The 70941-nt window shown below is 41.6% G+C and overlaps 4 protein-coding genes across 13 annotated transcripts in view; 2 read left to right on the forward strand and 2 right to left on the reverse strand.

Annotated features, from left to right (window-relative positions):
• Window positions 1–16358: 16358 nt before the first annotated feature.
• Window positions 16359–32180, reverse strand: UPF3B (UPF3B regulator of nonsense mediated mRNA decay). 2 transcript variants are annotated; one of them, XM_055337858.1, is made up of 11 exons: window positions 31966–32180; window positions 30977–31083; window positions 30699–30805; window positions 27083–27181; window positions 25678–25788; window positions 24257–24300; window positions 23602–23784; window positions 23161–23199; window positions 21183–21343; window positions 20519–20807; window positions 16359–17393 (listed from the first exon to the last, which is right to left on the reverse strand). In XM_055337858.1, exons 1-11 carry the CDS (start codon window positions 32119–32121, stop codon window positions 17244–17246), a joined length of 1446 nt encoding a protein of 481 aa, XP_055193833.1. In that variant the 5' UTR covers window positions 32122–32180; the 3' UTR covers window positions 16359–17243. The 2 variants fall into 2 exon arrangements, with proteins under 2 accessions (XP_055193833.1, XP_055193834.1); XM_055337859.1 differs by lacking the exon at window positions 23161–23199.
• A 174-nt stretch (window positions 32181–32354) lies between these two features.
• On the forward strand, window positions 32355–49760 carry LOC129518262 (protein SET-like). Of its 9 annotated transcripts, none has more exons than XM_055338337.1 (6): window positions 32355–32533; window positions 33000–33096; window positions 41101–41138; window positions 42332–42394; window positions 43107–43195; window positions 47940–49760. In XM_055338337.1, exon 6 carries the CDS (start codon window positions 47998–48000, stop codon window positions 48868–48870), a length of 873 nt encoding a protein of 290 aa, XP_055194312.1. In that variant the 5' UTR covers window positions 32355–32533; window positions 33000–33096; window positions 41101–41138; window positions 42332–42394; window positions 43107–43195; window positions 47940–47997; the 3' UTR covers window positions 48871–49760. The 9 variants fall into 9 exon arrangements, with proteins under 9 accessions (XP_055194312.1, XP_055194317.1, XP_055194314.1 ...); XM_055338341.1 differs by lacking the exon at window positions 32355–32533 and adding an exon at window positions 32548–32582; XM_055338342.1 differs by lacking the exon at window positions 41101–41138.
• A 16153-nt stretch (window positions 49761–65913) lies between these two features.
• Window positions 65914–67134, reverse strand: RNF113A (ring finger protein 113A). The gene has a single exon (XM_055338345.1). It carries the CDS (start codon window positions 67007–67009, stop codon window positions 65966–65968), a length of 1044 nt encoding a protein of 347 aa, XP_055194320.1. The 5' UTR covers window positions 67010–67134; the 3' UTR covers window positions 65914–65965.
• Window positions 67135–67236: 102 nt separating this feature from the next.
• The window catches only part of NDUFA1 (NADH:ubiquinone oxidoreductase subunit A1), a 3734-nt gene continuing 29 nt past the window's right edge, over window positions 67237–70941 (forward strand). The window contains exons 1-3 of the mRNA XM_055338346.1: window positions 67237–67426; window positions 68355–68444; window positions 70836–70941. The exon at window positions 70836–70941 is cut by the window's right edge and continues 29 nt beyond it. Coding sequence (XP_055194321.1) covers window positions 67325–67426; window positions 68355–68444; window positions 70836–70856 — 213 coding nt within the window. The 5' untranslated portion in view covers window positions 67237–67324 and the 3' untranslated portion in view covers window positions 70857–70941. The remainder of the gene's footprint in view (window positions 67427–68354; window positions 68445–70835) is intronic.

The raw sequence follows: 70941 nt of genomic DNA on the forward strand, positions 1-70941 counted from the left end.
ACAGCAAAAGTTTAGTTACTTTAATCCCATCTAGTTCTTTTTAAGATTTTATTTATTTATTTGAGATTGGGAGAGAGAGAGAGAAATAGAGAAAGAGTAAGAGCATGCTCAAGATTAGGGGGAGGGAGAAGCAGACTGCCCGCAGAGCAGGGAGGCGGTGAGGGGCTGGATCCCAGGGCCCTAGGATCATGACCTGAGCCAAAGACAGACATTTAACTGACTGAGCCACCCAGGTGCCCCAATCCCATCCAGTTTTTAAATTCAGACTATCATCCAGATAAATTTACATTTAATTAAAGTGAGACCTTGGACTTCTTTTTAAAAATTTTTCTTTAGATTTTTTATTTATTTGAGAGAGAGAGAGAGCTGGAGTAAGAGCAGGGTAAGGGGCAGAGAGAGAAGCAGACTCCCTGCTGAGACTCCCTGCTGAGCAGGGAGCCTGATGTGGTTGACTCTGGATTCCGGGATCATGACTTGAGCCAAAGGCAGATACATAACTGACTGAGCCACCCAGGCATCCCGAGACCTCAGACTTCTAAATCTCGATTTTTACTGTTTATTTGAGAGCCAGTATTTTCTTTTTGGTGGCCCAAAAGAGCAGCAAATAAGCCTTTAGTTGGTAAATGATCATCATCTTCATCATTATAGCTACCATTTACCTCGGATTTAGGGTGGAAATAACACTGTGCTAAGAGGTTTTTTTTTAAGATTTTATTTATTTATTCATGAGAGACAGAGAGAGGCAGAGACAGAGGCAGAGGGAGAAGCAAGCTCCCTGCAGGGAGCCTGATGTGGGACTTGATCCCAGGACCCTGGGATCACAACCTGAACCGAAGGCAGATGCTTAACCACTGAACCACCCAGGCGTCCCTATGCTAAGAGCTTATGTAAATCATCCTTTTTATTTTTTTAAAGATTTTATTTATTCATGAGAGACACAGAGAGAGAGAGAGAGAGAGAGAGAGAGAGAGAGAGGCAGAGACACAGACACAGGCAGAGAGAGAAGAATCCTCCATGCAGGGAGACCAACGTGGGACTCAGACCCAGGTCTCCAGGATCAGGCCCTGGTCTGAAGGCGGTGCTAAACTGCTGAGCCACCTGGGCTACCCATCATCCTTTTTTAAAAAAAGATTTTATTTATTTATTTGAGAGAGAGAATGAGAGGGAGCACAAGTCGGAGGGGGGGTGGGCAGGGAGCTTGACAAGAGGGGACCCTAGGACTCTGAGATCATGACCTGAGCTGAAGGCAAACACTTAACTGACTGAGCCACCCAGGTGCCCCTTAATCATCTTTTTTCTTTTTCTTTTTTAAAAGATTTTATTTATTCATCTGAGAGAGAGAGAGAGAGAGTGCAAGTGGAGGGGGGCAAAGGAGGAGGGAGAAGCAGAGTCCCCACTGAGCAGGGAGCCTGATGTGGGACTCAATTCCCAGAACCCTGAGCCAAAGGCAGATGCTTAATTGACTGAGCCACCCAGGTGCACTCCCCCAAATTCTTTTTTGCTGTTTTAAGCTGCTTTATTAACTTCACAATATATAATGAGCATCTTGCCATGCAATAAGGTAAAACTTCCCTGCTAACAGAATCTTACAGATTGGGTCAGAATACAACATTCAATTAGAAGCTGGTAATGTGGGTGCCTGGGTGGCTCAATCAGTTAAGTGTCTGCCTTCAGCTTAGCTCATGATCCCAGGGCCCTGGGATCCAGCCCACATCAGGCTTCTGCTCAGCAGAGAGTCTGCTTCTCCCTCTCCCTTTGTTCCTTCTGTGCTCACATGATCTTTGTCTCTCCCTCCTCTCTCTCAAATAAATAAATAAAATCCTAAAAAAAAAAAAGCTGGTAATAGGAGACCCACAGGAGACGTGTAACAAAAGGATTACAACAAAAGTGCATTGAGAACATGTAAGTTTAGGAAGCAGGTGTGCCTTCCTATTAATTTCAGGGAAAATGTCAGGATTCAAGACATAAAGCAAACTTCATCATAATGGTCCTGGTGAGGAGGGTCAGCAATAACCACCCACAGACTGACTGAATTGCTTCCCCCTCTCCCTGTCCCCATCAGCTTTTTCCTCAGCTGTCTCCCCTTCTTCCCAATCCTTCCCATATTCTCTTCTCTCATCATTGCTTGCGGCTCTCCAGGCCTCTGAATCGGGGCCCACCTATACTGCAGGTTGGGCTGCTTAACAGGGAACCGCCTGAGATTTACTCTGGGCCCACAGTATTCACTAGCTTGCAAAGGGGGAGGGCAGGGGCTCTTCTTTATTGGCAGCTTGCTCCTTTTCATCCTTTTGTTTTGTTTTCCTGGTTTGCATTTTCCACGTTGAGATTTTTCACTGTTTGTTCCTCTTTGGATGCCATTGGTCCTGGGCCTATCCTCGTGGGATCCTCCTCTTGCTCCCAGCTCTTGCCAGGAGTGCATCTCTGTGCCACTTAGACCAGCATACCAGCTCCCCCTCCACCTCCTACTCTTTGGCCTGTGACCCCTCAGGGCCACCAGGAGCAGGTACGGAGAAGGGTAAATCATCTTTTTTAACTCTCACAGCTTGATAAGGCGCTCTTCATCCTACCAGGTTTTCCTTCTACGTTGCACACTATCCACTGTGAGTTCCTTTTGCTGATTCTTCCTTATCTCAATTCCTTTTTAACTTTGGAGAGCCCCAAGGTTCAGTTGTGAACCTCTTCTCTTTTCTATATACACTCCCTCCTTTGGCGATTTCACCCAATATCGTGGATCTAAATACTCTCTTGGTTGATGACACCCAAACATATATCTCCAGCTTGGACCCCTCCTGGAACTCCTACTACCTTCCCAACACCCACTTGGATGTCTAATAGATTCCTTAAACTCAGTATGTCCCAAACAGAACTGATCCCTGCCCCCAAATGGGCCACTCAAAGTCCTCCCCATTACAACAAATGACACCTCCATTCTTTCTGTGACTTGGGCCAAAATTTATCTTCCACTCTTCTCTTTTATATCCTGCACCTGGTTTATCAGCAGATCTGGTCAGCTTGACTTATCCAGAATCTTGAAATTTATCCAGAATCTGAGGACCTACCAACTCTACCCTGGTCCCAGCCACCCTCTCTCACCTAGATTATTTTAAGGTTCCTCACTGGTCTTCCTGCTTCTGTTATAGCTTCTCCATAGCAGCTGGAGTGACCTTTCAAAACCTAAGGCAGATCATGTCACTCCTCTGCTCAGCACTCTCCAGTGGCTCCCCATTCCTCTCCTAATGAAAGAGAATACAGGAATTTGCAGTGGCCTAAAAGGCTCTACCCACTTGAATGGATTACCTTACTTCTCTGACCCAATCTGCTCTCTACCTCTCACTTACTTGGCTAAAGCCTCACTGATCCCCTTGCTCTTCCTTATACCAGACACAGTTCTCTCCACAGCCTTAACACTAGGTACTCTCTCTGCCGGGGACTCCATTTCCCTAGGTAGCCCGTGGCTGGTCTCCTCACCTCCTGCAAGTCAAGGGTCAGATGTCTCCATTTAAGAGAGACCATCCCCCCAAACAGTCTGTAGCCCCTTTCCCTGCTTTTCTCGATAATACTTATCACCCTCCATCATGTCATATCACTTATTGATCATCTAATTCCACATTTGGATGAAGCACAATGAAGGCAGAGACTTTTTTTTACCTTTTTTATGTTGAAGTAATCGGGGATTCATAAGAACTCACAAAAATCTACAGAGGTCCTGTGCACCCTTCACTCAGCCTTCTCTAGCATTAGCATCCTGCATCACAAACATACAATATCAAAACCAGGAAATTAATGTTGGAACGATCCAAAGAGCTCACTGAGATTTCACCAGTTATATATGCACTTGTCTATGTGTGTGTGTGTGGCGGGGTAATTCTATACAGTTTTATCATATATATAACTTTGTGTGTGTGTATGTGTAGAGTTCTATATAGTTTTATCCCATGGTATAACTTCATGGAACTGCCACCACAGTAAAATAGAGAACTGTATGTACGATTACCACAAGCCTCCATGAGGGCAGGGTTGGTTTTTTTTTTTCCCCCTTGGATTTGTTTGCTCTCGTACCCCTAGCACCAAGAACCAAGCCTGAAACATTGTAGGCCTGGGTATCTGTTGAACTGAAAAGGGCAATAAACATAGTGCTGACTGACTCTGAAGCCAGGACTATGGGAGTTTGAGTACCACCAGGTGCAACATACTAGTCATATGGCCTTGGATACATAACTTAGCCTGTCTGTGCTTCAGTTTTCTCTAATGTAAAGTGGGGATTGATAATATTACTTAACTCAGAGTGCTGTGGCAAGGATTCAGAGAGACTGGTCAGGCATGGTCAGCGCATAGTAAGCCTGTGTTGATGTATACCTGGCACATAATAGCCATCCAGCTCAGCAAACAACAGCTTTCATTTCCTTGATTTGTCACAGGGCAGATGGTGCCAGGAACCCAATAAGCTATTATAAGAATGTTGAAGGGGTGCTGATTGCCAGCGACGGAGTGGAGGCGGCATTTGAATGTGGCCTTAGAAGGTGAGTGGTGGTGGTATGGGCTGAATTGTGTTCCCCCAAAATTGATATGTTGAAGCCCTAGCCTCCAGTTACTCAGAATGTGACTATTTGGAGGTAGGGCCTTAACAGAGGTGATCGAGTTAAAATGAGGCTTGCTACTAGTGTAGGCCCTAATTCAGTCTGACTGGTGTCCTTATCAGAAGAGATTAGGATACACAGGGAGACACCAGGGATGCTCAAAGACCAAGTGAGAACACGACGGAAGCTGGCCGGGCACTTGCAAGCCAATTAGAGAAGCTTCAGGAGAAACCAAACCCGCTGATGGCTTGGTGTGGACTCCTAGCCTCCAGAACTGTGAGAAATTTGTAATTTGAGCCACCCAGTCTGGCATTTTGTTATGGCAGCTCTGGTAGACTAATACAGGTGGGAGCAGGACAGGGGGAGATTGGGAGGAGGGCATTCCAGCCAGAAGGAGCCGCATGCCACAGGAGCCGACGTGCAGTACCTTTTGGTTGGCTGGAGCCAGGGGAGGCAAGTTACAAGGACCAGAATCCAACAGAGCTGGGTCCCACAGGTGTCACAAGGGACAAGGGTTGTGAAAAGGCTCCAGGATTTGCCATCGGGTGCTCCTTGGTGCCTGTGGAAGTTGGGTGGTATAGATGGAGATGAGGAACGTGGAGAAAAGGGGAGAGTGGTTGGTGAGCTGGGGCAGGGCTTGAGGAGAGGAGATGCTTTTAGTATGTTTGAGTGCGGGGAAGGAGGTAAAGAAGGGCCATGAGAGGGTGGTGAGCTCAAGAGTTGGTTGGGCTTTTTTTTTTTAAGATTTTATTTATTTGAGAGTGGGAAAAACAGAAAGCATGAGCAGGGGGAGGGGCAGAGGCAGAAGGAGTAGCAGACTCCCCAATGCAGGGCTTGATCCCAGGACCCTGGGATCATGACCTGAGCCCAAGGCAGACATTTAGCCAGCTGAGCCACCCAGGCACCCCTAGGTTGTTTTGGTTCGATCATGGAGAAGAAGGGAAGGAGAGAGGTTAACGATGCATGGAAATGCAGGTATAGTGAATCACAGTGAGGGCTTGGAGGACACATGGGGGCAGGCTGAAGGGCATTGGGAGAGGAGCTTCCCTTGAAAAGGACAACAGTCATTTCCTGCAATTGGGAGGGAAGAAGAAAGACGTGAAGGGAGGATGTTTTCTGTAAATTTAGTTTTAAAATTATGTCAGTATTTTCCATGGTTGCATCCTATATCACCCTACATTTCCTCTTCTAGGTGTTTCTCCTACAGGAAGGTGAACAAATGTGCATCCAAAGGTATGTACCAAATTGCTTGTAGCAGAGTTATTTGCAATAGCCTCACACAGGAAGCTGTCCTGATCTATCACCAGGTAAGCAGATACATTGTCTGTTTACCAAGGGCTGCTATACAGGAGCAGTTCTCAAAGTGTGATCCTCGGAAGTCTAGGAGGTGGTCATTAAGACCCTTTCAGAGGGTCCATGAGGTCCAAACTGTTTTTATAATAATACAAAGCAGTCCCTTGCTTCGTTTGCTCTCATGGTCTCATGAGTGTGCTGTGGAGTTTTCAAGAGGCTGCAGCTGCATGACTTAGAATGACTTCTTTGCTTAGACAATAGAATGTGTGCTTGTGTGTTTTAAATATTCTTATTTTAATTCCTAAAACAGTATATATCAGTACACATAATCCACACAAACAGGTCCTTCAGGGTCCTCAATGATTTTTAAGCATAGAGGAATCTGAAGACTAAAACATTTGCAAACTGTTCCTATCCAGCAATGAAAATGAATAAACTACAACTATGCACAGAGGCATGCTTGATCTCATAAACATCCACAGGAATGTGGTGCAAAGGAAGCCAGACAAAAGCACGCATACTATATGATTCCATTTTCATAAAGACCCAAACCAGGAGAATGGATTCTGTGCCATGAGAAGTCAGGATAGTGGTTATCCTTGGGGTGCTGGTCATACTCAGTTTCTCCGTCTGGGTGCTGTTTTGGTGGGTGTGTTCACTTTGTGAAAATTCATCTAGCTGTACACTTTGGGTTTGTGCACTTTTCTGTGTGTGTGTTCTATTTCAGTGTCAAGTTAAAAACACATCGACATGAGTCTACAGACAAAAGTGTAAATGAAACAATTTACAGAGGGCTTTGTGCTATCCCAGTCTGCTCCCACACCCCATTGGCTATTTTACCCCATAGGTAATTTTTCTTAGTTGCTGATTCCTCCTTTCATTGTTTCTTTTGGAAAATATCTGTATATTTTCTTTTTTAAAAAATATATTTATTTGAGAGAGCACACACATGTACATGCGTCAGTGGAGGAAGGGCAGGAGAGAAAGGGAGACAGTCTCAAGCAGACTCCACACTGAGTACAGAGCCCAACCTGGAGCTCGATCCCATGACCTTGAATCATGACCTGAGCTGGAACCAAGAGTCGGACGCTCAACCAGCTGAGCCACCCAGGTTCCCCTTGAATATTTTCATTTTCATGTCATTTCAGATATTCATATATTTGTTTGAATAGCCCCCCACCGCTGCCCTCCTTTGACAGAAGCAGCCTGGTACATACAAGAGAGAGCCTGTGAAGTGGATGGAAGGAGACCGAAGTGGCGCATGGCAGGTGGGTTGGAGTACAGGAAATTAGGCTCACCAGCCTTCTGCAGGGAGTAAAGGGATCTGGAGGAAGGGGAAAGGATGTGGAATCGGTACATGCATTCACTCAAGAAGTCAAAAGCCCTTACTATGTGCAATAGCTGGATCGACCATACTGTCATTTGCAGCATGGTGTGGCCCATGTGCTAAGAGGGACACATGGGATGCTGGGAGAGCAGCCCCCTCCCCAGCCTGGGCAGGAGAAGGTCAGGGTGGGAAAGGTCTTCAGAGATGTGGCTGCTTGAGGGAAATCCTGATGAAGGAATAGGAAGGGGCAGAGAAGGGGAGTGAGGGATGTCTTTCCTTGAAGAGGAAACTCTATTTGGAAAGGTGCAGAGCCCCAGGGCAGGTATCCTAGGCCTCCCAGTATAGGCCCAGGGATCTGAGCTTTATCCTGGAGGCCGACAATCTGCAACTTCTTTAGCAGAATAATTCTGTGTTTTTTTAAATTTTATTTATTTATTCATGAGAGACAGAGAGAGAGAGAGAGAGAGAGAGAGAGAGAGAGAGAGAGAGAGAGGCAGAGACACAGGCAGAGGGAGAACCAGGCTCCATGCAGGGAGCCCGATGTGGGACTCGATCCTGGGGCCTCAGGATCACGCCCTGGGCTGAAGGCAGGTGCTAAACCGCTAGGCCACTGGGGCTGCCCTAATTCTGTGTTTTTTAAAAGCCATTTTACATAGAAATCCACCCTTGACTGTTCTCTTTCTCCTACACCGAGGGAGAGGGAGTCCAATGCGGGGCTTGATCCCAGGACCCTGGGATCATGACCTGAGTGGAAGGCAGATGCTTAACCGAATGAGCCACCCAGGTGCCCCTCTTTTCCCTTCTTTTGACGCTTACTCCTTCCAGTCTCTTCTCAGAACAGCAGCCAGAGTGATCCTGTTAACCTGTCACATTGTGTCCCTCATCTGCTAAAGTAGCTCTGATGGCTCATCATCTCACTCTGGGGAAAAATCCCAGTCCTTACAGTGACCTACAAGGGGCATACACCATCAGACCCTTCCATCCCTACCTCTGACTTCAACTGCTCTTGCCTTCAATTCACTCTGCTTCAGCCATGCTGGTCAGTTATGATACCATGTCAGGGCCTCTGCATTCTCTGTGCCCTCTGCCTGGAAATTTCTTCCATCAGTCTCTTTTAAGTCTTTATTTACCTTAAATGTTATTTTATTACCTTTTTTTATTATCATCAGTCTGTTTATTACCATCAGTCTCTTTTAAGTCTTTATTACCTTAAATGTTGCCTTCCCGGTGAGGCTTTCCCTAACAACCTTATCCATCTACAATGGTAACCCCTGCCCCCGTACTCAGCACTCCCTACTCCTACTCCTGCTTTGTTTCTCTCCATAGAACATATCTGACTAGCATATGTTTTCTTTCTTTCCTGTCCGACTCCCTCCCTAGAGTGTAAATCCTGTGAGGTCTTGTGTTTTGTTCACTGCTATCTTCTCTGAGACTAGACTAGTGCCTCACAGGAGGTGCTCAGTAAGCATTTGAAGAATGAATGAATGAAGTCGACTACATCAGATAGCCAAATTACAAGAACAGGCTCCTCAGGGCAGTGTACATCTTCATTGCTTGGCCTGGACACTGCTTGAGGAACCCCTGGAGCCCTTCTGCCCTGCCAAGAAGGTTCCTCTGTGTGGTTTCAAAATGACTGCTGAGGCAAACTCGAGCTACTGCAAGCTTTGGAAGGGTGTCAATTATAGAAGTATTCTAGAGAGATCCTCTGGGCAGCTCTGTGGAGACCAGATGGGGGTGGAGGGCGGAGTGGACATGAAGAGACCCATGGGGGGGCCGGTGCCACAGCCCCGAAGCCATCACATTCTCCTTTGTTGCAGTCACATAGTGGTCCCTGAGTCTCCCTCCCACTCCTTGCCGACTTAGCTCCTGGCACTCTCTTGACCACTGCTGTCGTAGTTCTTGATGAATGTAATATCCATGTAGATGCTTCCAGCCCCTCGGCCTCCCCTCCTCCAGCAATCTTGTCCTCCCGACACTGCATCGATCCCAAAGCCATAGCTCTGACCTTGGCATTAACCCGTTCTCGCTCTCCTTGCAGCTCACCTCCCCCAGGTCCCCCAGCACCGGCCCCACATCTCTTTCATCTAGCCCCACCCCCATTCTCCTAGAGCAGTGCTTCTTGAGGCTTAATGCACACATAAGTCACCTGGGGACCTTGGCAAACTACAGATGCTGATTCTGCATTTGTGACAACTTTCCGGATGACGTGTGTGCTCTGGGCTATGGACCCACACTCTGAGTAACAAGGGCTTAGGCCAGAGGCTGGCAAATTCCGAATGGTAAATATTTTAGGCTTTGCAGGCAACCTACATCAACGGTGACTGTTCCACTGTGCTGTTGCAGCCAGACAATACATAAATGAAGGGGTGTGGCCACATTCCATTAACAGTTTAGTTACAGAGGCTGAATTTGGAATTTCATAGAATTTGTGGGTGTCACAAACAAGTATTTTTTTAAAAAAGATTTTATGTATTTATTCGTTAGAAACATAGAGAGGCAGAGACACAGGCAGAGGGAGAAACAGGCTCCCCACAGGGATCCTGATGCGGGACTCGATCCCAGGACCCTGGGATCACGCCCTGGGCTGAAGGCAGGCACTTAACCACTCAGCCACCCAGGCATCCCATACACAAGTCTTTTGATTTTGTTTTCAACCATGTAAAAATACAGAGGCATTCATTCTTAGCCAGCGGGCTGTCCACAAGTAGGCAGTGGCCAGGTGTGGTCCACAGTTTGCCAGCCAGTGGCTTGGATGACAGTTCCAAGCCTTTCTTCTGTCCTCAGACCTGCAGTCCTTCCTCTGTCGGTGAGGCACCAGTAAGCAATCATGGGAGAACTTGCGTAACTCCCCTACCACGTCCCGGCTCCCAGCACCTGCACCCAACGCCTCTGCCTTTGTCCCCTTCCCACAGATGAAGTGTCCATGCTACAGCCAGCCTTCCTGCTTGCTGTGCCCTCTGTCTTAACCCCTGTCACCTATTCGAGAATCTTGCCCTGTCAGTTCCTCCCATTCTGTCCCCACCTCTCATGGGATTGTTCCCATCCACATTATGAATACACAAGTGGTCCTTTCTCCCATCTTAAAAATCTGCCCTTTACCTCAGTCCCCTTTCCCACTACTGCTCTTTCCATTCCTCCCTTTAAAACAAAGCTGGGGAAGATTTGTCTATAGCTAGCCTTCTAAATCACTCTCGTCCCATTTTTTTTTGAGATCTCATTCACATATGATAAAAGTCCCCACTTTAGAGTGTACAATGCGTGCGGTGCTTTTTATTTTTTAGTATGTTCACAACCATCCCCACTAATTCCAGAATACCTTGTTACCCTTAAAAGAAACCTGTACCTGTTAACAGTCACCCTCCATTCCCCTTCGCCGCCCTCAGCCTTAGGCAACCACTAATACACTTTCTCTCTGTGAATTTAGACTTGGGACATTTCATATACATGAAGCTGTACATTGTGTGGCCATTTGTGTCTGGCTTTTTTTCACTTAGCATAATGTTTTCAGGGTTCTTTCATGTTGTAGCAAATGTCAGTATTTCATCCCTTTTTACAGCTGAACAATATTCTACAATATGTAGAATTGTTTATTAGTTGATGGACATGACTTCCATTTTTTGGCTGTAGTGAACAGTGCTGGAAACACTGGCATGCAGTTACCTGTTTAAGTACCTGTTTTTGGTGATTTGAGGTATATACTTAGGAGTGGAATTGTTGGGTCATATGATAACTTATAATGTTTAGCCTTTTTTAAAAAAAGATTTTAGTCTCATTTAAGTCATGAGAAACACAGAGAGAGGCAGAGACAGGAGAAGCAGGCTCCATGCAAGGAGCCTGATGTGGGACTCAGTCCCGGGACCCCGGGATCATGCCCTGAGCCGAAGGCAAACACTCAACCATCGAGCCACCCAGGCATCCCAATGTTTAACCTTTTAAATAACTACCAGACTGTCTTCCACCATTTTACATTCCCTCCAGTGATGTATGAGGGTTACAATTTCCCACTTCTGCTAATGTTTGTTATTTTCTTTTGAAAAAAAAATTATATGCATCTTAGTGGGTGCCCATCCTCTCAGGAACCCACTCCAATCAGGTTTTTACCTAGTACTCAAACCAAAAGTGTTCTGAAGATCACCAGTGACCTCTCTATTGCTAAATCCTAAATTAGTTTCTCTGATAGGATCTTATTTGAACTATCAGCAACATTTGTCTTAGTTGACTTCTTGAAATACTTTCTTCACTTGGCTTCCAGGACAGTACCCTTGCTTGTTTTTCTTCCTCCCTCTCTCTTCTCCTTCAGAAACTTTTTCTGGTTCTTAATCTCGTGTCTAAATGCTTAAGTGCCCTGGACCTCAGACCGTGAATCTCTTCCCTTCAATCTATACTTACTCCCGTGATCTCAATCTCATGACCTCACATGTCCAAAACTGAGCTCCTGATAGCCTCCTGCACCACCGAACACACACACACACACACACACACACACACACCCATTTTTCTTGCAGTTTTCCCCATCTGAATCCTTTCTCCATCTTTCCAGTTGCTTAAATAATCTTTCACTCTTTCACACCCCGGGGACATCTGGTCAGTCAGCAAATTGTGTGGGCTCTACCTACAAAATGTGTTCATTTTGTGTGGGCTCTACCTACAAAATGTGATCACTTCTGACTACTTTCACTGCTACCATCCTGGTCCAGGTGACCATCATTTCCCAACTAAATTACTGCAATAGCTTAACCTCTCTTTCTCTTTCTTTCCCCTGCTTTGGTCTGTTTTCAACACAGCAGCCAATGTGATCCTTTTATTTTAAAATATTAAGTCAGGGGGATCCCTAGGTGGCTCAGCGGTTTAGCGCCTGCCTTTGGCCCAGGGCGTTATCCTGGAGTCCCAGGATCGAGGCCCACATTGGGCTCCCTGCATGGAGCCTGCTTCTCCCTCTGCCTGTGTCTCTGCCTCTCTCTCTCTGTCTCTCACGAATAAATAAATAAAATCTTTAAAAAAATAAAATATTAAGTCAGATTAGGGGTGCCTGGCTGGCTCAGTTGGTTAAGTATCTGCCTTCAGCTCAGGTCATGATCTCAGGGTCCTGGGATCAATCGAGCCGAATCAGGCTCCCTCCTCAGTGGGAAGTCTGCTTCTCCCTCTCCCTCTGCTGCTCCCCCTGCTTGTGCTTGTTCTGTGTCAAATAAATTAATAAATCTTAAAAAATAAAATATTAGGTCAGAATATATCACACCTCTGCTCAAAACTTTGCGGTGGTTCTTGGGAAGAAAAGCCCAAGTCCTAACTATGAACCAAAGGGTCTTACCTGTTAGCTCTCTGACTTTACTCCATCCCTTTAGGCTGCCCTCCCCCTTGCTCACTCTACTCCAGCCATTATGGTCTCTTTGCCATTCCTAAACAGGCCAGGCACCCTGCTACCCCATGGCCTTTTCACATACTTCTTCCTTTGGAGACTTACACCCCCAGATACCCATGTAGCTAGTTCCCTCATTTCCTTCTCAAGTCTTTACTCCAAAGTCACCTTCTTATTTAGGCCTTTCAACCCCCAACCATGAGCATCATTATTTCCTTTCCCTGATTTATTATTTCTCTCAAGCACCTGTCCCCTTTTTTTAAGGCATCTCTACACCCAACATGGGGCTCAAACTCACAACCCCAAGATCAAGAGTCGCATGCTGTACCAACTGAGCCAGCCAGGCACTTCATACCTGTCACTTTGTAACAATGCTTATTTTGCTTGTTTTACTTATTTTCTCCGCTTGAATGTAAGCTCCACAAAAGCAGGAATTTTGTGTTTTGTTCACCGATGTAACTCCAAAATCTAGAACACAAATGGCACATGGTGTGGTTTCAAAAAACAGTGAATGAATGATGATACACCGATTGGCTGTAGGAGTGAGGATGGGGTCAAGTATGACCCTCAGTGCTGAGTGGATAGGAAGTTGACATCCTCAACAAAACAAGATGGGGAGGAACCTGAGTTCAGTTGGGACCAGAGATACTTGCAGGTCATTTGGATACAGATGTCTAGTAGGCAGCTGCATCTGAGATTAGGGGGGTGGTCAGGGCTGGAGATATGGAAGAGAACCTTAAAGTCTGGAAATATAGCTAATATACCATATATTACAGTAGTAATGAACAATTATGTATTTACCCATGTCTCCACAGTAGGAGCTTGCCTTCCTTAATAATGACATAAGTGGTCATAATAGATTTCTGTGGTATAGAATACAGCCCTAGAGATTATAAACAAAATTCAGGGCAGGCCCCATAAAAACATAAAACATAGTTTCTATATACCGACGAGAGACTACAAAACCCTTATTAACCTTTCTCCTATGTAATTAAAGGTAGCATCTGTGAATACTACAGTTAGATCTTCATTTAAAATCAGAGTTAAGGGGTGCCTGGGGGCCTCTCTTGGTTAAGCGTCTGCCTTCGGCTCAGGTCGTCATCCTGGGGTCCTGGGACCGAGCCCCACATTGGACTTCCTGCTCAGCAGGGAGTCTGCTTCTCCCTCTCCCACTGCCTGTGCTTGCTCTCTCTGTGTCAAATAAATAAATAAATAAATAAAATCTTTCTTAAAAAATAAAATCAGAGTTAAACTACTGCCTCAGGACTACCTTATATATGCCTGCTATGGAATGGTGGTGCAGTTCCTGATTTTGAAGGCATGAATGCTGAAAGCCATCCGTCTGTCACCGCCCTGAAGTTACCTATTCCCACTGCCCTCACCCCTTGAATTTTTCCTGTCTACTTCCCTTAGCACCACTCTGTGGACCAGAGCAGCAAACTCTACATGGCTGAGTATCACAAGGGCAGGGGCCCTGTTCACTACCATAATCTCAGTGGCAGCACGAGGAGGCGCTTAGTGATTGTTCAGATAACCAACATCCCAGCCGTCTCCATCCCGTCGTTATTTCCAAACAAATCAAACTTTTGTCTCAAGTAGGCAAAAACAGAATGAATGCTTACTTTTCGGTTGTTTACAGCAGTTTGTTTTCAGTAAAACATGAAATTATGAGTTATGACAAAGTGGTGCTCACCCCCTTACTCCTGACATGAGAGCAAGGGGAGCCAACTAGGAAAAGCAAGGCAGCACTATGGAGAAGGAAGTCAAGATGGATTTTTAAAATTGCTCAGTGGGTGGGAGGGCCCTCCTATGGTCTCACCAGTTGATCTGGTGTAGGGTTTTCTCCAGCAACACTTCAGCATTTTAGGGGCAGGAGTTTTCCACACCAGGCCATGCCATCATAGCCCTCCTCACATGGTGTACTGTGCTCTGGTTATTCCTAACTGTTTCTTCCCACTACTGGACCATGGTTTCTCAAAGACAAGGATTTGGGTCCTTGACCCCCAGGGCCTGGCACACAGCGATTAGTAAATGTTTGCTAAAATGAATATGTAAATGAAAAAAAAACATAAGGGGCATAGGGAAGTGTGGTTTACCGAGTGGGACTGGCAAGGCAAGTAGAATGAATGAGGGAGTGCTGATGTGAGAACAGCCTCAAGAGGCCTGGCAGCAGGTTCCAGGCTGGGGAGGGAGGCAGTGATGCCAGTTCAAGACTGATGGCTGTGGAGCGTCACTTCTCTACAGGCTACCTCTACCCTTGTACTGCCCCGTTTGCACCTGCCTTCTCAGGAAACCTACTCTACTGATGATCGCTTCCCCTGGGTCTTTCTCCTCTTTCTCAGAACTTTCCTTTTGGCTTCCAAACATGCTTTAGTATTTCTCATATTTAATCTTTCATCAGGATCCTGGGTGGCTCAGCGGTTAAGTGTCTGCCTTTGGCTCAGGGGATGATCCTGGAGTCCCGGGATTGAGTCCCACATCAGGCTCCCTGCATGGAGCCTGCTTCTCCCTCTGCCTGTGTCTCTGCCTCTCTCTCTCATGAATAAATACAAATCTTGGGGCAGCCCGGGTGCCTCAGCAATTTAGCGCCGCTTTCAGCCCAGGGCCTGATCCTGGAGACCCGGGGTCAAGTCCCACGTCAGGCTCCTTGCATGGAGCCTGCTTCTCCCTCTGCCTGTGTGTCTCTCTCTCTGCGTCTGTGTCTCTCATGAATAAATAAATTAAAAATCTTAAAAAAATAAAAATTAAAAAAAAAACTTTCATCAACACTATTTACCTATCTCCATTTTTTCACTGCTAAATTTCTGTGTTGTTTTTATTTTCAACCTGGTCTGGCATCTGTTCCCTATGATTCCAGATCATCAGTGATTTCTAAGACACTGAAACCCATACCCTTTTTTCAGGCATCACACTTGACCTGCCAGCAGCATCCGACCCTAATGGCCACTTTCCTCACCTTCTTCAGTCTTTTCTCTTGGGTCAGGGAATACCGGGGTCTTCTGGTTTTCCACCTACTCTCTGGCTACTCTTTTTCTGTCTGTGGGTACTTTTCCTTACCTGTAACCTTAGAGTTGTTCAAGGCTGGGCCCTAGGTCTCCTTGTTCTTTCTTCACTCTCTCTCTCTAGGTGACCAAATCTAGACCCATGGCGTCAATGATCACCTAAAAATAGATGAATTCCAAATCTGTTATCTCCAGCCCAGATCTCTTCTCTGAGCTTCAAGGTCTGTTTATCTGGCTGCCCCATCCCCATTTCCTACCAGCCACTCTCCCCTTACCGTAACTGGTTTTTGCCTGAGCAATTCAGTACTGCTAAGCCTAGTGGACATATCTCTTCACTTCTCTAACCTCTCTGCAGCAAAGACCACTGCTAGCCATTCTCTTTGAAAGTTTCCCTTTCTGTACTTTAGTAGTCTCTCCCAGTTGAGGACTATTCTCTTTTAGTCATCTCCAATGGCTCTTCCTCTTTACCTGCCTCTTGGGATACTGGTTCCTAAAGGCCAAGTAAAACTAAAGCAGTGACTTACTCAGTAAAGGCAGACTGACACCACGTTAGAAGCAGCTGGCAGAATGAACATTTAAGCAGCCCAAGGATATTGTCCAAACGTTTTTTTTGTTCTCATGGAACAAGAGTAGTGAACCATGATTTGATCTTCTTGGTGGGCAAAATAAAAGCATAAGGCTAATGAAGGCAGAAATGAGTATCCTTCATCCCCTTTCAAAATACCCAAGAGATTAATTCAGTATCAAAAGTTTAATTTCTCAAAATGAATAGCTATTTAGTAAAGCTAATAAATACACTTAGCTTCATACTTGAGTGATGTTGATATTTATTGACATCAATGCAAAACAAGCCAGGACTAAAAGTCACTATTTGACAGGAACAAATATTGGTACAGTTTCCTTCCTGGAGAGGGTATGCACTCAGATCACGAGACCTAAGATTAAAACAAAGACTGGATTGTCAAGAACCAAACGGGTTAAATTTTACTTATTAATATAAAAACTGCTAAAGGCCAAAGGAGATGTTTAAAAATATTCTTTATGCTAAGCTCATGTAAGCAAACAAAAAACTAAGACTAATCCTAAAACTTTAGGACATAGGATATAGACACGACATGACTATTTAAATTTTTGCACAGGCGAATGAATATGTTATATCCTTCACTGTCCTTGTACTACAATTACATGCTTTTGCATCTACACTACACAAAGTCAACAGTTATCACCAACAATGAATGTAACTAGATCTGAACAAGACTTCACAGTGACTCTGTTCCACTCAAATTAAAATTCAATCCAGGATTTAACAAAACCTTGCTTTTAGAACCAGCTGTCTTTTTTCCTCTCCTCATGTCATACCTAATTAAGTCCTCACCTGACCTTTCCCGCCTGCAAATTGCAATGCATGTCCTCTCCCTCATCTTTGCCTGACACTTTAAAATTAATTTGTAGGAACTGCATAAAAAAATGAAATTGAACTTCCAACCCGAACCTGCGATCAGGTTCCTGCTTTGATGCAAAAAAACAAAAAACAGAAAACAAGAAACATACTCCTCTGCAGTGTACCCCACCAGCACAGCGATCCTTTCTCTCTCTCTACTCCTTTGCCCTGAAGGCACTTCTGGATTGCTTAATACATGCTCTTTGGCTGCCTAGACAGTCAGGACATCTAAGGCCTTTTGGACTTATCACTCCTCTCCTCCTTCTTTTCTATGGCTAATACCACTTTCCTGCTTTTTTTCTATTGCTGAATCTCCAGACTTGGTGCTGTCATCAGGTGGACAGAGTCGATTTCGGCTTCGAGCTCCTGGTTGGTAAAGCTGCATTGCTGGGCGATCCTGAAATAAAATTAAATGTTAATGTTATAACATGGCTTCTAAACATTTACAGGGGATTTTCAGAGTCATAAGTTATATATTGATATATACCAAGAACAACTACAAGATAAAAAATGTGAGGGCACAGTACTTGACAGTGTTGATGGTTAATTTGCCTCTGCTTACTTCCTTTCCCCCCATCTCCACATAAAAGCAACCATTTTGTAAGTATTATTTTATATGCCTAGGGTACGTCTGCAGTCTGCAATAAATCTAATTTTCTTAATCATCTCAAGATGAACTAAATTAGATTGAGTTTCCTTTACTTAGAAACCTCAGCCATTGCCTGTTTCTCTTCCCCATGAGTAAATGGACTTTAATATCCACTACCACATAAGAAAAATTTTAGGAGTAAAACAGTAATAAAGAATGCAAAGTCTTACGTGGAGACCTCCCTAAAATTATGAGCTCAGACTCCATGCAACTTGCCACAAACATGATTATTTCTTAATTCACATATAACAACACCCTACCTTGAGACTCTTTAGGTGGCATTTTAGATCTCAAATTCCTAAATAAGCCTCCATAAAGTCATCACATACCTCTGAGTTCAAATAACATATGTGGTTTATGACATTATGATCCTGGAAAACTTAGATGTACAGCCCTTTTTAGAACAACAAAAAATTATGTTGAGCCTTCCTTACCCTTCTTCCTGGTGTATGGAAGTTAGCCTTTTTAAAAAATATTTTATTTATTTATTCATAGAGACGCAGAGATAGAGAGAGAGAGAGGCAGAGACACAGGCAGAGGGAGAAGCAGGCACCATGCAGAGAGAGCCTGACGTGGGACTCGATCCAGGGTCTCCAGGATCATGCCCCGGGCTGCAGGCAGCACTAAACCGCTGCACCACCGGGGCTGCCCGCAAGTTAGCCTTAAAGCATTATTCACAACTGAATAATTCCGGCAAAATATTTCACTATTTTTATAAGATGAAATGTTGAAACAGGTAGGATTTCTGCATAGCATTTAAAGAAATGGATGATAGGGCTCCCACTGTGCAAAGATGGGACAATGTAAACACCAACAAGGACAATAACTGATGATAAGTTGGAACACCAAATATTTCTAAATCCACAAATTATTACAGACAAAACCAAACTCACTGATTACCTAGATGTTGCTGGGACACCAACTCATTACTCTGAATGCTGGTACATAAAGGGAGAGGATCAAGTATTTCTCTTGCCCTTCCTGTATAAACTGAATTTTGGGCTAAGAATTTTTTATAATAGATGGATCAGGCTTATAATACCCGAACCTACTGACCAGGTGTTTTTTCAGCTTTATCACCTTGAGAAATTTTAAATCTGTAGAAAGGTTGCAAAACTTATACAATGAATACCTAATACCCTTCTCTTAAGATTCACAATTATGAACATTTTGTCACATGCTTCTTCTGTCTAACATGTACACATATATACATGTTATTTTTGCAGAACCATCTGTGAATAAGTTGCAGACATCATGACCCTTATCCCTAAATATTTCAGCTTGGATATCTGAAGAACAAGGACATCCTGTTCCATAACCACAATACAATTGCTATTGATCAGAACATTACACTAGAAAGACAGCCATATGTCACATCTTCCTGATATGATGCAATAGGAAGTACACAACACAATCTATAAAGTATTCTTTTTTTAAGATTTTATTTTTAAGTAATTTCTATACCAAACATGGGGCTCGAACTCACAATCCTGAGATCACAACCCTGGCTGAGCCAATCAAGCATACACACCTCCATCTATGAAATATTCTTTTTTTTAAAAGACTTCTTTATTTGAGAGAGACAGTGCATGAGGAGGGGAGAGGGAGAGGGAAAGAGAGAAGCAGACTCCGCTAAGCTCGGAGCCTGATGTGGGGCTCAATGCCATGACCTCGAGATCATGACCTGAATTGAAATCGAGAGTCTGACACTACCAATGAGCCACCCAGGTGTCCCAATCTATGAAGTATTTTTGCCAAAAATTGAGCATAAATATATTCAGGCCTGTAGGTGAGGAGCCACCTATTTTTATGAATAAAGTCTGACTGGCACACAGCCATACTCATTCTTTTACATATTATCTATGTCTGCCTTCCTACAGAGCTTAGTGGTTCTAGTAGAGACCATATGGCCCACAAGGCCTAAAATATTTACCATCTGGCCCTTTACAGAAAAAAAAAATCTGCTGACCCCTTTCCTAGATATACCTCCTACTTTTCAAGGAAACACCTAAGATAGAGAAACATGTTAAATGATACCACAGGGATATAATTAGTCCATCCAATTTAGAGCCAATACCACCTCATGACAAACTGGTTTCTGTAGCAAATAAATGGCAGGAAAACAAAAGGAGGGGAGATTGTTTAGATTAAAAGAGACTTAAGGATACAATGCAATTTGTGGATCTTGTTTAGAGCCTTATAAAGAAGTTAGTGAGACAATTGGGAAAAACACAGTAAGTAGGACATTAAGGAATTATTAGAGGATTTTTTTGGTAGGAAAATGCAATTTTTTTTGGTATGAAATGTTATTAAGAAAAATAATCTGTTTCTGGTATTGACATATTTAAAGATATGTTTAGGATCGGCCTGAAAATAATCCAGGGGTGCCTGAGTGGCACAGTTGGCCGAGTGTTCAGACTCTTGATTTTAGGTCAGGTCATGATCTCTGGGTCATGAGATCAAGCCCCATGTCAGACTCTGCACTCAGTGTGGAGTCTGCTTGAAATTCTCTCTGCCTTGTTCTTCGCCCCTCCCATTTGTGCTCTCTCTCAAATAAATACATAAATCTTTTTTAAAAAGAAAAGAATCCAGTAGAGGCAGGGATGGGGTAGAGAGGTTGGCTGTGAGCTGGTAATTGTTAAAGCTGGGTGATGAGTGTGTCATATTCTTTTCTGTTTACTTTTGTGTATGTTTGAAATTTCTACAATAAGTCAATAAAAGGCCCCAACCAAGACTGAAAAAAAGAGTTGCAGATAGTTCAACTTCCCTTTTAAAAAGTCTGTCATAAACAGTGAACTAACCCTTTCCTTTACACTTGCAAGAAAAGAAAAAAAATCCTCGTGAAAATAAACAGATATAACGAAAAGCAGCACCTTGTTTCTTATGCGATCTCTTTTAACCACTTCCTCTTTCTTTTCAGTTTTCTCTGAGCTGCCTACTGATTCTGTACTTTCAGTCTTCTTTCCTTTATCCCGAATGACTTCTTTCTCTTTTTTCATTTCTTCTTCCTTTCTTTTAAAAGCCTTCTCCTTCTCATAGCGCTCCTTCTGCCTTCGGCGCTCTTCTTCCTGCCGCTTCAGCCTCTCCCTCTCCCGAAGGATGCGCTCTTGGTCTCGCTCATAGTCCCGTTCCCTGTAGTCTCTGCCACTCTCCTCTTCGGGCCTGCATGGGAAACAGATCTGAGCTAGCACCCTCAAAGAATGGCTAGTCACACATGCAGGAGTGCTCTGATTAGGGCCTGACCACTACAGGGAGGTAGCACTTTGGGAACAGAGTAAAAAAAAAAAAATCTAGCGTTTTGAGAAACAGTATTTAAAAAAAAAAAAATCCTAGTGTTTGAGAACAGTGTTTAAAAAAAAAAAAGTGCACACCAGAAGTCCAGAAGTCATTCACCCAGACTGAGATGCTAGAATATTTTAAACTTTTACTCATCCTCCAACCCCTCATAATTCAGGTACAAGTCCAGGACGTGGCAGTAAAGCTAGCTTGTAGAAACACGTTGAAAACAAGTGTACCAAAGAGCCCCCGACTACTGACCTCTTGGGTTTTTCATCTTTAGGTTCGCCATCAGAGCGCTTGGGCAGTGTACAACTCTGCCCACTGGCTCTTTCATCATTCAGATTCTCTTTGTCCAGTTTCTTGGCTTTTTCTCTTTTGTCTAATTCTTTTTCATCTCCTTTTTCCGGTTTCTTGAGTAGCTTTAAAGAGAACAAATTTATTCTTATTTTGAAAGTTGGGATATTCTCGTCTGATTCTACCACGAAAACCATATACTAAGTGTTTTCAGTTTAGGCTATAGAAGGCCTCTTTCTGCAGGTACTCTTAAACTTACAGGTGAATAACTAGTGCACAAGAGCAGTGATTGACTAAAAGGATGCTATTAATGTGAAAGTGTTATCCACTCAAAGTGGTTTAATCACTTGTGGCAATAGGATCAAGACTCCTTTGGCTTTAGATGGGTCAACCTTTCAGTGAACCAGGGCACACTTCCAAGTATGCCTTCAGTAGCAAACTAGCATATCGATATGACTTGATGAGAAACTATACCACAAATTTAAAATGCTAGGCAGATTACCGTTGGGCTTGTAGTACTTGGAATGACAAATAACCTTTGTCACCAAAGGAGAGATCCATTGCAAGAATGATTTTGCCTTGAGCCTGAGAATAATATACATATGATGGTATAATCTTAATTTTCATGATTTAAAAATCCAAATACCTCATGGAACAGTGAAGTTCCATCTATACTGAGCTGAACACTGCTCAATGTCACATATATATACATACATATGTACATACATGTGAGACATATATATATGACAGAATGCAATTCTAAAATGTGCTTTATCACGTCCAAATTGCTAACAAAATAGTTTCTTACACCACTGCCACAAACCTCTCTAGAATACCCTCATGTATTGGATATTCAGAGAGATTCTTAGGCAAAGTAGAAGAATTTCAAGTCTCAGAGTGAAGGCATCATACAAATGGTTCATCTCAGGGTGAAGGCATCACACAAGTCACCAAGCAAAAGGCAAAGCACCACAAGACTTAAGCATGAAATATTTCAGCACATAGCCACTGCAAATGGCAAGTCCAAACTACTAAGGAGGCACCAATGTAAAGTGAGGATTCCATGTGCAGGTTTCATTGGAAGTGTTCTTATTTTTCTAATGAACATCTTTGTTAGAAGCCAGGATGTTCATTACTCTATTAAGAACATTAATGAATGTTTCTAGTATGGCTGGCTCTACCTTCTGCCTGGCTGATAGGAAAAGCAAGTCAGGTCACTTGTGGCATGGCAGAGAGAGATCACTAGAAGGACTTAAGATGGGAACCTTTCCACACCACTGCCAAGCACCTTATTGCCAATAATGAGCCCGGGAGAGCCTTGAGGGAACAAACCCTTAACCACACAAACAGCTTAATTTTGATGTGGTAAAAGGAGGAGACCCTGCCACCATCTCTGAGAGATTTTTTCTGACTTTCTCTGAAGTATTAGGTACTAGTACTTCCCTAGGAAGTTTGTTGGAGCAAGAGCTGCTTAAGCCATGCCCTCAAAAGGGAATCAGTAAGGCTGGGATTTTTCTACAAGTTTTCTTCTTCCTACGTGTAATGTGTTAATCAGAATCTGCCACCCACAGATTCCCAGGTAGATGAGAGAAAGTAACATGGAGAATCATGTGAGGGGAAGCATGTAATACAGAATATTTATCCCTAAAACTCCCACAAGGCAGCCAGTTAGGAGAGGCACATGAAGAGAAAGAGCTGTTTAGGCATGGTTGTCCTCTAGCTGTATATTGAAGCTTCTGGGTACCCCGCAGAGCATCAGAAAGTCATCTGGGCCTCCTTCTCAAGTAGGAATTTAAAATGGCTCAGATTTTAAGAAGACTCAAGTCAGTCTGAAAGAGTTTTCTATAGGTATCACTACCACCACCACCGAAAGGACTTATTAACTAAGACCTGTGTGTGTGACATGATACTAGGTGCTCTGTATCATGTACTTGGTCCTTACATTTTTCTGATTCACAGCTTGTAACAGAAACCTGTGTACCTGAAGACAGTGGAAAACAAACAGATGAGGCAACTTCATGTATCAAATATGAAGGAAAAGCTGAATAAAACCCATAATTCATGCCAGCCAGCCCTAAGCCCTTACTTATGAAGAACTGAGAAAATAATAATCCAAACATGGAACATTCTCAATGATAACGCAGATCTTCACTGAATTAACATCATGTAAATTACTTAATCTGTTTAAATTATCTCGAATTTTTAAAAATACTATTATTAGCATTATAGGAAAGATTCCTATTGGTTTACCTCCCCCCCCCAAAAAAAAACCACAACAAAATCAAAAGACTATATTGACACCAACACAAGATGCATGCGTACTTAAGGAAGTAGATACGTGCAATTTTTAGCAACATGTGGTCAGTTTAAGTTATTTTCATACCTTAATCTTTGGTTCATCCTTTAATTTGTCCCTTTCTGGAACTCTGTCTATCTTCTTTAGCTTTTCTATATCTTTCCTTTTTCGTTTTTCTTCTTCTTTCCATTTCCTCCTCTCTTCTTCTCTTTGTCTTTTCCTTTCTATTTCTCGCCTCCTTCTTTCTTCTCTTTTTTCTTCTCTCATTCTCTGGAAAGAAAAATCAACATAAGCCTTCAAACAAGATAATCATCACCAAAAACTTAATCCCGAAGGTATGGTGGGCACCCACTAAATTGGATGGTCTTTCCTTCCTACTTTTTACAAAATGGCATTCTACCTCTTTAACCCCCTTCCCACCCCAATGAGAATATGAGCTTAAAGGGCCTGCTAGTCTCAGAGTCTCCCACTGTTGCCTTGCTATATTTCCAGAGGCTTTCAGAAAATCAAAGGAGTTTCTCTGGAACGAGCTAAAGACTCTCTGGGTTCACTGAGTGAATCCTTGGTCCAACAACCAGACTGAAGGAGAAGGCCAGAGGGTGAGGCCAATGAGCCAAATCTTTAAAGAATAATGGTAGAAAAAGCAGCTATTCCTCCTCTAGGATCCCAATGCTCATATGTTTACAGACTATGAACCAATGAAATAAAAGTATTGAGAGAACTATAAAAACAAAAGGTTTACCTGCTTGTTTTTCAGGAAGCTCAAAAGTGGGGTTGTCTTTTTAGCTACATAAATGTAAACAGATTATTAATAATACTTATCAACCCCTAGAAAGGATTCCATTTTCTGACATTCCCTGCCAACCACCCAAGGTGGAGAAACTATACCCCTTAAAACAGTTCACAAGTACGTTATCAGAAAGAAGTTTCACAGTATTCTACTTCAATTCTGAAGGTTTAAAATACTTTTTAAAAAGTGAAGTAATTCTAATTAAAACAATTTCTTAAAAGAATAATAGAATAATCCCCAGTGTCAGTGAGAATTGAGTGCAAAGGACATTCTCTTGTTTTACAGATGGAAATATAAATTTGTTCAACTGGGAAGAAATTGGAGGAAGGAGCTAAAAATATCTAATCTTTTGACCCCACCATTTCACTTCTGGGAATTTATTCTAAGGAAATTATCAGAGATGGGCTTATACTCTGCATTCATTAATAAAAACTGTTTTAGGGGTGCCTGAGTGGCTCAGTTGGTTAAACATCTGTCTTCAGCTCAGGTCAAGATCTCGGGGTCCCTCAAATAAATGAATAGATAAAATCTTTAAACAAAACCATTTTAGAAGAGTAATTCAATTTTCAATATTCTGAACAATGCAGGGTTTTTTAAAATGTTTTGAGGTTTTTTTTTTTTTTTTTTTTTTTTTGAGAGAGTGAGAGCAGGAAGAGGAAGGAGAGAGAATCTTAAGCAGGTTCCACGCTCAGTGTGAAGCCCAACACGGGACGGGGTTCAATCTCATGACCCCTGATCCTGAGGATCATGACCTGAGCAGAAATCAGGAGTCGGATGATGAACCATGAACCGACTGAGCCACCCAGGCGCCCCGCCTTGTAGTTAGCTTTTTGAAAGCATACTTCCTTTAGATAAATTCCTAGGAGTGGAAATCCTGGGTCAGGGGCTATGCTTGTTTAGAGTTGATAGAGGAGTGACCATTTATTACTAGAAGAGTGACAATGTACTACTAGAACCAATATCCAAATTAGACTTTCTCAAGAAATTTTCAATTTTGTAGTAACTAAATTTATCTTTTGATATTTTCAGCTCAATTTTTTTTTTCAGGAACGTGAGCTGCTTGTTACTAGAAAATACCAGTTGATCTTCAAAAGCTTACCAATATCTAAAGGTCCCACGAGTCTTCAGATTTTTTCTACTTATATATATGTGGCATTAAAATGGGTCACAGAGAATTTTTCCCATCTTATCAATGGATTTAATATAACCCTGTGAAGCAGGTATTATCACCTGCATTTTAGAGTAGAAGAAACAGAGTCTCAGGGAAGTTAGTGCCTTCCCCATGGTCACACAGCTAACAAGTGACAGAAGTGAGATTCAGATAGGTCTTCTGAGGAAAAAGCCATTGTCCTTAATTCCTGTTGCCCACTTACCTATTAATTCTCTATTTTTTGCTTCTATTTCCTCTAGCAGTGTCTCTGGAGTAGATGTCATTTTCTCATTATCTGCAGCATAACTTTCCAAAAATTTTCTATATTCTGGATCTAAATCATTGTTTAAGTAAACAGAAAATATAGCAGACTTAAAAAAAACTTTCTACATTATGGAAGATTAAAAATAAACCTAAACATACCCACTAGACTATTTAGGGCTTTATTGGTCCCTTACTCTCAGGACTCCTATTCCCTATACCCACTAAGGGAGTCTGATATAACATGGAGTCAGGGATAATCAGACACCACAGGAATGTTAAGTAACTTGCTTTTAAAAGTCACTGTTCCAACTAACCCAGAGTCACACTTAAGTGAAAACTGAAAGTTGTAGTTATAGGACCTTCACAGTATTACTGATAGCATGTAAGCAATTCCTGTATGGGTAAACCTCACTTTAAGTAAACCCAACATAGGAAAATCAGGTTTTCCAGAAAGGTAAATTGAGGTCCTAGATGTTGCACTGGAGCTGATGGTAATTCCTGGAGTTCTTTTTTAGATGCATTTGACATCAGAAAGGGCATCTGAGTCATTCCACTGCTTGTATTTGGAGTTTCTGTGTACCGTGGAGCAAATCATTGATCTAGTCTTCCAGATCTGAATCTATGATATCATCAGTAAGTACCCGTGTGTTCAATATTTTCCATGTTTTCCTTTATAAAATACCCACTGTGATAAATAATGGAAATCAAACTAGAGGATTCTAAAATATCAATCAGATATAAAACATTACAGCTAAGCTTTGATCCAGCATAACATCACACAGAGCTCAAAATCTGGATCCAGTTTCCTCTATATGGCAATTACTCCAGTTTTTTAGTTCTGGTATTCCAGTTCAATGTAATTACTATGTGTGCAGTTAACTGCATATTCAAAACCTAAAAAAATTTTACTGGCCGCTTCAGCTATTTTATATTAAGTTACTCGAGTATAGAAATTTTTCCATCCCAGCTCTCAATGATAAACCTCCCCTCTTTATAAAAATGGAAATCAAAAAATAATCAGAAAATAGTATGAGACCTCAGAGAGTTGTACTTTGATACATCTCATTTTTCCCCATTGTCTTCTAATCAAAAAACCCAAGGTAATTTACTGCTCAATGGTCAACAATATATTGTTTGATGGTGGTGGAATGAAATGGTACTACCTGGAGAGAACGGGAATTCTACAGGAAACCCACTTCCATTCTAACAATCAAACAAGGCTTTCATTGTGAATTACATTTCTCATGAACGTTTTCTGTATGTTTTCCTATTTAAAAGAGTGGCATCTAATTAATTCCCACAAAGATAGTATTTTTTTAAAAAACCCAAGGCAATAGCATTATATAACTAGAGCTATACTGTACCATCATCGATAGTCCCAACTTTGGTATCTCTTTTCTTAGTCTTCTTTTTTGCAGCTTTTTGAAAAGGTGCAAATTCTACTATAGCAGGATATTCCTGACCTGTTTAGAAAAAATACCACACTTGCTATAACAAAAAAAAAGTCAAAAATTGGATACAAGAGAGTCAACCCACCACTCTCTAGGCCTCCTTTGATGGAAGTCATCTGAATAGTCTCTCAATAGGCAGAAATCCCACAGGCACAACTAAAATCAAGGTGTTACCAAAGGAGCCCCAAATTTATACTGATAACGTAATGAAAAGATATGACAGGGAAGTAAAATATTCGTTTAAATTCAACTTCTAAAGTGGGATATTTTGATTTGTGGGGGTAAAAAAATCTACAGATCAATTTTCATTTAAAAAATACATCAGAAATCTCTAGACTAGGCAAATCTATGAAGATACAAAGATTAGTGATTGCTTAGAGCTGGGGCATAGTGGAGGAGAGTGGGGAGTGACAGCTAATGAATATGGGGTTTCTCTTTGGAGTGCTAAATGTATTCTAAGATTAGATTGTGGTGATAACTGCACAACTCTGTGAATTTACTAAAAACCAACGAACTGTACACTTTAAAAGGGTAAATTTGGGGGAACCCTGGATGGCTCAGCGGTTTAGTGCCTGCCTTTGGCCCAGGGCGTGTCCTGGAGTCCCGGGATCGAGTCCCACATCGGGCTCCCTGCCTGGAACCTGCCACTCTCTGCCTGTGTCTCTGCCTCTCTCTCTCTGTGTGTGTCTCTCATGAATAAATAAATAAAATCTTTAAAAATAAATAAATAAATAAATCTTAAAAAGGGTGAATTTTATGACATGTGAATTATATCTCAATAAATCTGTTATTAAAAAATACACCAGGAGACACCAAAAGCACAGGCAATAAAAGTGAAAAATAGATAAATTGAACTACATCAAAATTAAGATATTCTGTGCAAAGGACAAAATCAACAGAGTAAAAATGCAACCTACAGAATGGGAGAAAATATTTCTAAATCACTTATCTTTAAAGGGGTCAATATACAGAATATATAAAGAACTCCTACAGCTCAATAACAACAAAAAAATTAAAAATGTTCAAAGGACTTGAATAGACATTTCTACAATGATATACAAATGGCCAACAAGCATACAAAAAGATTAAAAATTACCTTACTTAATCATTAGGGAAATGCAAATCAAAACCACAATGAGATATCACCTCACACCCATTAGAACGGTAGCCATTAAAGGAAAAAACCAGAGTATCAAGTGTTGGCAAGGCGTGGAGAAATTAGAACCCTCGTACATTACTGGTAGGAATGTAAAATGGTGTAGCTGCTATGGAAAACAATATAGTGTTCCTCAAAAAATTAAAAATAGAATTACCATATGACCCAGCAATTCCACCTCGGGTATATATTCAAAAAGAAGTGAAAGCAGAGACTTGAACAGTTATTTGTACACCCACATTCATAGGAGCATCATTCCCAATAGCCAAAAGGTGGAAGCAACTCAGATGTCCCTCAACAGATAAGTGGTTGAAATGTAGTGTATGTATCTCAGTGTGTGTGTGTGTGTGTATAATGGAATATTACTCAGGTTTAAAATGGAATTTCTGACACACCCTACAACATGGATCAACCTTGAGGACATTATGCTAAAAAAACAAGCCAATCTTAGAAATGGGGATTTATTGTTTAATGGGTATAGTTTCAGTCTTGCAAGATAAACAAGTTCTAGATATTGGTTGCACAACAGTGTGAATGTACTCAACACTACTGAACTATACACTTAAAATGATTAAGAGGGTAAATTTTATTTATATGTATTTTACCACCTTTAAAAAACAAACTAAAAAAGGAATCAGGTAGTAACATATGCAGTAACACAAATGAATCTTAAATATGCTAAGTAAAAGAGGCAGTCACAAAGGCTACATATTGTATGATTCTGTTTATATGAAATGTCCAGAAGAGGGAGAAGGGAAGATGACTACTAAAGGTTAGGCTTCTTTTCGGAGTAGTGAAAACATTCTGGAATCACACAGTGGTGATGGTTGTACAACTTTGTGAATATACTAAAAACCACTGAATTTTAAGTCATGTGAGTTATATCTCAATACAAAAAACCAAGTGACTGCTGGAAAAAGGAAATACACCAGATCCCTGCTCTAGAATAATGTCATGAAAAGTATAAAATACTATTATTGGCATATAGACATAAGCCAGAATAGAATAAGTAGAAATGACCAGAAGACATCACAAAGTCGTACGGAGGACACACAATTTTGGAAATCCTAGTGAATGCAGAATCAGATTAGCTTATTTACTGGTCTATTTGAGAAGGAATAGATAAACAAGACTGAAGCAGAAGGAATTGTGGAAGAGAGGCTGAAAAAGAAGAACCCAGAAGTGAGGCCTGGCTCTGAAGGACTCTACCAGGCTAAGGAATTTGGACTTTTTCCCCCTGCAACTGCTATCTGAAATCACTATTTTCAAAAACATTAATTTCGCGGCAATATAACATTACTGAATTATACAAAATATAATGACTGAATTATACAAAAATGGAAAAATCTATAAGCTTAGAGACAGTGGTTGTCTTAGGAATAGGAGGGAAGGACAGTGTGAAAGTATAAGTAGATGAACGAGATATTAAATAAACAATTAATTGACAAGATTTATCACTTCTTTAAATATAAGGGGTAAAATAAAGCAGAAAAAGTTTAAACACAACTCAGATTTCCAGGAACACATTGCTATCTGCTGGAATAAAGCTGGAGTGGAGAAGTAAATGCTTTGGGGAATGAGAGGGGTGGGGATTGATAAAAGCTGGTCAAACACAGTGGCAATCCTTCAACTTTACTGGTATATTCCCTGACAAAGATTTCACTTTTACCAACTTTGAATACTGAGAAACAGCCCAACAAAGAGACATATCATTTACCTGTGATCACAAGCCTAAAGAAAAGTGGCAAATGGCAGCTTGGACATTCTCTGGCTACGTGTTGCAAGTGGCAGATAATAAATAAAAAGAGCTAAGACAGAAGTTTTTCTTCCCTATAGACTCCTGGATACAAAGTGGGAGATCATCAAGTTCGATGTTTTAAGTACAAATACAAATTAGAATGTTGAACAGTATTCCAACTGAGAATTACTGGCTTAAAGGATTTAAATTAAAATAAATCAATCAATGTTGGTCCTTGAAGCAAAATGACAAGTAAATATTTAAAATGTGCCATACAAGTTTATAGAGTCATTTATCAGTATTACTGCTGAAACTAGTAAATAGTCGAAACAACACATTATCTAATCCAGGGCAAAAAAATTTGCCGGGAAGAGTAAAACAGTGGCAATTTCATTCAGTTGATCAAAGTACAGAAATAACAGGTTAATAAAAATACCCAAGGGCTGTGAAAAGTCACTCATCTGTTTATAAGACTGCAATAAGCTCAGCAAATGTGTAAAACTCTTCAAATGTTGCACATTTTATCACCCAGAATTTTAGAAAAGCTAAGAAGGCACTGAGAAAACACCGTGATACACACATTGTCTTAAACATACAAATGACAAAGAAACTCCCCTTCAGTTACAAGGACTCACCTTTATTGTCAAGGAATACATAACCATCAAAGCGATCCCTGAACAAAATAATGTCCTCTTGGTTTTTAAAGTTGATGTATGCTCTGGCATACATATGAGGATACAGACTGCAGAGAGGAAAGCAATTATGTAAATGTGCTTGCAGGTGTCTGGCTGAATTACAAGTATGCATATATTAAAGAGACAGGTTCAAAAATCAAATGGAAAACAGTAGGATAAAAAAAGAAAGGAAGATAATTTTTCATTTACCCCCGCCCTCTTTTATTTATTCATTTTACCTAGTATCATTAGAAAAAAACTCAAAATAATCATGCTCCGGCATAGGCTGAAGATGTTCCTGAAGCTGCTCCTTGGTCAAAGTGGGAGGTAATCTCCGAATTACCACCTTAAGAAATGAATAAGGAAGATAAAATTAGTACAATCAATTTTGTCATACCTGAAAGAATCACCGTCCCTGAAAATAGACGGTCTTTACAAGACGGCTCACTTGTAAAAACCCAGTAAAAAATTATTCTAATGCTCAGAATTAATTAAACATAATAATAATGCTGTTTTTTATAAACTCTTAGGAGAACTGCACGGAGCAAGGAAAATCTTAGGTTCTGTTAAGCGGAAGCCCCGCAGTTTACTAGGTTTTCACATCATTTTCTAGCACCCATTTTTTCAATAGATGTATTAGCACGAAATTAGTAGACTAACCCTGGTCTTTCTGGGTGCCATGAACATTTGACTTATTCTCTCCCTAACACATCCGACACATCCTAAAACAAAATCCTTCTTCATTCAGCGTAAAGAATTCAAAACTCTAAAGAATACTAAAAGTTCCCTTATTGCTCCCCAAACAGAATGAAACTGACTTGGCTCCCCAACCATTAATCCCCCCACTCTCGCTCAAGTCGCCTCCATTAATACTCTATCAAACTACTCCCACTCCTGATGGCCCCTTTACTGTTTAATAATTCCCTCCCGATTAACCTTTTAATTCCTCATTCTCTTTACTATCGCTCCCCCTCTATCCTCTCACAACTCTGACCTAAACCTTCACGTCTGGGAATCGCCCCCTTTTCCCTCACTCGCACCCCGGAGATTGGCCGAGAGGGGCTCCCCCCATCTCGAGCGAATGGATGAAGACGGGGGACGCGATTTTCACTCAGGTGAAGAAGCAGAAGGGCAGACTGGGAGAGGAAGAGGGCAGCTCCATTCCCAACCATCCTCGCGGGTGGCGGACCCGTCCCGCCCTCTCCCGGGCCAACAGCCGGCCAGGCACCTTGCTCAGCGCCTCTTTCTTCTCTTTATTTCGATCCTGTTTATCGTCCCCTTTGGTGCTGTCCCCCGAAGCCCCACCGGCGCTGCCTGAGGCCCCCGGGGGAGTCAACAGGGTTACTCGCTTCTCTTTAGGCCTATGCTCCTTCTCCTCCTTCATGGCCACGGCTTCGCTCCGCACAGCGGCTGCCCGGCCTGAACGCCGCTACGCCGGGCACCTACGACGCCCAACCCACTCCCGTCGAGCTCCGCCCCCAACAAACGCCCCTAGTGATAAGCCAGGCCCCGCGTTCCATTGGGCCCCGCCAGGATCTCGCGAGACTTCAGGGCGTCAGGCTTCCTTTGATGGAAAGGTTTTAGCACCTGGTCTTTACTTCCCGCCTGCAGAATCTGCGCACCGCCCAATCCCCTCGCGGCCCATACTCCCTCGGGGCCTCTCATGTTACGTCAGTAGCCACTCCGCCATCTTGGCGAGAGCGACTCTCGCGAACTACAAGTCCCGGCGTACAAAGTAGTTAGCCGCTTCTGTTGGGGCGTTCTGGAGCCTTAGATCTCTCAGCGTCCGTTTGTAAGTAAGTGGAATCTTTACTCTTGAAAGTTTAGTGTTTTTCAGTTCAAAAGGTAAGTTCTGCCAAAAAAAAAAAGTAAGTTCTGTAGGCTTCGTCTTCCTCGGGTAACCCGATGTTACCCAAAGTTTACCTCAGTGGGGGAACGACTTGTATTCTCTTTCTTTCCTTTTAGACTCGTATTTTCTATTATTGACTTTAAAGTGCACTTTCGGAAACTGGAATTTCTTTTTCCCTGCATTGGTTAGGATTCACAGATACTTAATACCATTCACTGAAACTTAAAGGAGCAGTATGACCAAAATGTATGAGATTAGTTTTCCTTATCCTTCTTTTGAGCGAAAGGATTTTGTCGTGGTACTCACGCCTCACGGCGGGGGGAGAAAATAAAGTATTACTCAACTTGCATTAGAAGGATTTACTCTTTCTCCCCCGCTTTGAAGAAGACTAATTATTCATTTTTTTATAATAGCCCCAAACTGGAAACCATTCAGATGTCTCATCTGACGAATGGACAAAATGTGGTACATTCATAGAATGAAATAATACTCAGCGATAAAAATGAACTGGTATGTCTTTCAACGTGAATGATCTCAAAATAATTATGTCGAGTGAAAAAATCCAGACAGAAACAGGGTGCATTCTGTACAGTCTTCTGTGAGACTCTGGAGACGGTAAAACTATAGTAATAAAAGGCATATCAATGATTGCCTGGGTACAGGGGTGAGGAGAAGGGATTGACTGCAGAGAGACTCCAGAAAGCATTTTGGAGGCATGAAAATGCTCTTTGTCATGGTTTTAGTGGTGGTTGCATGACTGCACACATTTGTGTAAACTTGTTGAATTGTACACTTAAAATTGGTGAATGTTATTTTAAGTAAATTAAACTTCAGTAAAGTTCAGCCCCTCAAATTTAAAACAATGCAAAATTTGAATTATTTCCCTAAATGATAAAGTGCTTGTATTTCATGAAGTCAAAGGTATCATTGAATCTAAGACCACCATTATTTTACATACCAAGGAAGAGAAAAACACTGCCGATTGAACTATGACACACCATCAGTTTTAAGACCCATCCTGATTTTGAAGGTGTTGAAATATGAAAAACAAATGTCAGAATCAGTTGAATATATTATTTCTGTATTATGTGCAGTTAAGGAAAAAGGAAGAGAAATGGGAGAGAAGGGCAAATGATAAGCTAGAAAGACACCCACAAGGGGCAGAAATCAAGTTAAGGATGCAATAGAAGCCCAAGACGGGAAGCTGGCTCAGAGCCAAAGACCCATCTTTGCTGACATGTGGAATATATTACTCAGACTCTGTTCTTAAATTTTTCTCAACCTCTCTTGCCAAGTATATGCCTGATTCCTCTTGCCAAGACTGTTTCTCTGTATTTGAGATCTGTTACTCCTGTCTCCAGTATCTGCCTGTTCTTACAAGCCTAGCTTAAGTATCTGCCTCTATATTTACATATTGGTGTCTGCCTCTGTTTTGGAGTGCTGGCTAGCTTTTTTTTTTTAAGATTTGTTTTTTATATTTGAGGAGGGAGAGGGGCAGAGGACAAGGGAGAGAGAGGCTTAAGCACGGAGCCAGACGAGGGCCTCCATCTCACAACCCTGAGATCACAACCTGAGCCTAAACCAAGCATCAGACAGGCACTTAACTGGCTGAGCCACCCAGGCACCCTGGAGTGCTCTCTAGCTTTAAACCACCAGCTGTATGTCAGCTGTGAGAGTTGAGTGTTCCAGGGCTCAATCCTTAGACCTCTTTTCTATCTACACTCACTCCTTTGTTAATTTCATCCATTCTTTTGGCTTTTCTCTCTTCACTGCCAACTTCGAAATTTGTATCTCCAGCCCATACCTCTCCCCAGAATTCCAGACTCGTATCCAGCTGCCTGTTTGATATTTCCACATAGATGTCTAACATGTTCAGGTTCCCTAAACTCGTCCCAAACTGAACACTTGATCTTTCCCCACACTGACTATATTAGTTTCCTATTGCTGCTGTAACAAATTACCACAAATTTAGCAGGCTAAAATAATACACATTTATTATCTTCCAGTCCAACAGGGATCTCACTGGACTAAAATTGAGGATTGAGTTTCTTGCTTGGAGGCTCTAGGAGAGAATCTGGTCTTTGACCTTTTCAGAGTGTTAAGGCTGCTCATATTCCTCTTCTCAGGGCCCCTTCCTCCATCTTCAAAGCCAGCAACATGGCATCTCTCTCTGACCCTACTTTATCTACCTCCTTTTCACTCCCTCTTCTACTGACCCCTTCCACTTTATTTTTAGAGAGGGAGAAGAGGAGGGACAGATGGAGAGAATCTTAAACAGTATCCACACCCAGCACAAAGCCCAAGACGTGGGGCTCAATCTTAGGACCCTGAGATCAGGACCTGAGCTGAAACCAAGAGTCGGACACTTAACTGACTGACCCACCCAGGTGCCCCCTCCTTCCACTTTTAAGATCTCTGTGATTATATTGTTCTGAATAATCCAAAATACTCTCCCTATGTTAATGTCAGGTGATTAGCTACCTTAATTCCCTTTGCCACATATTTTATGTTAAACAAAATTCAGTTGAATAAATTTGAACATCTAATTGGTTTTGTTAGGGGATTCGTGAATTGGCAGCATCCCATCTAGCAACTAGAAAGTTGCTCAGAAGAGCTGTACAAAAGGAAGGTTTTTTAAATAGGAGGGCAGGGCAAGGAAGTTATTAGCAAAAGGAAAGAAATGATTGTTTGAAGCCCTGACTTTTTTCTTTTTTCTTTTCTTTTCTTTCTGAGAGGAAGGAAAGGTAGGGTGTTTATCATACAGATTATCTCACTAGTGCTGATCAGGAAATTTCAGCTGGACTGTTAAAAGGCCACATTCCTGGGATAGGTTGAACTAGAATTAAGTCTTGGTTTGCTGTTGTTGGTTTGTCTCAGGGTGATTCCTTTTGTTTTTTTTTGAACACATAACATAGTCACAGGTTCTAGGGATTAAGGTGTAGATAACTTTTGGGGGGGCATTATATTGTCTACCACACACTGTAAAGTTTCTTTTTAATTAACTTTTTAATTAAGGTATAATGCATAATACAAGTACACAAATAATAAACATACAACTTGATGAATTTTCACAAAGTGAACACACTCAAGTAACTAGCACTGAGAGCAAGAAATAATGTTTCTGGCAATCTAGAAGCTCCCTTTGTTTCCCTTCCAGGTCATTTCCTCTACCAAGAATACCACCATCCTGACTGCTAGCACCACCCATTAATTTTGCCTATTTAGAAGTTTATGTAAACTAAATTACATGGTGTGTATTCTTTATGTCTATCTTCTTTCTCTAAACATTTATTACTATGAGATTCATTTATATTCTCATGTGTAGCTTTAAATTGTTCGTTTTCATTGCTGTATAATATTCCATCCTATGAATCTATCACAGTATATCCATTTCACTATTTGGGGTACTGCTCTGAATATTCCAGGACATATCATTTGGTGATCAGATGTATGCATTTATATTGGATACATACCTGGCATTGGAATTGCTGGACCATAGAGTAAGCATATGTTCCACTATTTTTTTAAGATTTTATTTATTTTTTTTTTTGAGAGAGACAGAGAGACAGAGAGCGTGCACATGCACAAGTTGGGGAGGGGCAGAAGGAGAAGCAGACTCCCCACTGAGCAGGGAGCAGAACACAGGGCTCAATCTCAGGACTCTGGGATCATGACCTAAGCCAAAGGCAGATGCTTAACCCAACTGAGCCACCCAGGTGCCCCTGTTCCACTCTAATAGAGGAAAAATTTTACTTGACAAATTAACATTCCTCTACCTAGCCCAATAATGAAATTGGCATAAGACATATTTTTTTAAAGATTTTATTTATTTATTTGACACAGAGAAAGAATACAAGTAGGGGTGCAGCAGGCTCACCGCTGAGCAGGGAACCTGACATGGGACTCGATCCAAGGACCCTGGGACTATGACCTGAGCCAAAGACAGATGCTTAACTGACTGAGCCACTCAGGTGCCTCAACATAGGACAGATTAATAGGAGAAAAAAGCCAGAGTTTAATTACATGTGCACAGAGGCCTAATAATAAAATTGTGACCCAAAGAAATGACCAAGGCAGGTAGCTTTTTTACTTTTTTGGCAAACAAACCTGTGAGGAATTGACAGAACAAAGAAAACTTATGTTAGGGAGCTTCGATTAGTAAGGAATTCTAAACAGAATTTGGGCTAGGGCAGTACATTAGTAAAAGTAATAAGGCTTGTTTATACAACCTTCTTGGCTCTGAAGTCTCTATCTCTGGTGATAAGGATGTGTCTTTGCCTCCTGGTACAGGGATGGTGCCTTTCACATGGGAGATTTATGTGACAAAGGGAAGTCAGAATGTTACTTGCACTGACTCTTTTTTAAGTAATTTTATTTTTTTTTCTCTTAAGTAATAGTAATTCTATTTTTTTAAAAGATTTTATGTATTTATTCATGAGAGACACAGAGAGAGAGGCAGAAGTAATAGTAATTCTAAATAGTCACTATGCCAAAGTGATGCAGCCTACACTTGGCTTGCACACTGCCAAAGAGCTTTCTTTTTTTTTAATTTTTATTTATTTATGATAGTCACACACACACGGAGAGAGAGAGAGAGGCAGAGACATAGGCAGAGGGAGAAGCAGGCTCCATGCACCGGGAGCCCGATGTGGGATTCGATCTCGGGTCTCCAGGATCGCGCCCTGGGCCAAAGGCAGGCACCAAACCGCTGCGCCACCCAGGGATCCCGCCAAAGAGCTTTCTAATGTGTTTGTAACATCTTACATTCTTACTAGCCATGTGTGAGTCCCAGTTGCTTCACAGCCTTGCCAACACTGAATAAGCATATAGTGGAGGCCCATGGTAGTTTTACTTGGCATTTCTCTGATGATTAATGATGTTGCCCATCTTTTCATATGTTTATTTTTTCACTGTGTATCTTAGCCTTTTGGTTATTGTACCATGTTAATATATCATTTATTACAAAGCAAAAGAAAAAACAAAACCCAGGGGGAAGAGTGTGGTATAAGGCCTTTTCACCAGTTAAAGGGGAGAATAAAAGACCAAAAGAGGGGCACCTGGGTGAATCAATCGGTTAAGTGTCTGCCTTCAGCTCAGGTCCTGATCCCAGGGTCCTGGGAATTGACCCCTGCATCGGGCTCCCTGTTCGGCAGGGAGCCTGCTTCTCCCTCTCCCTTAGTCTGCTGCTTCCCATGCTTGTGCGCTTTCTCTCTCTCTCTCTCTCTCTCTCTCTCTCTCTCTCTGCACCCCTTGTTGGGTGCAGAAATTACTTCAAAAAAATTAAATCTTAAGCTCTCTCTGTCAAATATATAAATAAAAATCTTTTTTTTTTAAAAAAGAGAGAGTGAGAGGTATAGAACTCTCCCAAAGTTCCTTACATCATTGACCCTCACTGTTTCACTGTATAGTCTAAGATCCTTCCTATTTCCTGAGCTGGGCAATATCATGGTTAGGGTTGTCCCCTACCCCCCTTGCCCTGAAAAGCTGAAGGAAAATATCTATATACACACAGAAAAACTGTTTTTCTTCTGAAGATCTATGAAATTCTTCCCTGGTCTTCATTGAGCAGGCCATTTTTTTAATGTTGTTTTGTCCCTTTTATATTAACTCCTTTCACAAATAAAACTTGTGGGAATCGTGGGGCTGCTTGGTATTCAGCTTCACTCAGCATAATGGGAACCGTAAGACTAACATTGTTTCAAGATCCAAATGGCTTTCATTTAATCACTGTTGTACTTGTTGTTTGTAATTAATTCTTGACCCTGACCAGCTCTGAAATTACCCAAATCCCAAGAAGACAATTAGAAAAAGAGGTGGATAATTTTTAAAGTACAAAAAATTATTTTACACAAATACTTTTTACAATTTTAATGTTATCTATAAAGGAATGATAATAGTTCATTTTATATATTAGCCAAGTTAAAGGTATTTTTGAAGACTTTGGACTCCAACATAAAAAGGAGGCTTAAAAAGTATAATTATTTGAAGTACCTTACCATCACTAAAGGATTATAACAAAAGATGTTAACCAGCCCTTCACCATGTATGCTGATGACATGAAACAAGAGGTAATAGAAGATATGACATAAAGAATTCACTTTCAGGGCACCTGGGTGGTGCAGTTGGTTAAGTGACCAAATGGGCAGTGTCCCAAAAACAAAAACAAAGCTTTCAGTGTTAAAATACCTCATAGTTCACATTTTGTCTTTTTTTTTTTTTTGAAGATTTATTTGAGAGAGCAAGCAAGCATGTGTGTGAGCAGGGGGAAGGGTAGAGAGAAAATCCCAAGCAGAGTCCCTGCTGAATGAGAAGCTAGGCTCAATCTCACAACCCTGAGAACATGACCTGAGCCAAAATCAAGAGTCAGATGCTTAAATGACTGAACCACCTAGGTGCCTCCCACATTTTGTCTTTATGGACATTAGAGACCCTTTGCCTTTTGGTTCCTTTAAATACTGTTTAGATACTCATATGAGTATGTAATGAATAATGGTGAGTTTAAACATGAAATCATTTAGAGGCATCAGCTAAGAACAGAGAATTCAAAATAGAAAAGATTTATCTTGATGATGTGAAGATGAATATTTTATTTTTTTTAGAGAAGGAGAGAGGGGAGGGGGAGAGGGAGAGGGAAAATCTTAAGCAGGCTCCATACCTCATATGGAGCCCAGTGCAGGGCTTGATCTCACAACCTGTGATCATGACCTGAGCTGAAATCAAGAGTTGGATGCTTAACTGAGTCACCCAGACACTCCCCAAGATGAATACTGTAAAATTAGTCTTTCTGGGGTGCCTGGCTAGCTCAGTTGATAGAGCATGTGACTGTTGATCTCAGGATTGTGACTTCAAGCCCCTCGTTGGGTGCAGAAATTACTTCAAAAAATTTTTTTAAAGTTAGTCCTTCTGGGGCATCTGAGTGGCTCCATTGGTTAAGTGTCTGCCTTCAGCTCAGGCCATGATCTCGGGGTCCTGGGATCAAGCCCCACATTGGGTTCTCTATTCCACGGGGAGTCTGCTTCTCCCTCTGCATCTACCCTCCACTCATGCTCTCTCTCTCAAATAAATAAATAAAATCTTTTTTAAAAAGTCTGCTACTGTTGGAGAAGAAAAGTTTTCCTTTGTTCTTCAAGACTCTAGCTGGTCTAAAAATTAAATTGACATGAGAGGGACACCTGGGTGGCTCAGCGGTTGAGCCTTGGGCTCAGGTTGTGATCCTGGGGTCGCAGGATAGTCCTACATTGGGCTCCCTGCATGGAGCCTGCTTCTCCCTCTGCCTGTGTCTTTGCCTCTCTCTTTCTCTGTGTCTCATGAATAAATAAATAAAATCTTTTTTAAAAATTGACATGAGAGGGCAGCCCCGGTGGTGCAGTGGTTTAGTGCCGCCTGCAACCCAGGGCGTGATCCTGCAGACCCTGGATTGAGTCCCACGTCAGGCTCCTGCATGGAGCCTGCTTCTTCCTCTGCCTGTGTCTCTGCCTCTCTCTGTGTGTCTCTCTCTGAATAAATAAATAAAATCTTAAAAAAATAATAAAAAGTAAAAATTGACATGAGAGACTAACAGGAGAAAAAAACAGTTTAATTACATATGCACAGAGGTCCAATACTGAAATTGAGACCTAAAGAAATGACCAAGCCAGGCAGTTTTTGATACTTTTTAGACAATGAGATAATACATCTATGAAGAATTGACAGGCCAAAGAAAACTTATGTTTAGGAGCTTCAATTAGTAAGGAATTCTAAACAGAATTTGGGCTGGGGCAGTCAATTAGTAAAAGTATAAGGTTTGTTTATACAGCCTTCTTGGCTCTGAATTCTCTCTCTGGTGATAAGGATGCCTATTTACCTCCTGGTACACAGAGGGTGTACCTTTCACATGGGAGATTTATTTCCTGCATTCTGGAGACAAAGTTGGGGGGTGGTATCAGAGTATTCTTGCACTGGCTATTTCTTAAGGTTTTTTAAAGATTTCATTTATTTATTTGAGAGAGAGCATGAGTATGGGGAAAGACAGAGAGGGAGAAGCAGGCTCCCCACTGGGCAGTGAGCCCGATGTGGGGCTTGATCCCAGGACCCTGAGCCAAAGACAGTCACTTAACCAACTGAGCCATCCAGGTGCCCCTTAAGTAACTTTTGATTCAAAATAATCAATATGCCAGGTGGCACACTTTGAGATTGCCAGCCTTTGGCCCTTACCCTACAATTTTAAAAAGTTACTTGGGGGCCACCTGGGGGCTCAGTAGGTTGGGTGTCTGCCTCTTGATTTTGGCTCAGGTTGTGATCTCAGGGTTATGATATTGAGCCCCATGTTGGGCTCTGTGCTCAGTGGGGAGTCTGCTTGAGATTTTCTCCCTCTCCTTATGCCCCTCCCCTGCTTGGTTGTTCTCTCTCTCTCTAAAATAAATAAATAAAAATTTAAAAATTTATTTGTTTTTTCCCCCTAGTTTTAAACTCAAACCAAAAGATTATTTGCCTAACTCCCCAAATCATTTTCCTTTTCTACTCAACTTTACACAGAAGCAAAGGAGAGAATTATCTATTGAATTTTATTGAAGGTAAGCATTGGTTCTCTTATAGCTACCACCTCCTGCAAACACACAGGAGTTAGAATGTGTCTGAGAGGATAAATGTAGAATACAATTTTTGTACTGTCCACTCCCAATTAAAAGGGGAAAATGGACAAGGCATATTGAGCACACAGAAAACACTTATTGACCTAAAATTTCTGTTCATTTATGTGCTTTGTTATAGATTGCCTTTCTAATTTTACTAATAAAAAAAGTGGAGAATATTTAAGTCCCTATGAGCTAAATAAGAAAACTTGTTAAAACCTGAATAATCAACTTGAAGGCAAGTTTCTAAGTAACAGTAAATTTGACTGTGTTTTGTTCTTTATCATAAGCTGCAGGAGACCTCTTTTTGTGCCTCCCAGACATTCAGTATAAGGAGATAAGGACTCTGGTCTTACTATTTTACTAAAGAATCTGCCTTTACGCATCCTATATTAAGGCATGTATTAGCTTTAATATCTTGTAAAACATGTTTTGGAGAATTTCATAATGTCACAAACTTCTATTGTAGAATATAGTTCCAGCTTACAAATTGTTTCTGTTATTAATGACTCAAGTCATGGCAGACTGGCAAACCACAAGTAAAAAAATAGTAGTGTTTCTAACAGGATTTATTCACAGTGTAAAGTGCATATACTTCCCCTTGTCCTATTTAGTTATATTTTTTTGTTAAATCATGATTCAAAAAAATCATAATTCAGTATTAACATTATTATGATTATTTAATGTTCATAGCTGAGATATATAATAGAGTTGATCCTTGAACAACATGAGTTTGAGCTGCGCAGGTCTACTCATGCATGGATTTTTTTCAATAAATAATACAGATATTACTGTAAACATTTTCCTTATGATTTTTTAGTAATATTTCCTTTTCCCTAGATTACTTTATTGTAAGAATACAGTATGCAATACATATAACATACAAAGTATGTGTTAATCCAGCTGTTTTTGTTATCAGTAAGACTTGCAGTCAATGGTAGGCTGGAGGTAGCTAAGTCTTAGGGGAGCCCAAAGTTAGACTGCTGACTGGGAAAGTCGTGCCCTTAAGTTCTGCATTATTCAAGGATCAGCTGTATACTCTTATTATGCTTCCTTTGAAATACGATATTTTGTTTTATCCAGAGTTAATAATTACTTTATTTTGTTTGATTGATTTGTTTTCTTGTACCTCTTAGTAATTATTCTACCAGGCCCCTCCAGAGATGGAAAACCCTACTCCATAAGGTCAAAGGGATCAGGTAATCTTTTAGTTTAGTTTTTATTTTGTTTTTTATTTGAAGACATATTTCCTCTTGCCATCTATCCTTCTACTCTTATAAGGATTGATTGATCTTTAGGCCTGCTGCATAGATGTCATCCTGGAAATTCCTTTGCCTTTCTTAGATTCCCATTTACTGGATGCCATTCTACTGGTTTTGATCATTTAGGTTGTTTACAGTTTCTGGCTATTAAATAATGTTGTTACATACATTCTTATATATGTTTCTTCATGCACGTATTTCTATTGCATATATATTTAAGAGTGAACCTGCTGGGTCACAGATATGTTAAACTTGTGAACTTGGATGGAAAAATTACATCTTAAAAAAAATTACATCTTTATTTTCACTAACGTGAACTTTAACATCTCCTTCAATTATGAATGGAGGCAACAAAGCATAGCAGTATCAGCAGTACTTGTTTGACTGACAGAAATCATAGACCTTTTCCCAGCATATTACAATTCTTGCACATAATGTGAGATACTTTTTACTGTTTATGCTGATGCCTTTAGTTTCTGAACTTTCCTGAGTTTCTGCAGCACAAATTGGATTATATATTATTGGCTTCCCCCATGCATGTACTTATTACTAGTTTCATAATTCCTCCATTAGCTAAGCAAGTTTTATGTCCTTGTGGGTCCATATTTTTTTTATTCATTTAATTATTTATTTATTTATTATTTTTAAGGTAACCTCCAGCCCAACGTGGGGCTCAAACTTGTGACCCTGAGATCAAGAGTTGGATGCTCCACCAACTGATCCAGCCAGACACCGCATGTAATTATCTATTATCATTTTAGTGGGATTTCAGAATGTTGTGGAAAAGAACATTTTCATTCTGTCCTGTTTCCAAAGTGTTCTATATGGCTTTAAATTTTAACTGAATCTTGTAGTTATTCTTTTTTGAAACACTTTTTTTGAAGATTTTATCTATTTATTCATGAGAGACAGAGAGAGAGAGGCAGAGACACAGGCAGAGGGAGAAGCAGGCTCCGTGCAGGGAGCCCGATGTGGGACCCAATTCTGGGAACGCACCCTGAGCCAAAGGCAGATGCCCAACCACTGAGCCACCCAGGTGTCCCATATCTTTTTTCTATTGTTACTTATGTATACCTTTCATTATTTTAAATAGGCCAATCTTCATAGAGGTGTGTCTATGATATTAGTCTTTCCCGAGAACCAGCTTTTGATTTTATTGATCATTTCAATAAATGATCAATTTATCATTGTGTTTATTATTTCTTGCTTTTCTCTGTATTATTTTTTTCCCTCCGTCCTCTTAGGTTTGTTCTGCTCTCTCTCTCTCTCTGTAGCTTCAAAAATGAAACTCTTGGGGCACCTAGCCAGCTCATTTGGTACAGCATAGACTCTTTTTTTTTTAATAATAAATTTATTTTTTATTGGTGTTCAGTTTGCCAACATACAGAATTACACCCAGTGCTCATCCCGTCAAGTGCCCCCCTCAGTGCCCGTCACCCATTCACCTCTACCCCCGCCCTCCTCCCCTTCCACCACCCCTAGTTCGTTTCCCAGAGTTAGGAGTCTTCATGTTCTGTCTCCCTTTCTGATATTTCCTACCCATCTCTTCTCCCTTCCCTTCTATTCCCTTTCACTATTATTTATATTCCCCAAATGAATGAGACCATATAATGTTTGTCCTTCTCTGGTTGACTTATTTCACTCAGCATAATACCCTCCAGTTCCATCCACGTTGAAGCAAACGGTGGGTATTCGTCATTTCTAATGGTTGAGTAATATTCCATTGTATACATAAACCACATCTTCTTTATCCATTCATCTTTCTTTTTTTTAATTTTTATTTATTTATGATAGTCACACACAGAGAGAGAAAGAGGCAGAGACATAGGCAGAGGGAGAAGCAGGCTCCATGCACCGGGATCCCGACGTGGGATTTGATCCCGGGTCTCCGGGATCGCGCCCTGGGCCAAAGGCAGGCGCTAAACTGCTGCGCCACCCAGGGTTCCCTCCATTCATCTTTCGATGGACACCGAGGCTCCTTCCACAGTTTGGTTATTGTGGACATTGCTGCTATAAACATCAGGGACAGCATAGACTCTTATTCTCAGAGTTGAGTTCATGTCCCACACTGGGCGTGGGGCCTACTTAAAAAAAAAATAAAGATAAATATAAAGGGGATCCCTGGGTGGCTCATCGGTTTAGCATCTGCATTCGGCCCAGGGCATGATCCTGGAGTCCCGGGATCGAGTCCCACATCGGGCTCCCTGCATGGAGCCTGCTTCTCTCTCACCTGTGCCTGTGTCTCTGCCTCTCTCTCTCTCTCTCTATGTGTTTCTCGTGAATAAATAAATAAAATCTTTTAAAAAAAGATAAAAATAAATTTGAATAATATTTTATGCATTAGTTTGGCATATTTTTAAAAAATGTTTAATATAAATTTTCTTCATGATTCCATTTTAGATGCATGTCACGTGTTTTTATATTTATTGTGATTCAGTTTTAACTTTTTCATGATTTCCATTAAGAGTTTTTCTTTTTTTTTTAATTTTTATTTATTTATGATAGTCACACACAGAGAGAGAAAGAGGCAGAGACATAGGCAGAGGGAGAAGCAGGCTCCATGCACCGGGAGCCTGACGTGGGATTCGATCCCGGGTCTCCAGGATTGCGCCCTGGGCCAACGGCAGGCGCTAAACTGCTGCGCCACCCAGGGATCCCAAGAGTTTTTCTCATGAGTATTATAGCACCATTAAATAGTTTATTTTGCTGACATGGAAAACATCTGTGATATGTTGTCAAATGAGAAAAATCAGTGTATCACATACGCATGGTATGATTCTAATTTTAAAGACATGTTTTACAAGCACAGAAAAGATAATTCTGGAAGGATACATATATTAAATGTTAATATATATTTCTGTTAATATATATACTGTCATTACAGGCAATTATTTCCCAAACTGTTTGCAAAAAACATGCATAGCTCTTGTCCTCAGAAGAAAAATAAATGTTATAAAAGAAGAAAAAAAAGAGTTTCTCATGAACTTCTTGGCTATTTAGGGTTGTATTTTTAGTTTTTTAAATGTATGTTTTTGTTTGTTTTTGTTATCTCTTTTAGTGTTGATTTAAAAAGTCAACATGCATGTTTAATTTTTAATAACTTTAGAGTTAATAAGTAACATCATTCTTCCAACCAGTACATGGAGTTTTCAGGGCTTTAACTCCAGTCCTTCCCATCACACCATCTACTTTTCTATGTTATGGTTCTAAGGTATTTGGGTTTCATTTTTTAACTTCCCCTTTAAATGTTAACAGTATACATTTAGATTTTGCAAAGTTGGGGCACCTGGGTAGCTCAGTTGGCTGGTTAAGCATCTGGCTTTTTTTTTTTAAGATTTATTTATTTACTCATGAGAGACACAGACAGAGAGAGAGGCAGAGACATAGGCAGAAGGAGAAGCAGGCTCCTCTCAAGGAGCCTGATGCAAGACTTGATCCCAGATCCCAGAATCACAACCCAAGCTGAAGCCAGACGCCAAACTGCTGAACCACCCAGGTGTCCCAAGTGTCTGACTCTTGGTTTCAGCTCAGGTCATGATCTCAGGTTCATGAGATTGAACCTCACATCAGGCTCCACATTCAGCAGGGAGTAGGATTCTCTTCTTCTCCCTCTGCCTCTCCCCCCATTCACATGCACGTGCTCTCTAAATAATATATAAATCTTAAATTAAAAAGATTTTGTGAAGGCTTTACTCACCATTCCTTTTTGTTTGTTCTCTTTTGTGTTGTTTTCTTCTTGCAAAATCTTCATTTTAATATTTATGTCAGTGAGACTGTGAATAGTGAACAGCCACCATCTTTATGTGTCTAAAAATGCTATTATTTCTCTCATGCCTAAATACAAATTTAGCTGGATACATTTCTACCAAGTACCTCACCTCCTTCAAATCTTTGCTATAATGTTACCTCCTTAATGAGGTGACCCTGACAGCCCTTTAATAACAGTCAGCCCACCCCAGACCATCTCAATTCTCTTTCCTGTTTGGAGTTTTGTGGGGTTTTTTGAGAGAGAGAGTGTGTGTGTGTGTGAACATGTGTGCAAGCACGAGTTGAGGGGGGCAGAGGGAGGGGGAGAGAGAGCCTAGCATGGAGCCTGTTGCAGGGCCCAATCTCACAACCCTGAGATCATGATCTGAGCCCAAAACAAGAGTAGGAGGCTTACCTGAGCCATCGAGGCGACCTGAGGGCATGTCTATTTCATTTGCTATGTATCCCAATCATTTAGAAAAATGCCAGGCACAGAGAAGGTGTTGGGTTTTTAAAAAATAAATTCGTTGCACTTGCTGTGTCTGTTGAATGAATATAGAATTCTTTTTTAAAAATATTTTATTTTTTTAAAGATTTTATTTATTCATAGAGACACAAAGAATGAGAGGCAGAGACACAGGCAGAGGGAGAATCAGGCTCCATGCAGGGAGCCTGACGTGGGACTCGATCCTGGGTCTCCAGGATCATGCCCTGAGCGGAAAGTGGCGCCAAACCGCTGAGCCACCAGGGCTGCCCTGTCCCTAGAATTCTTGATTGACTTTTTTCTTCAGTACTTTGAAGATATTATTCCATTATTTTATTATACTATTATCTCATATCTTTTTTTCTTGAGAAAATATGTAGTTACTTTTTTATTGTTACTTAGTTGGTAGTTGGTAATCTATCTTTTAAGATTTTTCTCTTTGTGTTTTATGTTCTGCAGTTTCACTATAACTTGTCTAGCTGTTGATTTGTTTTTATTTATCTTGCTAAGTATTTGAGATAAATAAAATGACTTGAAGAGGGCAGCCCGGGTGGCTCAGTGGTTTAGCGCCGCCTTCAGCCCAGGGCATGATCCTGGAGACCCCGGATCGAGTCCCATGTCAGGCTCCCTGCATGGAGCCTGCTTCTCCCTCTGCCTATGTCTCTGCCTCTCTGCCATTCTCTCTCTCTCTTTCTCTATGTCTCTCATGAATAAATAAATAAAATATTTTTAAGAAATGGCTTGAAGATTTATTTCTAAAAATCTCAGGATGCCTGGGTGGCTCAGTGGTTGAGTGTCTGCCTTTATTTCAGGTCATGATCCTGGAATTTGAGGATCGAGTCCCACATTGGGCTTCCTACAGGGAGACTGCTTCTCTCTCTGCCTCTGTCTCCCTCTGCCTTCTCTCTGTATCTCTCATGAATAAATAAGTAAAATATTGAAAATAAATAAATATAAAAATAAAAATCTTAGTCATTATCTCCTCAAATATTGTCTGTCTCCCATTCTCTCCTTGAATCCCTAATAGATGTATGTTGGAATGTCTCATTTTCTCTACCATGTAACCAGGTTTTCTTTTGCTTTTTCTATTTCATTGTTTTGCTGTGTTGGATTCCAGGTGACATCTTCATATCTGTTTGCCACATCACTGATTCTTTCCTTGGCTGTATCTAGTCTATTGTTCACTTTGTCTATTAATTTTTAAATTTTTTTCAAAATTTAATGATACTATTTTAAAATTTCTTTTTGCAGTAATTGTAGCTTCTTCCTGAGGTGCCTCTCTCCTGGTTTCGTGGAGTTTCCTCACAGCATGGCCCCCAAGCGCCAGTCCTCACTTGAACCTCAAATGAAGAAACCGAGGCTGCTTCCTGCCCCCATGCCGGAGGAGATGTCAGCCTCTCAGCCCTTGCCGAACGGAGAAAAAGAACAGCAAGAAGTAATTGAACATATTGATGAAGTACAAAATGAAATAGACAGACTTAATGAAGAAGCCAGTGAGGAGATTTTGAAAGTAGAACAGAAATATAACAAACTCTGCCAACCATTTTTTCAGAGGAGGTCAGAATTGATCCCCAAAATCCCCAACTTTTGGGTAACCACATTTGTCAACCATCCACAAGTGTCTGTACTGCTTGGGGAGGAGGATGAAGAGGCACTGCATTATTTGACAAGAGTTGAAGTGACAGAATCTGAAGATATTAAATCGGGTTACAGAATAGATTTTTATTTTGATGAAAACCCATACTTCAAAAATAAAGTTCTCTCCAAAGAATTTCATCTGAATGAGAATGGTGATCCATCTTCAAGGTCCACTGAAATCAAATGGAAATCTGGAAAGGATTTGACGAAACGGTCAAGCCAAATGCAGAATAAAGCCAGCAGGAAGAGAGAGTACGAGGAACCAGAGGGCTTCTTCACCTGGTTTACTGACCATTCTGATGCAGGTGCAGATGAGTTAGGAGAGATCATCAAAGATGATATTTGGCCAAATCCATTACAGTACTACTTGGTTCCTGATACAGATGATGAAGAAGATGATGATGATGATGATGATGAAGAAGAAGGATTGGAAGATATTGATGAAGGAGATGAGGATGAAGATGATGATGAAGATGATGATGATGATGATGATGATGATGATGAGGGGGAGGAAGGAGAGGAGGATGAAGACGATGATGATTAATGGAATACTGATGGATTCCAACCTTCCTTTTTTTAGTTTTCTTCAGTCCCTGGGAGCAAGTTGCATCCCTTTTTTTTTTCCTCCTCCTCTTGTGTTCATTTGCCCTGTTTTTTGAAGTCTTTTCTCTCTCTTTATACCATGGTTCTCAACCTATTTTGAGGGGAAATATCTTGAGCAGAATACAGCAGGAAAAGAATCTCTACCCCTCTCTGTTCCAAATTCATTTTTATTCCTTTCTGTCTCAACAAAAACTTTATAGAATCAACACCACCGTGCTCTGTGGGAAAAAAGAAAAACCTTCTGCTCTCTTAGCTCTGCTGAAAGTTGGAGGGTGCTAGGCCCGTGTAGTAGTGCATAGAATTTTAGCTTTTTTTCTCCTTTCTCTGTATATTGGGCTCAGAGATTACACTGTGTCTCTATGTGAATATGGACAGTTAGCATTTACCAACATCTACCTGTCTACTTTCTCTTGTTTAAAAAAAGAAAAAAAAACTTTAAAAAATGGGGTTATAGAAGGTCAGCAAAGGGTGGGTTTGAGATGTTTGGGTGGGTTAAGTGGGCATTTTGACAACATGGCTTCTCCTTTGGCATGTTTAATTGTGATGTTTAACGGACATCCTTGCAGTTTAAGATGACACTTTTAAAATAAAACTCCAAACGATGACTTGAGCCCTGCCACTCGATGGGAGAATCAGCAGAACCTGTAGGATCTTATTTGGAATTGACATTCTCTATTGTAATTTTGTTCCTGTTTATTTTTAAATTTTTTTTGTTTCACTGGAAAGATGCTCAGTTTTAAACGTTAAAAGTGTACAAGGTGCTTTGTTAAAATAAAACTAAATGTGTACACAAAAAAAAATAAATAAAATTTCTTTTTGGGTATTTTTCAGATCCATCTGTCTTAATATTTTAACTTTTTTTGATTTTTAAAAAAGATGTACGAATGTATGTATGAGAGACGGCATAGAGGAGAGGGCCAGTCCTGAGCAGACTCCCCACTGAGCGTGGAGCCTGACTCAGGGCTCCATCTCATGACTTCAAGATCTCGACCTGAGGCAAAACAAGAGCTGGATGCTCAACAAACTGTGTCACCCAGGTACCCCTTACTTTTTTGTTTCATAATTCCTATTCCTTCCTTTTTCCAGAAGCTCTTTTAGATTGCTTTATTATCTCTGGTTCCTCATGTATAAATTGTCTCATTTGTTGCATCTTCTGGCTCTTTCCTTAAGGCAATTAATTTCCCGATGTGGTCTGTCATCTTGGTGGTGAGTCCATCCTCAGTGTGCTTACTCTCTGTTGAAGTGTCGTGTTTGGGCATGCCTATATTCTTACAGAGAAGTTGCATGTTTATCTCTATTGGGCTGCACGATTCCCACCAGTTCAGATCTGTTTTACTATTATTTTTATTGGTACTGCTGTTTCTTTTTACTGCAACTATCGTTTTATTGTTACTATCATTTATTGCTAGACTGTGGGATCCTGCACTTTGCAGGTGTTAGGAATTTAAACCCCACTCCTGAGCACCTCTGGGCACGAGGTATCCTTGGTATTGCATCCACCTCTTGCGTTATCATCCATGCTAGGATTCTGTTTTCCTCTTCAATCTCTTCTGCTTTTGGTCTTCCCAACTTAATTACTTGAGATTAGGTTTATGTTCTAGACAAGATAACAGTTTATTTCTTTATGCTATAAAGTCAGAAGACATGAAGTCCAAGGTGAGTATGGTGGTTTTGTGTTCATCAGGGATACACCCTTGGTCTTTATTGTTGCTCTGCCATTCTTAGCCTGAGGCTTTTGCCTCATAGTCCAAAATAGCAGCTTGAGTTCCAGCCACTTGATTTGTAATCCAGCCAAAAGGAAGAAAGCAAGGTGAACATGTCCTTTCTTTTAAGGGACACATAACCACTTCCACTTAGATCACTTGTCAAGGACTTACTCTGTAAAGGAGGTTCGGAAATGTTTTTACTAGGCAGCCATCAATGCTGTTTTTATTCAAGACAAAAGGAGAGATGGGACAATGGGGGATAATTAACAGTTTTTATCGCAACCATTAAATTGTAAACCACTTTAGAGTGAGGATCCCTTCTGTACCTTTTATAAAAATCAGTGCTCACAAGGAGCTCAATAAAAATCTCTTAATAATGATGATTAATGGGATCCCTGGGTGGCGCAGCGGTTTGGCACCTGCCTTTGGCCCAGGGCACGATCCTGGAGACCCGGGATCGAATCCCACATCGGGCTCCTTGCATGGAGCCTGCTTCTCCCTCTGCCTGTGTCTCTGCCTCTCTCTCTCTCTCTCTCTCTATCATAAATAAATAAATTAAAAAAATAATGATGATTAATCCTTTCAGCAAACAATTTATTTAGAACCTATTTTATGCCAAGGACTGTATTAGACATTGGAGCTACCAAAATGAAATGAACACAGGAAACAGTAGCTTTAAGCATTTATTTGAACCATTAACAAAAGTTATAAGGCAGAATAGAGGGAAGAGATTCCAGGCAAAGGGGACAGTTTATGCAAATTATCAAAGGTATGAAACAGCATTTCATGTTAGGAACTGCTAGTTGTCCGGTATACCTAGACCAGTGGTCTTGACTGCGCAGTTTTGCCCTTTAGGGAACATTTAGCAAAGGCTGAAGAATGTTTTTGGTTGTCACAACCAAGGGAGTGCTACTGGCATCTGGTAGATAGAAGACAGATGCTGCTAAAATTTTACAATATGTAGGTTGTGAACCTTACAAGTAAAACAGCCAATTATTTTACCAGCAAATGGGTTTATTCAGGAATAGCAGAGTAATTGCAGTTTGAGATAAGCAAGCTATAGGAAAAGCCATGGGCAAGTTCAGAGAACAAAGGAGAACAACACTCTTTTACAGAGGAAAGAGGAGAGTTGGGAGGGGCTGTTATAAACAAAAAGTCCATTGGAGTAAACTAGTAATTTAAAGCTTAATGTAGGTTTCTTTTAAAGACTTATTTGAGAGAAAAAAATGAGCAGGAGGGACAGAGGGAGAGGGAGAGAGAATCTTAAGCAGACCCCTTCATTGAGCACAGAGTGTGATGCAGGACTCGATCTCATGACACAGAGATCAGGACCTGAACAGAAACCAAGAATTGAATGTGTTTAAGTGACTGCACCACCCAGCTGCCCCTGATGTTCAAATATAGAATCTTCCTCCTGCTGGAGTAGTAAACTAATATGATTAGCAAGGTGCATCTCTTCCTGTTGAGGTCCATAATTGGTGTGGAGTGGTAGTGCATGAGGGATTCCCCTTCTGGCTTCTTGACTCTTATTTTATTTTTTAAAGTTTTATTTGTTTGGGGATCCCTGGGTGGCGCAGCGGTTTGGCGCCTGCCTTTGGCCCAGGGCGTGATCCTGGAGACCCGGGATCGAATCCCACGTCGGGCTCCCGGTGCATGGAGCCTGCTTCTCCCTCTGCCTGTGTCTCTGCCTCTCTCTCTCTCTCTCTATCATAAATAAATTTAAAAAAAAAGTTTTATTTGTTTAAGTAATCTCTATACCCCATGTGGGGCTCAAACTCGACTCCAAGATCAAGCCTGATTCCATTTTATTCTATTTTTAATTTTATGTATTTATTAATGAGAGACAGAGAGGCAGACACAGGCACAGAGAAAAGCAGACTCCCCACAGGGAGCCTGATGTGGGACTCGATCCCAGGACCTCGGGATCACGCCCTGAGCTGAAGGCCGATGCTCAACCGCTGAGCCACCCAGGTGTCCCAAGCCTGATTCCAGTTTAAATGAGGTTTCCCTATAATCTCACATATATACATTTTCTTTATCCACGCATCTGTTGATGAACATTTAGGTGGTTTCCACAGATTGGTTGTTATGAATAGTGCTGCAGTAAACATAGGAGTGCTAATCTCCTTGAGATATTTTTAATAAATTTTACTTTATGATTTTATTTATTTGTGAGAGACACACAGAGAGAGAGGCAGAGACACAGGCAGAGGGAGAAGCAGGCTCCATGCAGGGAACCCGATGTGAGACTTGATCCCAGGACTCCGGGATCATGCCCTGAGCCAAGAGCAGACACTCAACTGCTGAGCCACCCAGGCATCCCTCTCTTTGAGATCTTGATTTTCATTTTCTTGGATACATACCCAGAAGTAAGTTTTCTGATCATATGGTAGTTCTATTTTAATTTTCTAAATAACTTCCATACTGTTTTCCTTACCAGCTACATTGGCAGTGTACAAGGGTTCCAGTTTCTCCACATCCTTGCCAATCAACACTTGGTGTTATTGGTGTTAATAGCTATCCTAACAGGTTTGAGGTGATATTATGGTTTGATTTGCATTTTCCTGATGATTAGTGTTGTTGTGTTTCTTTTTATAAATCTTTTGGCCATTTGTGTATCTTTGATAAATGTCTAATCAAGTCATTCGCCCATTTTTTAGTTGGGTTATTAATTTAGATGTGGTTTTTTTACTATTGAGTTATACAATTTCTTTATATATTTTGGAAATTTACCATTTATGAGATATAGTTTGCAAATATTCTCTCCCATTCCTTCCTTAGGTAGCTTTTTCACCCAGTTGATGGTTTCCTTTGTTGTACAGAAGTCTTTGAGTTTAATGTAGTCCCACTTGTGTTTATCTTAATTTTTGATGCCTGTCCTTTTAGTGTCATACCCATGAAATCGTTTTTAAGACTAATGTCACGATGTTATCTCCTATATTTTCTTTTAGGAGTTTTACAGTTTCAAGTCTTATATTTAAGTCATTAATCATGTTGAGTTGATTCTGTGTATGGTACAAGATAGAGGTCCAATTTTAATCTTTTGCACGTGGCTGTCCAGTTTTCCCAACAACACTGGGAACACTATCCACTCCCCATTGAGTATTTTTGGCACCCTAATTCAGTAAAGTTGCAGGATACAGAATTGACATATATAAAAATCAGTTGCATTTCTATATGCTAACAATGACCTATCTGAAAAGGAAATTAGGGAAACAATCCCATTTTATGATACCATCAAAGAAATAAAAACTCACGTATACACTTAACTAAGGAGGTAAAAGACTTGTACACTGAAAACTACAAAACACTGATACTGATGAAATTGAAGATACAAATAATTGGAAAGATATCACATGGTAATGGATTGGAAGAATATTGTTAAAATATCCATATTATCCAAAGCAATCTACAGAGTCAGTGCAATCCCTATTAAAGTCTCAGTGGGGGTGCCTGGCTGGCCTAGTTGGTGGAGCATGTGACTCTTGATATCAGGGTTGTGGGTTTGAGCCCCACATTGAATGTAGAGATTACTTAAAATCTTTTTTTTTAATAAAATCTTTTTTTTAAAAAAACCTGGCAGACACATTAAGACTGATGGAACAAAATAAAGAGGCCGAAATAAAAACAATTATTTGTATTTTGTCAATCTTGTTTCAACTATCACTGAAGGATTTTAGACAGCAGAGTTGAATGATGAGATTTGCATTTTAGAGGCAGTTTCCAGGATGAATTATAGGGGAATGAGACAGTGAAGAGAGCCAAAATATAACAGTCTCAAATTCCTTACTTCCCACTGCCTTTTGAACTCACTTCAATAGAGTTCACCCTGCTTCCAAGCCTCAAGATCCATACTTGCCAGGGTCATCGATGGCCTCCCTTCCTGCTGTCAAATCCAGTGGTGAGTACTTACCTTACTGGACCTCTCAATGGCATCTGGCTTAGTCAATCACTCTGTCTTCCTTACCACACTTGTTTCCCTTGGCTTCTGGGACACCAAACTCTCCTGATTTCTCTTTGATCTCAAAAGTCCTTGCCTTCTGCTGGCTCCTCTCCATCATCTAGAATGTGGAGGTTGGAGAGCCGTGGGGCTAGGGCCATCAACTGCCTCTCTGTGCATTCATTTCCTCAAGGAGCTCATTCAGTTTTAGGTCTTTAAACACTCTATCTGCAAGGACACCTGTTGCCCGGAACTTTCCTCTGGGTTCCTGACAGACAGATCCAGTGGCATCCTAGACAGCTCCCTTTTTGGAGGTCTAATAGGCCTGGCAAACTTAACACAGCCAGAATGAAGTCCTCCTGAGCCTCTCCCCCAACATCTCCCAGATCTGTTAATGCCATCTCCATCCTTCCAGTTGCTTGGGTGAAAACCTTCACATCATCCTAACACCTAACACCTCTCTCACCCCAACATGCAGACTGCCCTGAGCCAGCAAGACCTCGCCCATGATTGACTCCATGATAATGATGGATGTGACCTTCACCGCCTACCTGCAAGTAACCACCCACCTTTGCCCCACATTTTCCTAACAAATGTGGGAGTATTTTCAGCACTTTATTTTTTTTTTAATTATTTTTTTTATTTTCAGCACTTTAGAGACAGTCTTTGAGACACTAGTCTGCTGTCTTCCTGGTTTTGGCCTCACTAAGATAAATTCCTTTCTTTTTCACTACTACACATTTCTCTGCCTTTGGATTTTATCAGTAGTGAGTGGCCAAGCCTGGTCGGTTTGGGACCCCTGCAGTGAGATGCTCTTGCAGCCCTGCACACCAGCTACAAGCATGGTGCTGACAATACTAGGACCCTGATCACCCTGTCTTGGGTGGTAAAGTGGTTCCTCACTGAGAAAACCTGAGGCTACTGCCCCTCTCCCTCCTAGCACTCAGGTCCTTAAAGGGGTGATTTCATTGAGAGGCAAGTCATTCATCTTTCCCCCAACTCGTTTGTCTTGGCTTGGAGATTTTTCCTTGGGGGAGTAGGTCACAAACAGCTCCTAATATCGTCCCAGAAGAACTGACTTCATTGGCAATGGCAACATAGGATGAGAAAATTTAAGCTTAAGGATATTCTCTGTAATGCCTTTTTTAAAGTTTTATTTATTTATTTGAGGGAGAAAGAGCAAGAGAGCAAGAGCAGAGGGGAGAGGGAGAAGCAGGCTCCCCACTGAGCAGGGAGCCAAAAGCAGGGCTCTATTCAGGACCCTGGGATCATGACCTGAACTGAAGGCAGACACTTAACTGAGTCACCCAGGTGCCCTTGCCTTTTTTTTTTTTTTTTTTTTTTTTTTTTAGTAAACTCTACCCCCAACTTGGGACTCAGAGTCACAACCGGAGATCAAGAGTTGCTTGCTCTACCAACTAAGCTGGTCAGGTGCTCCCAAATTTAAGGATATTCTCAAAAACAATGGTGATTGTGGGTGAAAAGCCATTGGGAGATTGGTAGATTTAGTGGAGATACAAACTAAACTGTAGGCCAGTTAATCTGCAAGAGAAATGGGTAGAGACAGCCGGGAGGAGCCCTCCATGGGTCAAAACAAATCTAACACTGACTTCTGGAACTGTTCCTTCTAAGGAATTGTAGTTTGATTGAATTAGTCTATCCCACAATTTATGCCCCCAGGGCATTGTTGAAAACAATAGAGCAATCATCCTGCAGTTAGTGGAGTTTAACATTTGGGGGGGAGTCAGGAAAAGAGGCAAAGAGAAGCCTGTCAAAACCAGTTGTCTCAGGGTGACTGTGGGCACACCAAAGGCCACACCCCTTGATAAACAACATAATAGGCTTAACAAGGGTGTGTTTGTGGCTGGTGGGAAGGGTGGTAGCAAGAACAGACTTAAATAATCCAGCCAGTTACTACAAATAACGAACATGAAAGAGGGGGCGGGGAACCTTTATTAAGAGTCAGTACATGACGTAAAATATCCAGTTTCCAACAGATATGATATGCAAAGAAACAGGAGAGTTGGGATGCCTGAGTGGCTCAGTGGTTGAGCCGCCTTTGGCTCAGGGCATGATCCTGGGATCTGGGATTGGGATCAAGTCCCACAGCGGGTTCCCTGCATGGAGCCTGCTTCTCCCTCTGCCTCTCTCTGTGTGTCTCTCATGAATAAAGAAAGAAAGAAACAGGAAAGTATAACCCATACAGGGGGGTGGGGCTTCAGGTATGGAAAAGCAAGTAACAAAAACCACCTGTGAGAGTAACCAGGTATTGTGTGTATGTACGTATTTTATTTATTTTATTTTTTAAAGATTTTATTTATTTATTCATGAAAGATCCAGAGAGAAAGAGGCAGAGACACAGGCAGGGGGAGAAGCAGGCTCCATGCAGGGAGCCCAACGTGGGACTCGATCCTGGGACTCCAGGATCATGCCCTGGGCAGAAGGCAAGCGCTAAACTGCTGAGCCACCCAGGCTGCCCTGCATGTATGTATTTTAAAGTCCATTCTTTTAGTTAGAGACCAGAGATTCAATTCTTTTTTTTTTAAGATTTTATTTATTTATTCATGAGAGACAGAGAAACTGAAACTTAGGCAGAAGTAGGCTCCCTGCAGGGAGCCTGATGCGGCACTTGATCCCAAGACCCCGGGATCATCGACCTAAGCCAAAGGCAGATGCTCAACCTCTGAGCCACTCAGGCGCCCACCAGGTGTCATTTATTTTTTTAAAAGATTTTATTTATTTATTTATGATAGACATAGAGAGAGAGGCAGAGACACAGGCAGAGGGAGAAGCAGGCTCCATGCCGGGAGCCCTACATTGGACTCGATCCCAGGACTCCAGGATCTCGCCCTGGGACAAAGGCAGGCGCCCTGGGACAAAGGCAGGCGCTAAACCGCTGAGCCACCCAGGGATACCCCCAGGTGTCATGCTTAACAAAGACTTCAAAGTAGCCATTTTAGGGGCACCTGGCTGGCTCAGTTGGAAGACTATGTGACTCTTGATCTCAGAGTGGTGAGTTCAAGCCCCACTTGGGTGTATAGATTACTCAAATACATAAAACTTAAAAAAAAAAGACAAAGTATGGGCGCCTGGGTGGCTTACTCGGTTAAATGTCTGCATTCAGCTCAGGTCTGATCCCAGGGTCCTAGGATTGAGCCCTGCATTGGGCTTCCTGCTCAGCAGGGATCCTGCTTCTTCTTCCTCTGCTCCTCCCCACTGTGCTCTCTCCCTCTCCTTCAAATAAATAAATAAAATCTTAAAAAAAATTTTAAATAGCCATTTTAAATAGATTAAAGGAAATAAAGGAAACCATAATTAAAGAAAGGTACTCTGACAATGTAATTCAATAAAATAGATTTTTAAAAAGAAGAAAATATAATAGATAGAAATTATATAAGAATAAGAACCAAATGGAAATTCTAGAATTGTAAAGTACAGTAACTGAAATGAAAAATTCACTATAGGAGCTTAGATTAGTTTGCTAGGGCTGCCATAACAAAATGCCACAGACTGGGTGGTTTAAGCAACATACATTTATTTTCTCACAATTCTGGAGGCCAGAAATCCAAGATCAAGGTATCAGCAAGTTTGGTTACTTCTGAGGCCTCTCTCCTTGGCTTGCAGAGGACCACCTTTCACTGTTCTTCCTGTGGTTGTTTCTCTGTGTACAGGTGCCCCCTAGTGTTTGTTTTGCTTCCAAATTTCCTGGTCTTATAAGGACACCACTTTCGTTGGATTAGGGCCCACCTTACAAGATATAGTAAAGCAGTTCAGGCTGAAATAAAGTGATCTCAGACATTAATTCAGATCCATACCAAAACCAAAGAACCACAGGTAAAGGAAATTGTTAGAGGAGCTCATTGAGGGTATTACTGCAAGTTGACTTGTGAGCTGAGTGAGCTGGACCCAGGCAATTGGAGTTGTCTTTGGATGACTGTCTTTGGAATGTACATTCTGCCTAAAGTCTGAGCCATTTGAAGGACACAGTGTTGAGAATGTGTTGTTGAGACCCTCTGGACTGGATATGTGACCGATCCTCGTTAAGGCCTCATATAACCTTTTATTATTTTTTTAAGATTTTATTTATTTATTCATGAGAGACAGAGAGAGAGAGAGAGGCAGAGACACAGGTAGAGGGAGAAGCAGGCTCCATGCAGAGAGCCTGCTGTGGGACTTGATCCTGGAACTCTGGGATCACACCCTGAGCCAAAGGCAGATACTCAACTGCTGAGGCACCCAGGCATCCCCTCTTAACTGATTTAAATAGTAACTGTATAAAATAATATGTATATAATGGATTGTTGGGGGGACGCTTGGGTGGCTCAGTTGGTTAAGCATCTGCCTTCAGCTCAGGTCATGATCCCGGGGTCCTGGGATCCAGCCCTACATCTGGCTCCCTACTCAGCGGGGAGTCGTCTTCTTCCTCTGCCCCTCCCCCTCCCCCTGCTCATGCTTTCTCTCTCTCTCAAGTAAATAAATAAAATCTTTTTTAAAAATAATGGATTGTTGGGCCTCTAACATATAGAAATCTAATACATTTGCCAGTTACAGCACAAAGGAGGTAGGTGGGGCAAAGATGTATTGGCTTGACTAAATGACTTCAGATGACAACTCAAACCTACCAGAATAAAGAGAGTCAGAAATGATCAATAAGAAGGTTACTAAAGACAAGGTATAAATATACTTACTCTCCTTTAAAAAAAAATGGGGGGGGAATGCTTGGGTGGCTCAGTGGTTGAACATCTGCCTTTGGCTCAGGGCATGATCCTGGAGTCCCAGGATCGAGTCCCACATCAGGCTTCCTGCATGGAGCCTGCTTCTCTCTGCCTATGGCTTCTGCCTCTCTCTCTGTGTCTCTCATGGATAAATAAAATCTTTAAAATATATATATATACTTGTTCTCCTTTCTTCCCTTAGCTCCTTTAAAAGTCATAAAATTATATAAAATATAACAGTGTATTGTTCAGTTTGTAACATTTATAGATGTAATATATTTTTTAAAGATTTTATTTATTTATTCAGAGAGAGAGAGAGAGAGAGAGAGAGAGAGGCAGAGACACAGGTAGAAGGAGAAGCAGGCTCCATGCAAGGAGCCCGACATGGGACTTGATCCCGGGTCTCCAGGATCACGTCCTGGGCTGAAGACAGGCGCCAAACCGCTGAGCCACCCAGGGATCCCCTAGATGTAATATTTTTAACAATATCACAAAAAGGGGCACAAGGGGGATGCCTGGGTGGCTCAGCTGTTGAACATCTGCCTTTGGCTCGGGTCATGATCCCACGGTCCTAGGATCTAGTCCCACATCAGGCTCCCTGCATGGGGCCTGCTTCTCCCTCTGCCTGTGTCTCTGCCTCTTTCTCTGTGTGCCTCTCATGAATAAATAAATAAAATCTTACAAAAGGGGGGCACAAGGGAATAGAGATATATAGGAATAATATTGTATATCTCACTGGAATTAGTATAAATCTGAAGCTGAATATGATACATAAAGAAATGTATGGTAAGCCCTACAGCTGCCATTAGGGAAATAACTCAAAAAATGTGAATAGGGGCACCTGTGTGGCTCAGTCAGGCATCTGACTCTTGATTTTAGCTCAGATCATGATTTCAGGGTCCTGGTATAGAGCCCTACATTGGGTTCCCCACTCAGTGGGGAGTCTGCTCCCTCTGCCCCTCTCCTCACTTTGCTCACTGGTGCTCTCTCCCTCTCAAATAAATAAATAAAAATCTTTAGAAAAATAATATAGAAAAATAAGAATAAAGCTAATAAAGGAAGTCCAGTACTTATAATCTGAACACTAAAAATGCAAAAGAAATTAAAGATTAAAATGAATAGAGGGGAGCCTGGGTGGCTCAGTTGGTTAAGTGTCTGCCTTGGGCTCAGGTGATGGTCTTGGAGTCCTAGGATCAACCACATCAGGCTCCCTGCTCAGTGGGAAGTCTGCTCCTCCCTCTCCCACTGCCCCTCCCCTGCTCATGCACACGTGTGCACATGATTGCTCTTTCTCTCTCTCTCTCAAAATCTTAGAAAGACAAAACAAATAGAAAAACACCCTGTGTTCATTGATCAGAAAATTAATATTAGTATTATTAAGTTGTTGTATAGGTTCAATGCAATCTCTATCAGAATCTCCCCTAATTTATTTGTGGAAATTATGCTGATTAAAAAATTCATAAAGAATTATAAGAGATCCAGAATATCCAAAATAGTAGGAAGGCTTACTTACATTTCCCAATTAAAAAAAACTTTTTTTTAAAAAAAAACTTTTTTATTTATTCATGAGAGACACAAAAATAGGCAGAGGGAGAAGCAGGCTCCCCACAGGAGCCCAGTATGAGACTCAATCCCAGGACCTTGGGATCACACCCTGAGCTGAAGGCGGACACTCAACCGCTGATCCACCCAGGTGTCCTTTTTGGTATTCTTTGAAACACAATAAGTTTTATTTTTTTTAAGATTCTATTTATTTATTAATGAGAGACACAGAGAGAGGCAGAGACACAGGCAGAGGGAGAAGCAGGTTCCATGCAAGGAGCCCAATGCAGGACCGATCCCGGGACCCCAGGACCACACCCCAGGCCGAAGGCAGGCACCAAACCGCTGAGCCACCCAGGGATCCTCCTACAAGACGTTTTAATTTCGGGATGCCTGAATAAATTTAAAAAAAAAAACATTTAAAAAAAAAACAGGGCAGCCTGTGGCTCAGCAGTTTAGCGCTGCCTTCAGCTCTGGATTAAGTCCCATGTCAGGCTCCTGCCTCTCTGTGTGTTTCTCATGAATAAATAAATAAATCTTAAAAAAAACAAAGAATACCAGAAAGAAAGTAAAAAACTCCACAGAATTGGAGAAAATACTTGCATATATTGTCATTAGTCATAAGGGAAGCCCAAATCCGAACTGTGGTACTTCACATGTACTGGGATGACTAAAAAGGGATAATACAGGCACCTGGGTGGCTCAGTGGTTAAGCATCTGCCTTCAACTCAGGTTGTGATCCTGGGGTCCTGGGATCAAGTCCCACATCAGGCTTCCCACAGGGAGCCTGCTTCTCCCTCTGCCTGTGTCTCTTCCCCTCTCATGAATAAATAAATTAAAATTTTTAAAAAAGGGAAAATAACAAATGTCAGCAAAGATTTGGAGAAATTAGAGCCCTCTTCTATAGCTGGTGGGAATGTAAAATGGTGCAGCTTCTGTGGAAAACAATTTGGCAGTTCTTCAAAAAGTTAAATATGGCTTTAACATAATGACCCAGGAATTCCACTCGTGGGTGAATACTCAGAGGAATTTAAACAAGTGCTCAAGTAAATATATGTACACCGATTTTCAGAGTAGCACTCTTCACAATAGCCAAAAGGTGGAAAATGCACAAATGTCCATCAACAGATAAGTGGCTAAAAAGAAAATTGATGTTTATACAGATAAAGGAATATTATTCAGCCTCAAAAATGAAGTTCTGAAACATGCTACAATGTGGATGAACCTTGAAAACATTGTTAAGTGAAAGAAGCCAGACACAAAAGATTACATATCGTATTATTATGTTTATATGAAATATTTCAAATGGCTGAATCCATAGAAACAGAATGCAGATTGGTGGTTGCCAGGGGATGTGGGGAGGAGAACATGAGGAATATTTGAGGAACATTTGCTTAATGGGTAGAGTTTTCTGTGGGGGTGATGAAAATGTTTTGGATATATGTATAGGTGATAGTTTCACAACACTGTGAATCTATTGAATGCCACTGAATTGTTCACTTTAAGATTTTATTTATTCATTTGTGTGTGTGAGAGAGAGAGCAAGCCACAGGGTGTTGGGGCGGAGTGCAGATGGAGAGGGACAAGCAGACTCTGCATTGAGCACAGAGCCCAATGTGGGGCTCAGTCTCACGACCTTGAGATCATGACCTGAGCCAAAATAGAGTCAGACGCTTAAGCAACTGAGCCACCCAGATGCCCGGTTGTTCACTTTAAACTGGTTAATTTTATATTATGTGAATTTCACTTAAGAAAAAAATGTTTTAAAAAATGTTAAACGGGGAAAAAAAAGTTAAACAGGGGTGCCTGGATGGCTCAGTCAGGTCTTGATCTTGGGGTGAGTTCAAACCCCACGTTGGGCTCCATGCTGGGTGTAGAGCCTACAATAATAACAATAATAGTAATAATAAATACAATAATAAATAGAGTTACCATGTGACTTAGCATTTCTGATCCTAGGTATCTTCCCAAGAGAAACAGAAACTTATGTCCACATGAAAATGTGTACATGAATGTTCATAGCATCATTATTCATGATAGCCAAAATGTGGAAACAATCCAAATGTCCATCAACTGGTGAATGAATGAACCAAATGTAGTATGTCCACACAATGGAGTATTATTCAGCCATATTAAGAAAAGTATTGATACATGCTGCAACATGAATCAACCTTGAAAACATGCTTAGTGAAATCAGGCAGTAACAAAATGCCATGTAGTATATGATTCCACTGATATGAACTGTCCAGAAAAGGGTAATATAGAGACAGATTAGTGGTTACTGGTGAAGGGTGGGACATAAGGGGGAATGATGGAGAGTGACCGCTAATGGGTATATGTTTCTTTTTGGGGTGTTGAAAATTTTTTTAAAATTCTAGAATAATTACGGTGCTATATTAGTTTTAGGTGTACAATATAGTGATTTAACAATTCTATACATTATGAAAATGTTAATCAGTTATTTAGTGGTTGGTGATGGTTGCACAGCCTTGTGAATATACTAAAAGCCACTCGTGTATACTTTAAAATGGTGACTGAATATATTCACACTGAGATAGGAATTTTATCTCAATAAAGCTGTTACAAAAAAGAGTAAATGGGAGATGAAAAACGAAAGACATGCTCTATACATTATTCTTGGTTTGGTGAGAGGGAAGGAGAGATAAATAGCTAAAGAGGAAGGCAGAGGGGCACCTGGGTGGCTCAGTCGGTTAAGCATCTGCCTTCAGCTCAGGTCATGATCCCGGGGTCCTGGGATTGAACCCCACACTGGGCTCCCTGCTCAGCGGGGAGCCTGCTTCTCCCTCTCCTTGCTGAAGCTCCCTCTGTGCTAGCTCGCTGTCTTTGTCAAATGAATAAAAAAATCTTTAAAGAGGAAGGTGGGGTCAACAGAAAAAAAAAAAAGGAGTGATTACCGTAAAAGTCATCATAGAGGTTACTTCTGTGTTTGGGGGTAGAGAGGTGTAATTTGGAGAGCGTACGTGGTTCTTGAGTGTCATCGGTTTTGCATTTATTGACCAAGGTGGTAGTTATGCAAGTGTTCCTATATAATAACTTGTTATTCTGCAAAGTTGTGTTTTATGTGCTTTTCTGTATGTGCATCTTTCCATCTCAGGAAATGGTACCACCTTCCACCTGGTTGCTCAGGTAAAAAATCTTGGAATTACCTTGACTCTTCTCTTTGTAATACCCCATATCTAGCCCACCTTCAGAATGCATCCAGAATCTGACCCCTTCTTACCACTACCTGATTTGAGCCAATATCATCTCTCACCTGGACAATAGCAGTAGCCTTCTAATGGATCACTCTGCTTCATCCCTTGACCCTCCTGCCCCAATGTATTCTTTACCTAGCAACCAGGTTTTTTCCCTTTGACTTGAAGATATTTCTTTTTTTTAAGATTTTATTTATTTATTCATGAGAGACACAGAAAGAGAGGCAGAGACATAGGCAGAGGGAGAAGCAGGCTCCATGCAGGGAGCCCGATGTGGGACTCGATCCTGGGACTCCAGGATCACACCCTGGCTGAAGACAGGCGCTAAACTGCTCAAGCAGATCTCTTCTGAGCTGGGAGGCTGCGATCATGACCTGAGCCAAAATCAAGAGTCAGATGCTTGGGACGCCTGGGTGGCTCAGCGGTTGATCATCTACTTTTGGCTCAGGGTGTGATCCCAGAGTGCCGGGATTGAGTCCCATATCGGGCTCCCTGCATGGAGCCTGCTTCTCCCTCTGCCTGTGTCTCTGCCTCTCTCTCTGTGTCTCTCATGAATAAATAAATAAAATCTTTAAAAAAAAGTCAGATGCTTATCCAACTGAGCCACTCAGATGCCCCACACCTGTCACTGTTTGATGTCTAGCTCCGTCTATCTTGTTTGCTAATATCCTCTATGCCAAGCACAGTGCCTGACACAGAAGAGGTGCTCAGAGAATATATTTGAGTGGATTAATGAGTAAATTTAAAAACTCTAACCCACAACTTATTATTGCATCTGTGTCCTGGGATCAGGACAAATACTAATCAGATCAATAAAAATTTATTCATCATTTGGTCTAACCAGCCTCCCTGCCTCTTGTCTTCCATTTTCCTGTAATCTATCCGATAGCCTGCAACCACAGTAACATTAAAAAAAAAAAGTCTGATTGTGTTGCCCTCCCTAAACCTCTGCTATCTCATTACCTACAGGATATAGTCAAAGCTCCTCAGCCTGGATTCAAGGCTTTGGCCCCAATATCCCTTTCTAAACATCTCTGGGTTTATTTTTTTGTTATGTGCCAGGCCCTGGGTTAGTCACTGAGAACTTCACAAACTCGTTGGGAAGACAGGCACATAGGTTAACATGATCAGCTGTCTTACAGTCTGTGAGAACACAGTTTCAGACAGTGGATTATCAAATGCAAGGGTTTTGCCCTCTGAATTTGGCTTACAAGTTCAGTCCAGAATTTCAGGGTCCAATACAGTGGCTACCAGCCCCATTTCAGGTACTCAACTGCCACATGAAGCTAGTGGCTATCATACTGGGCAGCATAGCATAAGCCTTCTCAATCATTCATGGAAGGGTGGCTACCTATGGTGCTTTTATTATTATTATTATTATTATTATTATTATTTATTTATTTATTGTGCTTTTAAAGAGAGCAAGGACCATTTCCCATACATGCATTCGGGTGCTGTCTACTAGCTCCCCCCCCCAACAATTCTCCCACTCACCCCCACCCCCCAAACGCACAGCTTAACTGGGGCCGGCTTCGAAGTAGTACAGGCTTGCAATCGAGCTAATGCATGGAGGTACTTTCCTAAACTATTAAGTGATACAGAAATGTGATATAATAGGTTCAGTTCTTGCTTTCAATTACTGCTTGACTTTAAGCAAATTCTAGCTAGCTCTTTTGACGAACTTCTCCCATCCCCTGAATTTATGCCAAAGGTTTCTGAAAGGTTATGTTACACCCAGGCAGCATATATAACAGGTAAAAATCCAGACTGTACCTACCTGGAGGCTTTACAAGCCGTCCATCCAGGACCCCACTACACCACCCGCCTTTTCCTTTCACTTTCTCTAGAAAGGAAGGACACGATGAATTAAGATTTCCAAACAGAAGATTTATTTTGAGGTGTGAGAATAACAGGAAAATTAAGTGATGGGGATTGGACCCTCATCGGGGTCTTCTGGGAAATCGGAAGCACCACCCTCTTCTGCAGCTCGATGCTTCTCCAATTTAGCAATCAATTCTTTCGCTGGATTGAAGACGCCATTGGTCTGCTGGTCACAGACATAGCAGCGAGGGGTGGTGCGGAAATGCTGCAGTGCACAGCTCTCGCAGAAATAATGCCTGCACTTGGTGACAACTGGATTCTGGAAGGTCTGGCGACAGATGAAACACTTGAATGGTATTTCCTCATCATCGCTTCCCACTTCATAGTTTTCGTCCTCATAGACACCATAGCGACCCTCATCAAGCTCACGTTCAATCTGCCACCCGTGCTTGTAATCTGAACGGTCATGGAGGAACTTGCAGCTGTCTCCGAAGCCGCAAAAGCCAGTCTCCTTGTAGTCCTTACAAATGTCAGGCTGGTAATCCCAGCGCACGGTGGCACGTAGATGCTCGGGAGCTCGGATGGGGCCCTTCCTCACCATCCCGGAGGATGCATTGCCCATAGACGTATCCTTGGGCTTCATGTATTTCTGATAATTATTGATTCCCCGGTAGATCTTGTCATCTTCCTTGCCCCTCAGCTCCTCCTGGATCTTCTGGCTGCGCTCAAAGATGGCTTGTGCGTCACGCTCCTTCTCCGTGTCTAGCTCGTAGACAGCAGTCGCCCCCATATCCTCCGGTCCCACGGGTTTTGCCGAGCGGGTGGACTTGTATACCACGCCAAGACTCTCGGACTCGTTCTCCTCCCCCTTTTCGTCCTCCTCCTCGCTGCTCAAGTCGCCGTAAGCCGCCTTCTGTTTACCACTGCCACGAGTCTTCTGTATCATTGGATTGTGGATCGCCCGCTTCTTTTCGGGGCGAACCACAGTGCTGCCTTCGTCGCTGCTGCTGCTGTCTCCAGGCTCCTGGTCGCAGACCGGGCGCTTTCTGCGGCCTGCAGCCCCTTTTCGTCCACCAGGCTTTTTAAAGAGGAAGGTGCACACCTGGTCTGTGGTCTTTCCCGGAGAAAGTTGTTCTGCCATCTTAGCGTCTGGAGCTCCAGAAGGCAATGGCGCGCTCGGCCACGCGGGGCCTCTTCACGTCACAGAACGTAGTGCGCTCGGCCGCCACCCGGAGCAAACTGGGCGGCCCGAAGCTGACTGCGGGAGGACGAAAACGCCAAGGTGCGAGCGCGCGCCACTCTTGAGCCCCGCCGGCCCCCGTCGCTTCCTCCCGGGGGCGTGCGTGGCCCCGCCCCGCAGGGAGGCCGCCGCGGAGCCTACTGGGAAGGAGCCGAGGCGCGGTCACCTTTGCTAGGGGTGGGGAAGGAAGGGTTTGGCCCTGCCAACCGCGGTGCGATGTGGTTCGAGATTCTGCCAGGGATCGGCGTCATGGCCGTGTGCTTGGTCATCCCCGGCATAGCCACGGCGCACATCCACAGGTTCACTAACGGGGGCAAGGTAAGGCGGCCTCTCCGGCCCGACGGCCGACTCCGCGGACTGGCGTTACAAAACGGGCGGTGGGAGGCCACTGGGGTCCGGAGGAGCTGTCGAGCTGTCTTCGTGTCGCCTAAAAGCGGAGGCTTGCGGAACGAAACCCGACAGAAACCACATTCTACTCTAGCAAGAAGCAGCTAGTTGTTGGGTGAAGAGTGGGCAGAGCAGGTTTGGGAACTGGAAAGGTAGATGAGAAGGTGGGCCAACTCCTGGGCGTCGCTTTAGTCTTGCCTGCACTCCCTCGGATCTCTGATCCTTTTTTTTAAAATTGTAATTTCTCACATCCACATCTTGGTAGCTTCTCGGCCTTTAGCCTCCCTACCCTTAATTAAGTTTTTACCTTGACATTTTTTATTCCCCACCCTTTTTCCCAAGCCTTTAGGAATTTGCCGCAAGATCCTGCTTTTCACATCAGGACCGTAACTTTCCTCTCCTCCTAGCCCTTCACGTTATCGCTTGACTACAGGTTATAATGTATTTGCTTTCTGGTTTTGTGATCTTCACGTGTGATCTATCGCTGTTGTTTCTTCTCATTGGGGTCCCAAAAGGAAACAAATAGTCACGTCTTTAAAACGGGGGGGGGTAGGAGGGAAACGGAGGTGGGAGGGAAGAAGGAAGGAAAAAAAACAGGCGCTGGTTAAAATAGAAAGTATAAGAACTCATGGTTACCATCCTAATTTTGAAGTTTAATAGGCCGATCTTATTTAGGATCTGTTCTCATGTTGGCAAATCGAACTTCAATAAAAAAAATGTTTAGGATCTGCTCTTAATTTGGTTTTTGTTTCAATGATGATCCCATTTTTCTAGGGTGTCACTTCTAAGTTCTGATAGCTCTCTGTTGGGTCATTCATTTTCATAAACATTGTGCAATAATAATTTCTTTTAATTGTAGGAAAAAAGGGTTGCCTATTATCCATATCAGTGGAGTTTGATGCAAAGAGATAGGCGAGTCTCTGGAGTTAATCGTTACTATGTGTCAAAGGTAAGATGGCTTTGATACTAATCATCTGTCAGGGTTGAGATGGGTTCTGGTAATGCTTTGCCAGATGTTTTACAGAGCTAATTTAATTTGCATTTGTCTTGTCTTAATAATCATTTGTATTTTTTATTCTGTGGATTGTCTACATATGGGCTTTGCCTGTTCTGTTGCTGTTTTTTATGGGGGTTCTTTATTATGGTTATTAATCTTTTGTCTGTTTTATATGGGGCAAATCTTTTTGACCATTCTGTCTTCTTTATGATGTCTTTCGTCAGATAGTTTTTAATTTTGGTGCTCAGTTTATCATATTTTGTCATTCAGGATTTTGGGTTTTATGTCTTACAAATGGCTTCACTACTCAAGATTTTTCCAATTATTATTATTTTACATTTAGTGCTTTGACCCATCTACAGGTCATTTTGGGGGTATAATGTGAAATCACAGGATTTAACTTTTTTCCAGGATAGTCAGTTGTCACAATTATCCACCTATACAACAATCCACTTTTTATTTGAAATACCATTCTAGTAAACTAAACTTCCACATTCACATGATCTTCTTTCGTGAATACCCTCTTTTATACTCCATTGAGTTTACCAGTTCCTGCACCCAATACCATATGGTATTACTATGATTACTATGATTTTAAATTTTATTAAATCCTGTGGAATTGCTGTTTTTGTAGGTCAGAAATGGCCAAGCGGTAGCATTTTCATATGATTAAACCTGATAGTATGTTCTTAGATCATGTAGGAGTCCATCTCTGTTATTTTTTGTAAAAAAAAAAAAAAATGTAGTTTTTAATATTTTCTCCTTGTTTATTATTCACAGTGAACCTATTAATTTCATTTTATAGATGAGAAAACAGGGTCTGAGTGATGAAATAACACTGTAAGGACCCAACCTAGCTGATCTGCCTCTCCATACAGTGCTATTTGAGAATCACCTAATGAACACGCTGAGAGATCTATTCAACTGAAGCAGTATTTCTCAGTGTGGTCCAAGAATAACCATCAGAATCAGCTGGCCATATGAGATAAAGTGAAGATTCCAAATCAGAATTTCTATAGAGTGGCTCCTAGGACTAGGCAGTTTTCATTTCTCTTAAGACGGTTCTGCCTGCAATCGTAAAGAAAATACCTGGACTGTGTTATTTAACACTTGGAAGAAATGTCATCCCTGATGAATCTTTTACTCTCTAGTTTCTGAAGTATTTGGTTGTGAACTAAGTACAGAGAGAGTGAATCTTCGGTATAAACAGTGTCATGCTTGTGGGGCAAGAGTTAGGGAGTTGGGGGTCCCTGACCTTGAGTTCTGTCTCTGCTCCTTCCTTCCTTACTTTGAAGCTGAGTCTCCATCTGTTCATCTGTAAAAAAAATAGAATGAGGTTAATAGTATCTTCCTCGGGGTGGCTGTTACTTTTTTTTTGATGGTTTTACCTTACTGTCCTTAATCTCTGAAGGATCCAGATGGTAACTTGGTCTTAATTCTGCTGGCAGCGGGGAGACTTTACATATCAAGGGATGTTTGGTGCTGTCAGAAAATGGAGACTAGAAATCATCATAGGTTGTTCTTTTTACCTCGATGATTATAAAATTCAGTTCAGTTTATTGTTGCAGTTAGAGAAATGTGGGATGTGAAAGTACTTTCTTCAATAGAGAATGCCATTTGCTGACACTGGAAGTAAGAGTACAGGCATAGCTCATTTTTTTGGCCTTTACAGATGCTGTGTTTTTTACACATTGAAGGTTTGGGGCAACCCTGCAAGGAGCAAGTCTGTTGGCACCATTTTTCCAACGGTGTTTGCTCACTTTATGTCTCTGTGTCACATTTTGGTGATTCTCGAAATATTTCAAACCTTTTGTTATTACTTTATTTGCTGTGGTGATCTGCAATCAGTGTTTACGACTCACTGAAAACTCAGATGATGGTTAGCATTTTTTAGCACTAAAGAACTTTATTTTTTTAATATTTTATTTATTTATTCATGATAGACGTAGAAAGAGACAGAGAGGGGCAGAGACACAGGCAGAGGGAGAAGCAGGCTCCATGCAGGAAGCCCGACATGGGACTTGATCCCGGGACTCCAGGATCACACCCTGGGCCAAAGGCAGGCGCTAAACCGCTGAGCCACCCAGGGATCCCCCACTAAAGAACTTTAAAATTAAGGTGTGTACATTGTTTTTTTAGACATATGCTATCACACAGTTAATAGACTACTGCATCATGTAAACATAACTTTTATATGCACTGGACAACTGAAAATGAGTCCTTTGACTCACTTTACTGCAGTGGTCTGGAAGTGACCCCACAGTATCTCTGAGGTATGTCTGTACTTGTCCATCTGTGGTGGCAACAGAATTCTCACATTTTCCTTTTTATACTATTTTTCAGGGTTTGGAGAATATCGATTAAGGAAGCATTTTCCTGATTGATGAGAAATACCTCGGTTATGGTTCATCTACCCCTTCTAGAAGGTTATGCAGTGTATTAATGTAGT

This window comes from Nyctereutes procyonoides, unplaced genomic scaffold (assembly GCF_905146905.1).
Source record: "Nyctereutes procyonoides isolate TBG_1078 unplaced genomic scaffold, NYPRO_anot_genome, whole genome shotgun sequence".
In the NCBI taxonomy this organism is placed as follows: domain Eukaryota; kingdom Metazoa; phylum Chordata; class Mammalia; order Carnivora; family Canidae; genus Nyctereutes; species Nyctereutes procyonoides.

Coding starts and splice junctions, on each gene's coding strand:
- UPF3B (XM_055337858.1), bottom strand. CDS start 32,121: ATGAAGGAGGAGAAGGAGCATAGGCCTAAAGAGAAGCGAGTAACCCTG. Junction 30,806..30,976: donor TTTTTTTCTAATGATACTAG/GTAAAATGAATA, acceptor TCCTCTCTGCAG/TCTGTATCCTCATATGTATG. Junction 23,785..24,256: donor GCTTCCTGAAAAACAAGCAG/GTAAACCTTTTG, acceptor TTTTCTTTCCAG/AGAATGAGAGAAGAAAAAAG.
- LOC129518262 (XM_055338343.1), top strand. CDS start 47,998: ATGGCCCCCAAGCGCCAGTCCTCACTTGAACCTCAAATGAAGAAACCG.
- RNF113A (XM_055338345.1), bottom strand. CDS start 67,009: ATGGCAGAACAACTTTCTCCGGGAAAGACCACAGACCAGGTGTGCACC.